Consider the following 72,089-nt stretch of genomic DNA (forward strand, 5'->3'; position numbering starts at 1 on the left):
GGCCAATTAATATTAATTTTTTTTCATAAGACTTCTAATATCATATATATATTATAAATAGTATATTGATAATATGAAGGAGTAAGTTCATAAAATTATAAAATAAACATACTATTATAAATTAAATTTTAAAGAGTACCAATATTTTTAAATTAATGGTAAAATATCTAATTACATAATCTTTCAATGAATTATGAAAATTTTTATTATTTTGATAATTTAAAATTAAAAAATACAAATAAATCATTTGTTAAACAATATATTTTATCAAAATAAGAAAAATAAGTATACTTTCTACAAGAATGAAATTGAAATTTTGAAATTCAAAGTTATGATCAAATCTTTTATAAAACAGTTTTTTTTTTTTTTTTGAAAAATAAATTGTAGGGCAACATGAAATAAAGATTTAGAGTAAAATTGAAAGTAAAACATGGAAATGAGAAATTATAGTAAATTATAAAAAAAAAAGAGAAAAAATACTATATGATTTTAGTCTTTATTAAATAAAAAATAAATATAATAAATATTAGAATAAATATAATAAATATAGAATAACAATATGATATTAATACTTTTTAAATTCCAATGCAAAATTAGATTATAAAACTAACAAATATATTAATAAATTAATAATTCTAATTTAACATAGGCCAATTGATATATATATATATATAAGGGTTTTAAAAACTTTGGGGGGCGAGGTCTCTTCAAGTTTAAAGGACGATCTGCCTTAGCTTATAATCATTTGAGTAAACACTTTCTCTCTCTTTTTCTATATATATATATATATATATGTATGTATGTATGTATGTATTAAACCCATCATGCAAATGTCCATCCCAAGCTTTTAAGGCATAATATTTATTTGATGCATTAGTTTTTTTCCCCACCAAGGTTTTGCTTGGTAATAAAAATGAAAAAAGTGAGAATGAAAAATATATTAATCTAACGATTAAACTACAAAATAGGAAAGTGGTTATGAATTTTAACTATTAAATTAATAAGTTTTTCATTATTGCTTTATATCTTTCTTCCTACCAAGTAAAGTCTTACACTATGTTTCGATTAAGGGGATGGGAAGGAAAGGAAAGGAAAATAAAAGAAAGTAATGAAAATAGAAAAACCAATTCTTTATTTAGATAAATTTTTAATTTAAAGGAAAGAAAAAAAAGTGAAAACCCAATAACCTTTGATTTTTCTTGTAATCCTCACTTTTCTAATATTTTAATTAGAGGAAAAGCTAAAGAAATGAAAGTTAAAAAAATTTTATTTTTATAAAAGACTATTATATTCATATTTTTATTATGACATTCAATTTGATTATATAACTTATAATTCCTACAAAAATAATTTTCTTTAATGAGCATTTTATATAACATCACAGGTTATAAATATTTTATGATTTTTCAAGTCTTAACAACAAAACAAATCAAATTATTGTCAAAATAAATTAAAAAAGTTGAATTAAATACAAAATTAAGAATAAATCAATAACTAGCTAATACATACCGTAGTAAACATGTTCAATTTTGTTTAGAAAGATTTATTTATATAAGCTACGTAGCATAAATATAGAATAACAATATGATATTAATCCTTTTTAAATTCCAATGCAAAATTAGATTATAAAACTAACAAATATATTAATAAATTAATAATTCTAATCTAACATAGGCTAATTTATATATATAAGGGTTTTAAAAACTTTGGGGGCTATCCTTAAGTTTAAATTTAAAAGACGATTCGCTTCAGCTCATAATCATTTGAGTAAACAATTTCTCTCTCTTTTTCTCTCTATCTCTCTCTCTCTCTTTCTCTCTCTCTCTCTCTCTCTATATATATATATATATATATATATATATATATTAAACTCATCATGCAAATGTCCATCCCAAGCTTTTAAGGCATGATATTTATTTTATGCATTATTTTTTTCCTCACCAAGGTTTTGCTTGGTAATAAAGATGAAAAAAGTGAGAATGAAAAAACTTATTAATCTAACGATTAAACTACAAAATAGGAAAGTGGTTATGAATTTTAACTATTAAATTAATAAGTTTTTCATTATTGCTTCATTTCTTTCTTCCTACCAAGTAAAGTCTTACACTATGTTTCGATTAAGGGGATGAGAATGAAAGGAAAGGAAAATAAAAGAAAGTAATGAAAATAGAAAAACCAATTCTTTTATTTAGATAAATTTTTAATTTAAAGGAAAGGAAAAAAAATGAAAACCTAATAATCTTTGGTTTCCCTTGTAATCCTCACTTTTTTAATACTTTAATTAGAGGAAAAGCTAAAGAAATGAAAGTTAAAAAAATTTTATTTTTATAAAAAGACTATTATATTCATATTTTTATTATGACTTAAATTTGATTATATAACTGATAATTTTTACAAAAATAATTTTCTTTAATGAGCATTTTATATAACATCACAGGTTATAAATATTTTATGATTTTTCAAGTCTTAACAACAAAACAAATCAAATTATTGTCAAAATAAATTAAAAAAGTTGAATTAAATACAAAATTAAGAATAAATCAATAACTAGCTAATACATACCGTAGTAAACATGTTCAATTTTGTTTAGAAAGATTTATTTATATAAGCTATGTAGCATAAAGATACATATATATATATGTATATTATATGTTACATTATAAAAAAAAGTTTTAATTGAAAAATAATATTATAATAAATTATTTCTTTTTTTTATTTATCTAAATAATAGTTGTTAGAATTCATTTCTTTTTTTTTCTTTATTAATTTTAACTATCCAAATAAGAAATACATATACCATTTCCTTTCTTTTGAAAAACTTTCATTTCCTTTCCTTTCTTTTCCTTTATTAATAATTATCCAAATAGAGCATTAGTGATTGATGACAAAAGTATTTAGTTAAGGAGAACATAAATAATAATTTACATTTTTAAAAAATCATTTTTTGTTTCTATTATTCTAAATAAAGTCAGAGAAAATGAAATAAAATACAAATGGAAAAAATAAAAAAATAAAAAAAAGTAAAAAAAGTTAAATAATTTAAAGAATCAAATTCAAGATTTTGTTTAAAAAAATGGAAAGCGTGGAAACTTAAAAATCAAGGAAAAATCTATATCAATTTAATTTTGAAAATCTTGAAGAAAAAAAATGCTAGATCAAAATCTTATATGTACCATTGAACTTATTGATTTCATTTCTTGAACCTTCTTCACTAGTTACTACTTTCAATAATCTAATACTTGGATACGAGTTGTTAGAATTAAAATTATTTGTGCTAAATCTGGACTGGAGGATAGAAACCTGAAATCTTAAGGCATAAGCCAATTAAAAGCAGAGTTATCTTTGGCGTTTGTGTTTCGATACTTTAGTCAATGACAAAAAAAAAGTGTGAGAGAACAAATAGGAAAATAAAAAAAATCAGAGGAATGAATGGATAAATTACTTAGAGAATGTGATGAGGCATTTAAACCTAAGGAAGGATTTGGTCAAGTTCAACAAACTATACTTGAGGTGATGAGTTTTAGGGCGATGTGACTCGATCCGACCTAATATGATTTGTTGACTCCTAATATCTAGACAATGTATCAACTTGGTCATATAGGTGTTAAATGGACTACCTCATGAGTTAGACTGAGATATGCTTCGATAAATCAAGTCAACTTGCCATTTTAACTTAACCAAATAGTCAATAATGCCCTTTTGACTTGTTGAATAATTTCTTGTAAAAAAAAAAAATCATGTTGTCCTTAAGACTTTGAAATACCCTTATCAAGAGCCCTAAATTTACTATAAAAATGATAATAAATAAACCAAAGAAATATAAAATGTAGAAAACATACTAAATTTATAATAAACAATCAATGTAATGACTTTGAATAAAAGAAATTAATGTCAAGACGATAATTAGGTTCCCCTTGTCTTAACAATATTCATAATCATATCATACTCTTAATAAAATTTTAATACAATTAGTTGCATTATGTTTTAATTCTTTGTTTTTTTGTTTAATTAAAGTCAACTAGTTTACCTTTTTCTAACTTAGGCTTCATTTGTTTTGTGAAAAATGACTTCCAAAAAATGATTTTTGCACTTTTAAGCATTTATTTGGCTAAAAATAGACTGATTAACAGAATATAAGATCATTTTTCAAAAAATTATATTACAGATTTGAAAAGGAGAAGATGTTTTTCAAAAAAAAATTATCTATAAGTAGAATTATTTATCAATACTTTTGAGTATAATTTTAATAAATAAATAATATTATATTAATAATTAATATTATATTAATTAATTAATATTATAAAAATATATTAATAAATAATATATTATCAATAAATAATAACACTATTAATATAAATATATTAATAAATATTATTAATAAATAATATTATAATATAATAACAAATAATATAAAAGAATAATAAATATTTTTATTTTAAGTATTTTTATGTTAACATAATATTTTAATGTTAAATATAATTATTAACATATAATTATTTTTTAATATTAATAATTTTAATAATAAATATTTCAATATACTTTAATAATAAATAATTTTTAATATTTTAATAATCATATTAATACTATTTGAAAAAAAACATATTTTTCAAAAAACAATCAAATAACAAAATATATTTTTCATTAACTTATTCAAATAATAAAAAAATTATTTTAATTCAAAAAATATAAATATTTTTTCAAAATTATTTTTCACAAAACAAACGAAAACCTTAATTTATTCCTATCCTTTAACCCACGACTTGGCAAATGTTTTTGCTTTTTCCTAAATTACTTATTGCACTACTTTGCAATATAGTTGGACTTTGGCCGCCTACAATTTTTGGTATTGACTGATAAATATTACCCCCTCTCTCTCTCTCTCTCTATGTATATATATATATATATACATGCTTTGTTTCTTTTTTTTTTTTTTCTTTATGCAGGCACTCGAAGAAAATTATGTTATAGCTATTGGTTCTCCTGTAAAAAAAACAAAAATCTATTAACTTGGAGCTATATAAGACTAGGTTTCTCTTTCATTTTATAAATCTCAAAATTTCAATGTGTGATATCTCTCTTACTTTATAAAACCAAGGAATTGTGTTCACATTAAAATCCAGGAGGTTCATTGGGATCCTTTCACCTTCATGAAGCACACAAAAATCAAAAGTCAAGAAAAGCTAGATTTCATAAAATTTTCTGAAAGCCAGATCTTCTCAACATCTAATCTCCACCTACAACTTTGACTAAGCTTCAAAAAATTTGAGATTAACCAACTCAGTAATTAATTTCTTTTTTTTAGAAATATATATATTTTTCTTGACACAAAAAGAATAAGTTTATAAAAGGGTATTACAAAATATAAAAGTGTTCATCTTAGGAGAATTTTAAATCGGACTACATAAATACCATGCATTACTTAAGTGAGAGTGAAGCAACTTGCACAATAAGGATATTGCATTTGACAGGTAACATATATATTTGAAATATTAGAATGGGAAAAAAATAAAAATGATATAATTATTATTTTTTAATTTTTTGATATACTTGCCCTAATCTCTTTATCCTATATATTTATTCTAATGAAAAAAAAAATTGTGTGCATGAACTTATTCGAATTCATAACCTTAAAATGTCAATAAAAAGAATTACAAAAAGAATTATGAACATGAGTTCCTTAAATTTTTAATGATTAAAAAAAAGTTTATGAATATTTTTATTATAATTTAAAGGTAGAGGTGTAAATGAACAGAGTTTTTGATGAATCATTCATAAATATGTTTAGTTTTTGTTTATTTATATTTGTTTATTAAATTTAATAAATAATTTTGAACAATATTTTTATATTTATTTATTAAACAAACCGAACACGAATAAAAAACTATTTGGTTCCCTCATATTCGTGAATAAAATTATTTAAAATTTATTTAAAACTTATTTGTTTATTGTTTGTTTGCTTTTTTTATAATAATAATAACAAAATTACATTTTTATCATTTATCTTAATCTTGTTTTAAGATTCGTCTATATTTATTTAGATTCGTTTATATTTGTTTAAAATTTATTTGTTTAAATTTATTTTGTTATGATTTATTTATTGTTCATGAATATATTCGGTTTTTGAACATATTCAGTTTCTGTTCATTAATTTACCTTAACAAACAATCATGAACAATATTTTTATGCTCATTTATCAAGCGAACTGAACATAAATAAAGATTTGTTTAGTTGTTTACATTCGTGAATAAAATTATTTAAAGCTCGTTTAAAATTCATTTATTTATTATTAGTTTGTTATTCTTTTATAATCATAATAAAATTACATTTTTATCATTTATCTTAATCTTATTTTAAGATTAGTTTATATTGATTTTGGATTCGTTTATATTTATTTAAGGTTTGTTCGTTTAAATTTATTTGATTATGATTTGTATATTATTCATGAACATATTCAATTTTTATTCATTTATTAAACTTAACAAACGATTTTAAATAGTATTTTTATGTTTATTTATTAAACGAATTGAACACAAATAGATGTATGCTTGATTTATTTATATTCGTAAACAAAATCGTTTAAAGTTTGTTTAAAACTCATTTATTTATTATTTATTTACTATTTATTTATAATAATAACAAAATTATAATTTTATCCTTCATCCTAATCTTCTTTTAAGTTTCTTTTATATTCGTATGAGTTCGTTTATATTTATTTAGGGTTTATTTGTTTAAATTTATTTTGTTATAGTTTGTTTATTATTTATGAACATATTCATTTATATATATTTTGATTACATTCGTATAATGTTCACGAATTAGTTTATTTAACTTAATTGAATTAAACCCAAACAAACATCCTGTTATATAAACAAATTAAACTTGCACGAACAGAACAATTTTTTGTTGAACACCTATCGAGTCTAAACACTTTTACAAATAAACGAATAAACCACAAAAATACGTTTGTTTGTTAATATTCAATTTATTTATAACTCTATTTAAATGTTATAAATGCTATTTCATTATAATAAAATATTTAATATAATACTTAAATTTTAAAAATTTTTAATATAATATTTAAAATATAAATTTATTAATAAATATAATAATTAAAAGATTATTCATTTATCCTGAATAATCATTTGAAACTAGTTACATTAATATTAATGTCACAATACTTAATACATTTATAGTTATTATAAAAAAGAACTTTTAAATATAAAAATTTTTTTTAAAATTTAGTATTATATTTAATATTTTTTTATAATTTAAAAATTATTTATATAAAAAATAAATATAAACAAAGAGACAACAATTTAGATTTGAATTGAGAAATTTAAAGTAAAAGTTTAGTAAAAATTAAAGCCTGCTTGACTTGAAAATTGAAGTAGGCCATAGCCATAGAGTTGATGGATCTTTCTACGCATTTCTCGAGTAAAATCAGAGAGCGCCGCTGGATGCATTGCTGGGACCATGGTTTTACTGCTTCGTTATTACTATGCCTTTTTTTTTTTTGGTATAAAATTGTAATTAGGCTGAGGCCTGGGGGACCATTAGATTAGTAGCAAAAACGCGTCGTTTTCTGTTTTGTTTGGTCAGGTAAAATGGCAGTTACACAACCGGAAAGGTCAACTCTCAAGGACAAAATGGTACTTTCGTAAGAAAGTTCCTGGTTAGTATTTCATCAGGAAAGTATGTCTTCATTTTTGTTAAAAAAAATAGAAGTTTGATTGCCCCATTTAAAGATCAATAATGATTGATATTTATTTAAATAAATTTTATTTTTATTTATTTTATATTAATTTAAAATTATTAAAATTTAATTATAAATAAAGTAACCATTAAATAAATTAATAAAAGCTTTTTATACTTTCTAACTAATAAAGAGAATCTTTTTCCATTTCATTAACTCTCACAGTGAAATTTAATAAACAAAATTAAAAAAATCGGACAAATTAAATTAAATGAAGAATTTCATAAAAATTGGAACCAGCTTTTTTAAATTTTTCTTAAATTTATGATTTATCTTTAAACCTTCTACCAATAAAATAAAATTACGTACAAAAACTTTCTTAAATCAATAACCTCCCAGGCCCCGTACTCACTGAGTTAAAAAGTCTGGCTTCGTGAACTAGATTTAATAAAATATTAGGAGTTTCGTGAACTAGATTTAATAAGGATTTGGAGTCCGTAGTTTTGCTTCTCTACAGAGAGAAAACGAAGGAGGTCGAGCGAAAGCGCGTCTGACACAGTGGAGAGAAGAACAAACAACAACAATGGTGAGCTATGCTTGCTCGCGATTCCTCCTCGTCTTTCCTTTACTGTTTGTTTATCGAGAAAAAAGACTATAAGTACTACTTGGAGAAAAGCACTTCTTGCTTTTTTTATCCAAGTTTTTGAAGTCCTTTCGGTGTATTCTTCTTCGAAAACTTTCAAAATCTGATGTCGTTCGTATTTTTTCGCTTCCAAAGATTTTAATGATTCCTTTTTTTTTTCTTCAATAGTTTTCTTCTCGGTGCTAAAAAAACACTACATTCATTTCTGAATTTTCTAAAATTTTCGTGATTTTCTGTTTAATTTGGAGGATAAATAATTAAATTCAAGTTTTTTATTTCTTAAATTTTTGGAAAATATTTTCTACAAAAGCTCTTACCTTTCCATCCTCATAGTTCAAAGATGAAAAAAATAATGGTTGAACACTGCGTAGGTTAAAGTCCGTACAGGAAGAAGATTTTGGGTTTTTTTTTTTTTTTTTTTGTGAGATTAGGGTTTTAAATCCCCGGCAAAGATGGTTTCTGCTAAAAGTCTGGTATTTTAGTTGCTTTTTTTGGTCCATTTTGATTGAGCCTTTTCTTTTATGAGAATCTTCTTTTCTTGCTTTGGGCTTTTCCTTCTATCTCATGTTTTCTCTTTTCTTACTGTCTTCTATATATTAAGTTTTGTCAGTTTCGAGTTTTTATAATTTAAGCTGTGTTTGCTTTGATTTTGCAGTTGGTGCATATGTGTCTGAAATCCCCGTTTTAGCAAATCATAATTATAATTTATGCAACCATTTTGGAGGATTTTAGGAGTAGTGGGAGTAAATGTCGTTCCGAAGTATAGTTAATGATGTGAGGGATGCTTTCGGCAGCTTATCTAGGCGTAGTTTTGAGGTGAGGTTGCCTGGTCATCATAGGGGAAAATCTCATGGCTCAGTGCTTGAGTTGCATGATCAGCCTGTGGCTATCCAGAATAGCCGCTGGGCAGGCCTCCCTCCTGAGCTGTTGCGTGATGTGATCAAGAGATTGGAAGCAAGTGAGAGTACGTGGCCTGCTCGTAAGCATGTTGTTGCTTGTGCTGCAGTATGTAGGTCTTGGAGGGAAATGTGCAAAGAAATTGTTAGATGTCCTGAGTTCTCTGGAAAAATCACCTTTCCAGTTTCTCTGAAGCAGGTTAGTTCTCTGAATTCTTTTTTTTTTTTTTTTTAATTTCAAGCCCGATTTGAACCGGCACCCAAACCTGCTGAATGTTACCTCTTAAAGGTGGTGGCTGAGCTAAGCTCCTAGTTCTCTAAATTCTTTATGCTCTTCTTTCTCGCTAACAAGATATATTTGTCAGATAATTAATTGTGAACTGATTAATAATGTTTTTGTTAAGCTTCTTGGTGGCGAAACCATTTTATTTTGATATAAATGTGTTTATACATATGTGTTTTAACTTCTAGAGTTGAATTTTCTATTATAGAAGTGGTGACTGACAAAGTTTTCTTTTGTTAATCAATTACAGCCTGGGCCGAGGGATGGAACCATTCAATGCTTCATTAAGAGAGACAAGTCTAAATTAACTTATCACCTTTTCCTTTGCCTTAGTCCTGGTAAACTACTCTTTCCCGTCCTTTAAAATTTGTTGGCTTAGTCATGGCCTACCTTCCTCTGGTGTTTTATATGTTTCCTCAGTGGCCTTGAGCAATAGAACTAATTAATTTTTACCACTAATTTTTCTTTGGTTACAAGTAACTATAGTAATATTAAAGTGGCTAACCAAGCTGGTCTCACCAGCTAACCTAACACCAACTCAATTGGTAATTTTACTTAAAAATTAAATTAAAGTTACAATAATAAAATGTAATTAAAGGTATTTATATCATTCACTTTTTAAAAAATCTAGCCACGCATCTGAGAGAACCATATGTTTTTTTTTTTTAAATCTAATTTATTTATCGACTTATTTTTTGTCACCCACATCGTGGTGTACAATATCTAGTAGTGTGGTTAATAATGTTTATTTGTTATTTTAAATTTCAAATTCTCTTGTTTATGAAGATGCTAATATGGCTGTGAAAAGCATCCCATACGTGCGGTAGTAATTCTTTGACTTGCAATCATTCTCCCTCTTGTTCCCTCTGAAGATGCCTTCTAATGAAGATGAATGTAAAGTGCAATAAACTATTTGTTTTAGCAGGCTGGAAATTCTTTCTCTAGCTGTAGGCTTGCATGTGTTTTGGCTATGTATAACCTTGTAAATCTGCTTCAATTTGATTGTCTTGATGACTCCTCCAGTCTAGTTAGTTTTTAAATAATTTGACAATTCTAGACAGTAAATGGCTACTTCTGATTCTAATGGTCCTGATGTATTTTTATCAAATTTAGAGTCATTTGATTCAAAAGTTGAGAGCCTGGTGGAAAAACTGATTATTCACACATTTGAGTTCATCTATTGAACATGAATGTGATGGAATTCCTTTGTATACTCGGTTGCTACACCTCCAGTTATTTCTTTTGGTAAATGCATGATTTCTTTTTGCAAGTAGTTTGATTCCAAGTATAAATGGCATCAGGGTTTGAGTAGATTTTCTGTTGGCATGCTATATGATTTGTGGCTGAGCTGTGTTGCACAAATAGAATCTGTTGTTATGTTCAAGTTTGAAGTTTATAGCAAGTTGTTTACTTTAAATTTTTAATAAGCCATGTATGTTAGGATTGAAACCCTATTTTCAGAAAGTGATAATAAACAACTACGAAGAAAAATTGGAATAAACGAGATTTATAGTGGTTCATTTTCAACGTGAGAGCTACATCCACTTGCAGCTGTTGCAGATTTTTCACCATGAAGAAAGAGAGATTCCCAAGTGTGATAACACCTTAAATTGGTGGCCCTCTAAATGTAAGCATAAATAGGGCAACCAAATTACATGTGTGAAAAACCCAAAATACCCTTGATGTTCTTACATATAAAATAAGGTCATTCTACGTATTTACTCTACCTAAGGGCAAACAATGTCAGGGTGTCTTAACATTGTATACATTGGGTTGGGTTCTAATGTCCTTATTTGCTGAAATGAGTTGAATTTTAATGCCTGTGTCTCCATGCAATTTAAACAAGGCTTGTCAGTCATGTCTGCTTCATGGTGGCCCGGGATAATAATTTTTGGTAGTATGTTTTTTACTTCCCTTGCTAGGAGGCGAATTATTTCTCGTATTTTGTCACCTTAATTCTAACTAGCTATAGCTAGCACATTATCATGCTGTTAGTTGTCTGACATACTGTTCTGACCTCATGCCTATGGGTATGTAACTTTTTGTTTTCTATTTGCCACTGTATTTGTTATGTAACTTTAGTCTTTGTTATATTTTGCAGCATTGCTTGTTGAAAATGGGAAGTTTCTTCTTTCCGCAAAACGAACTCGTAGAACTACTTGCACAGAGTATGTAATCTCTATGGATGCGGATAACATATCGAGATCTAGCAGCAAGTACATTGGAAAACTTAGGTAGGATTTCTGGTACCTTTATTGATGTTGCTATTTTTTATTTTATCTGGCTTTGAATGCAGAGATTGCTAATGCATCTTTTATGTATGTTAAATGCTTGACAATTTTGAGGAAGGCAATAGTTAACATTCTCCTGGAGATGCCCTCTACTTTGTTTGTAGCAAATATATGACTTTTAGGAACACCTTAAAGTGCAGTTTTCATCTACAGGTCAAATTTTCTTGGTACCAAATTCATAATTTATGACACACAACCCCTGTACAACAATGCTCAGCTTTCACCGCCTGGCCGGAGCCGAAGGTTCTATTCCAAAAAAGTCTCTCCAAAGGTTCCTACTGGTAGCTACAACATTGCTCAGGTTTCATATGAGCTGAATGTGCTGGGTACTAGGGGGCCTCGTAGGATGCATTGCACTATGCACTCAATTCCTGCCTCAGCCCTTGAACCAGGTGGCGTTGTCCCTGGTCAGCCAGAGCTTTTACCTCGATCCCTTGAAGACTCATTTCGGAGCATCTCTTTCTCAAAGTCAATTGACAATTCATCTGAGTTTAGCAGTGCCAGATTCTCGGACATTGTTGGAATCTGCTATGAAGAGGATGAGAGAAAGGAGAGACCTTTGATTCTCCGGAATAAACCACCACGATGGCATGAGCAGTTACAGTGTTGGTGCCTGAACTTTAGAGGTAGGGTGACTGTGGCATCTGTCAAGAATTTTCAGCTGATTGCAGCTAATCTGGCAGCAGCTGGCACCCCAACACCATCACAGCCAGCCCACTCTGACCATGATAAGATTATTCTCCAGTTTGGTAAAGTTGGCAAGGACATGTTTACCATGGATTACAGATATCCTCTCTCTGCATTTCAGGCTTTTGCCATCTGCCTGAGCAGCTTTGACACCAAATTGGCATGTGAATAGATGAAAAAGTGACATGTTAAGCAAATGGAACTTGTAGCTGGGATATTGGGTCTCTTTGCTTTCCAGCCTTTATAGGATGGGGTGCTTGTATGCTGTCTATGTACAACAAATATCCAGAGACTGGCAAGCACAGTACATTTGTGCGCCTCAGGATTCTTAGTTTTTGCCTTTTTTTTTTTTTTTTCCTATTTTCTCCGTTGTGGTAGATTGCTTGATTGCTTTATAAACGGTTTCATTGTATGTCTTCAGTTCAATCTTTGATGTTCTAATCATACTACCTGAAAATTAGAGTTGAAATATGGAAGTTCACTGCGTTCCGTCTCTCTTTGGAGCTCGGTCTTTATTATATTCGCGTTTCGTTCCAATTATGAACTTGCCAACCTGGTTCTAAGCAGCTACATCTTTTATTCTCATAATAAACGATTCAGATGTATTATTAATGTATTATATATTTGTTTTTTTTTGTAATTTTTAATTTATCTTTAAATTTTTATTTTTATTTATTTAGTTGAAGAAGATATTATATTCATAAAAATTTTTGAATCTCAATTTTAAAGTTTTTATTTTTATATTCATTTGATTGGAAAGGATGTTCATAAATTTTTTCGAATTTGCAATCTTAAAATCTTAATTTCAATAATGTCAATTTGATAATAAATTTTATGTTTGTTATTTAATACTTAATTTTGTAGAAAATGGAAAAAGAAGTGTTCTCGTGGCACCTTTCCTTTCTTTCAAAATTTTTTTTATAATTATTTTTGTGTTTATTTTAATTATTTTAATTAATTTTTTATTAAATAAATTTTATAAAAGAAAAAAAATCAATGAAGGTAGATAGGGATAATGAAACAATCCAATTCAATTATTTTTTATTCAAACTAATCTAAACATAAATGCATTTTTTATAAAAAAATTTGAGATTAAATCGAGTTTTAAAATAAAGTCAAGTTGAAAATGAATTTAAGGTGTTTGGGTTCATAGTGTCCGCACGATATTTCTCTCTCTCTCTCTCTCTCTCTCTCTCTCTCTTTTTTTTAGTTTTTAAAGCTGTTTTTTTTTTTTTTTTTGGGTTACCTTTTGGGGAAAGGATTTTTTTGATTTTCACTACTTAAAAATAAATGTAAATTTCCACAACATTATCCAAAGGTAAATAATGTACTTTCAATTAAATTAATGATTGAATTTAATGATTTTAAATTAAACATAAAAATTAATTAAAAATATAGAAATAGTTTGAACAAATATTAATCATAATTTAATTGTAACTGCATTTATCACTTTTGGATAAAGTAATAAAAATATTCATTGATTTTTAAGTAATTAAGAGAATCCTTTTCCACATTTTTTTCAAAAAAAAATTTTATTTTTGTTTTTTATTAGATAAATTTTATAATAAAAAAATTAATTAAAATAAAAATAATAAAATAATTTATATTCAATAAATTTTGATTCAATTGATATTATTTTTTAATTTGAGATAATTTGATTGAGTATTTTTTTATACTAAGCTAAGGTAGAATATGGTTTTAAGTGTTACCCTTCCATCATGGTATATATATATTCAAAATATTTTATTATTTATTTAGTTTTATATTTATATATTTAAAAATATTATTTAATTCTTTAATTTAAAAAATTTATAAGCCATTTCATTTGGCTTTTTTTTGCTATTTTTTTAAAAAAAATTTATTTATTAGATAAATTTTGCAAATAAAAAATCAACAAATATAAAGATGAAAAATAATTTATATCATATAAGTTTTAATTTGTTACGATTTAATATATTGATACAATTTTTTTAAAATAAAGATTGTGTTAAATTTGCCTTTTAAAATAATTTGGACAAGTGGGTATCGATTTGAGATGTTTTGTTTTAATCTCTTCGAGGTATATAAAAAATATATTTTATTATTTATTTAATATATATATATTATATTAATAAAAATATTATTTAATATTTTAATTTAACAAAAAATTATATTTATCTATAATTAAATTATAAATTATATAAAAAATAAATAAACTTATATTTATTTATATATTATCATCCATTAAAATTTAACATAAAAATTTTATTTTTTTTCATATTTAAAATATAATTTAAAAATAAAAAATTATTTCGTAGTGCAGATCTAATTTTAATTTCTATAAAAAATATAAAATAGTCCGACTTTTAAGGTACGTTGCATGTCGTATTCAAGCTTGTCTTGGGTCCATACGGCCGGTCATAGGCAGGAAAGCTATTCCCACTTGAGGGGCCTTTTTTACGGCAAATTCTATGTGTTGCTGTCCACCTATTCTTTGTCTGAGCCTTTTAACTGAAACCCGTTGGCAGCAACTGTCCGTTACGAAATTCTATACAGATGCTGGATATTCCTTATGACAAAACAACTGCAAGGCCTCAAACTTCCTCAGACATGTTGGCCCAGCTTCACCACTCACGACGAGCTCAGCTTATCCACCAAAGCTTACAGCCGTTGTTATCCTCGCTTTGACAGCCAGATTAATGTATTGATGCTAACTTATGAACTACGTTCTTATTATTTGTGTTGAAATCTTTTTGTAAGGACGATAACTTTGAATTTCAATGGCATTATTTTTAATATTTGATGTCGTTAGGATTGAATTTTAATTATTAAAATTAAAATTTTTATATTTTATCATCAAATTATATAATTATTTTGGTCTCTTACTATGATTGAATTATATTTTACGTTGATCGTCATCTTATTGCAATCCTCTTCACTTTATTTTTAATATACATGAGTGTTGGATCGTTAAGAAAAAAACATGAAAAAATTAAGAATATTTGAAATGAAGATGTTTAGATAGATATGTAATAAAATTAAAAAAGATAAAATCATAAATGAAGAAATTCAAAAAATATTAGAGATAATCCAAAATGAAAAAAAAAAAAAACCATTTGAGATGGTTTAGATTTGTGAAATGTAGGTCTATGTGTCAATTAGATGAAATGAACTTCTAATTTTGGAGAGACTAAAACTTTTAAAAATAGATCACGAAAGACGTATATATAAATAATAAAAAATATATGAAGATTAAAAAAATATATAAAAAGATTATTTTTATAAAAAGATTAATATATATAAAAATATAAAAAGATTAATATAAATAAGTGGCTCAATAAAATTTAAAATTACTACCTAACATGATTTTTTTTTCCTTTCATATAGACACCCTTAGAGTTATTGGATATAAGTTTGTAAATCATATTATTTTTGATAATTTAAAATTAAATTTTAGTTATTAAAGATTAAGAGTTTAGTGTTTTGTCATCAGATTATATATGAATGTGGATACCTCATGACATCTGGATCATTGAAAAACTTTTGAATATTGGATATAAACTAGTAAACTAACTAATGGATTTGATCTCTTTAATCTTTTTGGAACATAGTTTCACCAAGCTTCAAATTTGAAACCTCCAAATTATAAGCTGTTGGATTGAAGTTCTCCGAATTAGAAGCTGCTGGTTGAAGTATCACATCGGGGACAATGGATTGGCATCTTTATGCCTGCTAATTGATAATATTTGTTAAAAGTATTTTGTTATCCAATTCATTTCACTGTCTTTGTCAATCCCATCTCTCCATCCTTGCAATATAATACTGATTTGACAGTTTAAAGATGCCCACAAGCAAAAATTCCATACTCCCTTTCCCTTAACCGTCTCTGTCTTCGTAGGTCTTTGACTGAGAACCATCACAGACAATCACGACAGATTTTGATAGAAACAAATATCAATAAAATCATGTTTCTGACCAAGTTTAAGGGGATTTTTTTTTCAGTCTTGGTCTTGTAATTTTGTGTTTGTTTTGGAATCAAGATGGTCAGTGGCCCAGAAAGGTTTAACGTGTCTGACGACCTTGGTAGCAAGAATTGGCCCAATTTTTGTTGCAGTGCGGTTGCATTGTTTTTAGGAAAAGTTGAGCACTTTCAGAAATCCATTCAGTAACAATCTATCTCTGCTCTATTACTCCATTCAATAAAACACACCGATTTGGAAAAGCATGATCAGCATTCTTATGTTCTAGGACTCAGAATCTAGCTAGAGTGGTGCCAAGATCTCCCCTAACTTCACTTATATTTTCTAAAAGGTTTAAGTAAAGAAAAAAAAGGCTGGGTCTAAAATTGGACCTTGAAGGTTAAGGGAGATGGGAAAGTTGGTTCACGGTTGGACCTTGAACATTAGCAGGATTATAACCATTAGGTTGATTCTAAATTGCTTCTGACATATGGACAAAGGAGAGGGGCCAGAAGGCTTTATCCTTATCCCAGGACTAAGCTCAGTCGTCAGATTTGTTTGCGGAATTCGAGGCCAGGGACTTCATCTTTAAGTGAGATCCTCCTTGGGACAGCAAATGGGACACAATGTGGTTCTTGGCCTGACTGACAAGTGGCAAGAAGGGCATATAGCTTGAAAGGTGGACAAACTAAAATGAATCAAATACCACCATTGAACGTGTTAGTTTCTCTTCTGGTTGATTCGTTGAGGGATCGGCTGCTACTAAACATGCCTTTCAGATTTGGAGTCCCAAGTTTCAGCTTTGCCACTTATCCTTGAATCAGAGATTGACAATAAGGAAACCCTGTATGAACAATCACAAAGTAAACCTATGTTGAAATGATGGTTGTCCTAGTGCGTTGTATTGTAGTAGATAACAATTGTATATTCATACAGACCAAAAAAAAGACCAGAGCTGACAACAAAACTAGCTAGTCCGCATGGAAAACTCCATCTAAAACTCTCAACTCAAGCATTTACATCATCAAGCAGCATATTTTATCAATGCTGGAACTGCTAATAAGGACCGCTCAAAGACCAGATTTGTCCTTTGCTTTGCAAAGGAAGCTTCGAATTAACATCTGACAGAAATTCTTCACTCACCTGGAGATTGAATTCAATTGCACTAGCCAACGTATTCAAGATGCAGCAGCAAACATGAAACTCATACGTACTGATATATATAACCAAAAATTGTAGGGAAATATAAAATTTTTATAGAGTTCACTCATGTGATTGAGCAACGGGGGTTCAACCCTTTTTGACAGATTCTGAGAAGTGAGCACTCCTTGCAAGTTGCCGTGGACCCTTCATTGAAGTGTCAATCTGCACTTAAGAAACCCTTCTTTGCTTGTTCAGGGAGGCATATATTTTCTACAACTGTTTCTATGAACTCCAATTAAGACCATTGAATGATGATAAATGTGGAGTTGAAGGATCTGTGTTTCTCTCCCCTTTTCTTCCTCATGCCACGCGCGCTGTATATCCATATACATCTGTCAATGAAGGAACCTCAAATTGAAAATGGTTACCGATAGAAGTCACATTTCTATATATTATAATAATGAGGACTGGGAAGCAACCTTTCCTGTCCCACTCGAACCCAGAAAATTAACACAATATCAAAGCTCAGGTTCTATTCCGTATTCCTTTATTATACCCCTTCTGAACACGTGATGATTAGGCCTAAACGTAGTGAAGGCCTATTAAGTGGTATTATTCTACGTTTGTCAAGTCTTAAGTTACTTGCGATCTTATATTCAAATTTATCCTCTCCACTTATTATTAATTAATTTTAAATTGCATACTTAACAAAAGCATTGAAGAAACTCTCTTAAGATTAAAGGTAGTTTTTAAAATCTTTCAAACCAAATGAACCTAAAAGAAGGATTAGTTTAGAATATCGATTTACCTAACTAATATCTTTGGAAATCATTGCGTAATCTTGAACCTAACTTATCACCATCAAAGTGTCACCTTAGGTTGCACAAAATGGCATTATTGTTCTTAAATTATGGACCTAATTTAAGAAGATTATAGATGATTTTGGACTGTTTCTCCTGTCTAATGCGCATGGAGAGAGGGAGAGAGAGAAAGACTCTTGTAGGGACAGTTGGTGGAGCACCAAATCTGAACACTAAATCCCGTAAGATTGATGCTAAGTATCAAAATTGTGGTGGCAGAAGAAATGGATTACAAATGGACTCACTCAAAAGTGATAAGAGGTCACTGATCGCTAGTGCAACTTTATTAACAACATTATCACTGCAAATTTGAAATGCCTTTTTTTCTTTTCAGTTGCCACCCAAGGTTTTAAAAGAAAAAGAAATGCAATGTATCCTGCAGGAACTTGATTTTGACTTATTAAAGCCATCCTGTTAACAGATGATGCGCTTGGTTACTGAACAAAGGATGATTTTTCTTCCTTCTCTTGTCAGTTTATCAGTTAGTCTCTTCTCTTCTGATGAGGATCCCAAGAGTGTTGAGTTTACAAGGAAACTGGGCAAAATTCCTAATGTCAATGCTGTTATTATATTTGCTATCCAGAAATTTAACAGAAACATGAAAAGAAACAAAAACCATCCATACTATTTGCAAAAAATAATTTAATTCTGAAGCTAGGCTACTTAGCTTGACCATTGGTTTATATTTTATACTAAATCACTGCAATAACAACTTTTAATCTTCTTTTGGCCATTACTTTTGTATTATTATTATTATTAATTTCAGGAGTAACATTTGGCCTGGACCTATAATGACAAAAACCTTATTATTGATAAAAAATTTTCAAGCTAATATAATTGTATTTACTGGATATATAAAAATGCCGTTGAAATTGTTTAGTAATTTAAGGTACTCTTTTCCTATACCTCAACCTTCCATGTGCTAACAAAAATAGCGAGTAGGCAACTAAAAGCCCAAGCAATAATCTCGAGCTCCTTAAGCCTTTACGGGCCATTTAAATTCAACAAGTTAAGCCCACAAGGCCGAAGCCCAACCCACCAGATATTTCCCTCTCAAACCAATGGCAATCCAGTAATTCAACCGTTGACTTGTCCTTTCTTTTTTCGCTCTTCTCCTGGATCATTCATTATTATTCTCTTTTATGGTTTTTTTTTTTTTTTGTTCATTTTTCAATTTTCAACTGGTTTGAGAAACTCATGAGAATTTGCCCAATGATGTAGAACTAAGACCGTTGAGCGGTTGCTATGGTTTTTGTTTTTCTTTTTTCGAGCTTTTACTCACCGCTCCTCCGCCGCCGCCGCCACCACCTCCACTTCAACCGCCATCACAACCTACTACCACTTCATACATATATATACACATACATATACACATTTATGCGAGTGGTGGTGAGTAAAGGCTTTGGAGGAACTGCCACTAGCACGAAAAACTGCGGATGATTTGTTCAAAAGCTATGAGATCTGAGGGCTTTCTCATTTCCTTTTGTAACTTTTTACAAAATATCCATTTTTGTATTTGACTCATAAAGCATCTTCCTTTTACACAATAGTATTTTCATGAAGAATGATAATCATGCATGCACGGGGCTCTGAGCATTTTTTTTTTTTGAAAAAAAAGCTGTAACCTTGATGCACTTGCAGGCCAGAAAGCTTTATCTGACACACCCAAGTTTTCTTTTTTGGTTTTTTTGTGGAGATTACGTTATAATGCTAATTTTGTCTTCAATTTGTGGTTAAAAAAAATGCTGTCAAACAATTTGCATTAGCAAACTTTCAAATTTATAAATGGAGAATGTTGGGGTAGCAAGTATAAGTCGTTTTTTTTTTTTTTTTTTTTTTGTGATTCGATTCGATTCTTTTGGCATTCTAACATTGAGTCCCTCTGCAATTGCTTCCATTGCGAATTGATGAGAAACCTCAGATTTTTGTTTGATTTTGTATTGGACTTACTATAGCATGCTTTTTCTATCTTCAGTTTGTTAATACTGCAAATGACTAAACATAGCTATGAGATCTGAGGGCTTTGTTGATCATTTTGAATCCCAGACTTTATCATGCTATTTTGTTTTCTTCGCAAATGATTTGCATCTTGATTAGTTGATTATACTCGTGCCTACATTTCACTGAATGCATAAATAAGTAATTAGCAGTTGTCTACCATGGGAATTTTTTGGCTGTTGGTTTTGTTCTTTAGTGACTACAGTTTGGAAATGTGATGCTACTGATTGGTAGTACGTTTTCTCATTGGGATGGTTTATATGAATTTTTTAGCTTCGTTAGTCTATGAATTTTGTCAATCCCGCTGAATGCTAATTTTGTTTTTGGTTTTTTTGTAGAGATTACGTTATAATGCTAATTTTGTCTTCAATTTGTGGTTAAAAAAAATGCTGTTAAACAATTTGCATTAGCAAACTTTCAAATTTATAAATGGAGAATGTTGGGGTAGCAAGTATAAGTCGTTTTTTTTTTTTTTTTGATTCGATTCGATTCTTTGGCATTCTAACATTGAGTCCCTCTGCAATTGCTTCCATTGCGAATTGATGAGAAACCTCAGATTTTTGTTTGATTTTGTATTGGACTTACTATAGCATGCTTTTTCTATCTGCAGTTTGTTAATACTGCAAATGACTAAACATAGCTATGAGATCTGAGGGCTTTGTTGATCATTTTGAATCCCAGACTTTATCATGCTATTTTGTTTTCTTCGCAAATGATTTGCATCTTGATTAGTTGATTATACTCGTGCCTACATTTCACTGAATGCATAAATAAGTAATTAGCAGTTGTCTACCATGGGAATTTTTTGGCTGTTGGTTTTGTTCTTTAGTGACTACAGTTTGGAAATGTGATGCTACTGATTGGTAGTACGTTTTCTCATTGGGATGGTTTATATGAATTTTTTAGCTTCGTTAGTCTATGAATTTTGTCAATCCCGCTGAATGCTAATTTTGTTTTTGGTTTTTTTGTAGAGATTACGTTATAATGCTAATTTTGTCTTCAATTTGTGGTTAAAAAAAATGCTGTTAAACAATTTGCATTAGCAAACTTTCAAATTTATAAATGGAGAATGTTGGGGTAGCAAGTATAAGTCGTTTTTTTTTTTTTTTGATTCGATTCGATTCTTTGGCATTCTAACATTGAGTCCCTCTGCATTTGCTTCCATTGCGAATTGATGAGAAACCTCAGATTTTTGTTTGATTTTGTATTGGACTTACTATAGCATGCTTTTTCTATCTTCAGTTTGTTAATACTGCAAATGACTAAACATAGCTATGAGATCTGAGGGCTTTGTTGATCATTTTGAATCCCAGACTTTATCATGCTATTTTGTTTTCTTCGCAAATGATTTGCATCTTGATTAGTTGATTATACTCGTGCCTACATTTCACTGAATGCATAAATAAGTAATAAGCAGTTGTCTACCATGGGAATTTTTTGGCTGTTGGTTTTGTTCTTTAGTGACTACAGTTTGGAAATGTGATGCTACTGATTGGTAGTACGTTTTCTCATTGGGATGGTTTATATGAATTTTTTAGCTTCGTTAGTCTATGAATTTTGTCAATCCCGCTGAATGTATCTTATTTGCAATTGCAATATTCAGAATGCATGGTCTTTTGTTGCTAGATGAAATCATTGATGCCTCTCTTAGAATTGTGGTAAACTGAGATACAGCTTTGTCTTTTTTAAATGCTAACTGTATTTGCTTGCAGACAGTTTAATTAAACTTCGATTAGGTCTTTATTGATGCACTTCGTATGTCTATTTCATCAATAATAGTATCTTCCTCTTCTTGAATTGCCACTTTGAAAGCATTAAACATTTAGTTGTCCAAGAGTCAACCTATTCTTGTTTAACTGAACTAATCAACTATGTTATCTGCCAATCCTTAGTGATTCACTTTGGTTCTATTGGACCTAGCTAGTCAATCTTTCATTGCTTTTGATACCATCTGTTTAATATATGCTTGATAAATTTCAAAGGCTTTGAAATGTGCCGTATGATGAGAAGTTGTTATGTGGGGTAGTTCTTTTGTTTGTTATTGTTGTTTCCTTCTATCTCTGGAGACATAGATTGGTTTTTATGAAAATCATGTCATTAGCTTCACTATCATTGAATTATGATGCTGATGAAATCTGAGGGTAGTTCGTTTTCTTTGAATTACATCTTTTAGTTTGTTGTTATATCCTTTTTGGTGTTGGTATTGGAAGCTTGATTAGAGCCTTTGTGACCAATGTGCTTTTTGCTTTCTCTCTCTCTATATATTAGTAGATCATAGTTCTTTCTTTCCATGATGTTATGTAGGGGTGTTAGACATTTGTGTCTTGGTTTTCATCGAGATCCTACTGTCTGTTGCCCAATGATGGAAAACTCATTTTTGATTGAATGGTTCTGGTTTTCAATTCATCTCTAGCTTTTGCACACCACCTGCTTCATTCTTTCTCTCTCTCTCTCCATTTGCACGTGTGTTTGTGTGTACATATGTATATTTATTTATTTATTTTTGGTGGTGTGTGAAAAGCTATTGATGAGTGCATTTACGGAACTGTTCATAATCTTGGCCAAGATATGAGATCTGAGGGCTCTTTCTAATTGCACTTTTAGAGCTTTCAAAATAAGATGTTGTCTTCAGCCAAAAGAGGCAGAGAACTTCAGTTACATATACAGTGCCAATCTATAACTGTATGTAAGTTAATTGAAATTTTAATTAATGCATCAGAGAAATTTAGACTTAGCATTTCTCTGGTTGATTAAATATGTATTTGTATGTACATTTAATCTTTGCAGTTGGGTGAGGCTGATTTCTACAGTTTTATATGATAATCCATGAATTTTTCACTTTTTTTCTCTTCTATGAGCCTACTTTTCTAGGCAGTCTTACTTAGATACCTTTTACTTGTTAAAGTTTGGTCTTGAGATCACTTGCCCTCAACGGTCTTTGGTATTAGATTGCTCATTAATCCGCCCTGCCTGATGATGGATACTTTATGTGGGGAGAAGTTTCTACGGCATCGTTGTTGGCCTCCATCCTTTCTGCAACTTGTCATCATTGTTGTTGGCACTGGTAGTAGTGGATGTGGAGTGGTTTTCAATGAAATCCTATAGCATCACCATTGATGAGTTGTTAGAACTATTGAGTTTTGACCTCTGAGGGCTTGGCTCGTTCTTTTACCATATGGTGCATTAGAAGATCCTCTGTTTTGATGTTTCTTAGCGTATAACAATATACATGTCAAGGCCCATGCCTTGTTTTAATGTAACTTCTGAAGCTAGCAGTTCAGTGGGATTATTGGTAATGGGAATGGTGTTTGATTCTTAGTAGTGATTGTTGCAGGGTGTTGTGACTGACAGGAAAAAGTTGGAATGCCATGAGAAGGGTGAAGCTGATGCATCCGCTGAGGTTTTTGACCAGAGATGGGAGACCCAATCAAGAATTGAAATTTGTTTTTTGTGTGCTCAGTTCTCACTTGTTATCTGCTTAGATTAGACTAGAACTAGATCTGTTGTTTTTGTTTTAAATAAATGCTTATTATTCTTATCTTCATAGGTGTTTTGTGTAAGTCTATGTCTATCTTGGGTTTTCATAGATTATGATTGATTTATGTAAGGATTAAAGTAGGAATATTTTATTTATTAGTTAAATTTATTATTTTTTAAAATTTATATAATTTAAGTTATTGATTTAATTTTTAAAGTTATAATAAGAGACATAAATTTAATTTCATGAATTAAAAATAATTTTTTTAAAATTAAATCGTCCTAATATTTTTTTATAATTTTTTTTAAATACAAAACAAATATAATATTGAATGATTATTATTATATTCTATTGATTAGACAAGTAATATAACCTAAGGAATTGAAAAAAAAAAAAATACTAGATAAGGTTCCTTCTTCTATCCAGGGATGTTCGTTCGGATAAGTTGGTGAATTATATTATTTTATTTTTCAAATTCATTAATTTTAAATATCTAATTGATTGAATTTTTAATTGGTCTTTATTAATTTTTGAATTAATAGAATAATAAATTATGTTTAAGTTAAATTATATTTTTAATTTTTAATTTCTTATATACCAAACAATTTAAATAAAATTATTTATAAAATATTAAATTATTAAATTATTAAATTAAATATTTTAATAATTTATAAAATCAAATGATTTATTTCATTTTTTAAATTTTATTTTTTAAATTTATTATATTTCAATTAAATTATTGATTAATTTGGTTAATTTGCTTATCATCAAATTAATAATAAAAAATTTTTCAAAATTATTTTTATAATCAATAAAACATAGATCAAAATTTATTTAATAAATAATTAATTTATTGAATTAAATTGATTCTATCAATTAATTTATTTTTCAGCCAATTATTTTGATTAAAATCAGAACATAAACATTTTTATTTTTTATTTACAAGAGAGAAATAAATAATAGTAGTATATTATAAAATTGATATGATCTTCATCAACCCTGCTCTGCTCTGCTTCTGCTTGCACAATTTGTTACACCAAAACTTCTCAGGCATTCTTAGAATTTCAAACGTCCATAGATAATCAAAAGTTGCGATTGATAAATTTTTTTTTTTAACTAGTAAAATTAATGCTCAAAGGCTTGGACTTTCTTTGGGACATTAAGATTGGGCTGGTCTGTCTCTCGGCAACCTTTGTAAACTTACACAAGTCTCTTACTTCTAGTTGTAGCCCACTCTTCTTTTTCCTTTTTCTTATTATATCTAATTTTGGGTCAAAACAGCAGATTGAGAAGGAGAAACGGAACCCCACTTTCCTAATTTGTTCAGTCTCTCTCTAATCTCTATATCTCTCACTCACATTTGATAGTCTGTTCTCCAACGATAGGAAGCCAAGGGGGGGTGCATGTTTCTAGGTGAGCAATTTCATTTGATTTGTTCATTCCTTTTGTTGTTGATTGATTACTGTGTAGAAGACCCTGCCTATTTCAAGTTTTAATGTTTAAAAACTACGACTTTTTCCTTTAGGCTTTAGCAAATTCATTTTGCAGCATACCCTTTTTTTGGTATTTGGCCCTATGATTGATAACTCATTGAAATGGAGCAGTTATTTCTGATTTTCATTTTGGGCATTTGCTATCAGCAATGGCATCAGTATCTTTCTTTTCTTTTCCTTTTCTTTTTTGGTTTCAAATGAGGAACCTCTAATTCTCTTTCTTTCTCTCTTTCTTCATATGGACACGGCTGCTGATGTAGTGAAGGCTAGTAATGAAAATCAGTTGGTTAAAACTGCGAATGACCAATCATAGCTATGAGATCTGAGGGATTTTTGCATGATTCTTAGTCTTTGTCTTTATCATGCCATGCTTTTGCAGCCTTTTTTCCATATGATTTTCATGCAATTAAGTAATTAAGCATTAGTTTACCTTGAAGTTCTTCGGGTTGTTGGTTTTGTACATGGCTTAATTCAACTTTAATATGTTTTGTTGGTTGCGCTTTATATGTTTGTTCCGTCAATTTTTAGCATATTACACTTCTTCAACAACTGCTGTGTAAAGCTTGGAAATTTTAGTTGTCTATAAGCAAGGTGTCACGGTCCACACTAACTTGTGAGGTATTGTTTGCTTTGGCCCGCTGGTCTCACGGTTTTGTTTCACGAAAGTCGCCTCACAACTTGAAGGGGTGTGAACCTTTATATCCCAAGATCAACTCTAGTACACAGCCGATGTGGGATTCATGGCTCCTCTCTAGGACCATGACACAAGGCTTGTCAATGTTCTGTTTCTTTTAATTCCAGCTTGTGCTTTGTGCATGCTTTCTGCTAACCTTAATGCTTCACTTTTGGTGCTATTGAGTTTAGAAAGTTAATTGTTTTGTTACCATCTGATGTAATATATGCTTAATGAATTTCACCTGCTTTGACATGTGGTCAATGATTAGAGTCATTACTTCTGGTAGTTGCCTTGATTTTCATTTGGAACCACCATCATTGCTTCTGCCAACCTGTTCTTGTTGCTGTTGTATATCCTTAAAGGTGTGGATTGGTTTTTATTAAAATCATGAGCTTCACTACTGTTTGATTTTGACACTGATGAGATCTGAGGGTATAACATTTTCTATAAAAGATCACAAGGATTATAAATCTTTCAACTGGGAAATTGTTTTCCTTTTATGAAATTTCTAGTAAAATGTTTTAGATGCGGTGTGGATTGGAGATTTGTTGCATGCTATGAACGTTTGTGGAGTGAATGTAAACTTGATTGATTACAGTATAGATGAGCTTGGATATTTAATTTTTAATTTTGACTTTCCAGGTTCAATGAAGATACTCAAAACTAGATTTTCTTCCCTATATTCTTGCATTCTATTATCTGACTGTGAGTTTTGTTTTCCTAAAATTTTTTTGCAAATCGTTTTGGGACCTAATGTGTAACATGCTTTTTGTGTTTGGTTTTTGGCCCAATGATAGAAAACTCATTGAAAGGAGCAGTTATTTCTGATTCTCATTTTGAGCATTTGCTATCATCATCACGAATCATCATCAGCAACAAGCAACAAAAACCAAAATAGTTCTCTCTGTCTCTCTCTCTGGTGCACACTATATATTTATCTATATTCTTAGTGGCTTACCTGATGTGGTGTAAGGCCCTTAATGAGAACCAGTTACTTAATAATGTGGATGACCATACTTAGCTATGAGATCTGAGGTCTTTTTTGATCAATTTGAATCTTGTCTTAAATGTGTAACTGCATAATTAGCATTATATACTGTGGAAATCTTTGGGTTGTGATTTTCTTCTATAGAGACTACAGTATAGAAAAGTTTATGCTGCTGCTTGCTGCTATTGCGTCATTATTGTTGTGTCTTCAACTCTGAAGAAGTGGATTGGCTTTTATAAAAACCATGACCTCCACTGTTTTTTGACTATGATATTTGATAAGGGAATTGTCTGTTATCTTCCTGAAAGTTGTTATGGGCCTTTCTGGATAGTGCTATGCAGTTATGGTTATGGAGTATGGTATTAGATATTTGTTTCTTGGGATATATTTTAATCTGACACTTACTGCTTTTTGTCCAATGATGGAAAAACTCATTTTGATTTTGCAGTTCTGGTTTTCAATTCAACCCTAGCTTTTATGCAACACCACATTCATTCTCTCTCTCTCTCTCTCTCTCTCTCTATGTGCACATGTTGTTTGTATATATGTTGAATGCATGTGTGTGTGTGTGTGTGTGTGTGTGTGTATGTATTTATATGTATATCTTTTTTTTTTGGTATGTAGGAGGCCAAGGCCTAAGGGAAATTGGGGAAGGGAAATTTGCAAGTGCTGGGGATTGAACCTCAGTCTTGTTGAAAACCACCTCCTAATGAAGGTGGGTGAACCATTTGAGCTAAGCCCCATGTTCGTATGTATATCTTTGGTGGTGTGTGAGAAGCGATTGCTGACTGGTCAGTACCATTACAGCCAACCATAAATAATCTTGTTAAAGCTATGAGATCTGAGGGGCTCTCTTGAATTGCACTTTTATGGGTTTCAAAGTCAGATGTAGTCTTTGGACCCCAAAGAAAAGGAAAAAAAATGAGTCAAGCTTAGTCCAAAGGGAAGATGGTGTGTGTTTAGATTTTGAGTTATGTTTGAATTAGGGAATTCATCGGTGCCAAATATAGCTCCAAATTATTACAAGTTAATAATGTTTATCGAAATTTTAATCAAGCATTAGAGAAATGCAAATTGTCAGTTTCCCTTTCAATTTTCATACACGCACATACACATAGTTTAGCTGGTATTAAATCTTTGCAGTTGGGTAAGGCTGATTTTTACCTTTTTTTCTTTATGAGTTTGTGTCCTGAGTCAGTTTTAGATAAATCTTTTGCTTGTGTAATTTCAAATTTATTATATTATTTTAGCATTATCAAGTTATATTGTCTTATTCCTGTGCATGGCACTGATGGTGGTTCTGGAATGGGCTTCTATTAAAACTTGTAGCTTTACCATTGTGAATTGTTTTGAGGTTTCTGATTTAATGATTTGCAGGCTGTACGAGTTCATATATACTGCTTTCAAATTTAATTTTGCTCATGGTAAGAACAAGATATCATGCTTTTCAGTATTTGATATGACCATTACTGTGTTGAGATGCTCTTTGGATTAGCCTAGAGGCCACAGGCCTGAAACATTACTGCTTAATTGTCGCACTCTTGAACCTTGATTCCTCTATTTGTAATGCATATTTCAAAGCTTTAGTCCTGTTTCTAAGTATTGTTGATGTTTGAAGAAAATGTTGATTAGATAATATATTTTGTTATTCTTCACATCTTAATGTTTTTGTAGTGACTGGATGAAATCCAGCATCATGTTTTTTTTCTTTTTATATTTGGTTTTGTAGCATTTATGTCTTGCTTCAGTTGGCACTTCATTATACCTGAAGATGCCCTGTTACATGAATAGTGGCCTATATGACAACATGGAATCCACTTCTTTCTCTTTCTCATGACTCTTCTGGAAGCCATTTTTAAATACATTTGATTGGCTGGTTAGTTAATGAATATTGCTTTGTTTGCATTGTTTAGGATTTGCATGTATTTATCTCCTTTTTGCCCGATGATGGACAAATTAACTTTATTGAGTGGTTGCATGGATTATCCATTAAGAGTCTTTATCTACCATATATATATGTGTGTGTGTGTGTGGGTGTGTTTGTGGGTGGGTATATTCCTCACTGTGTGCGTGTGTGTGTGTGAAAGAGATTTGGTGGTTGGTGTATAAAGACTTTTAATGGATGTCATTGGCCTTATACCACATATGATCAATTCTAAGCTATGAGATCTGAGGGCATCTTTCTTTCTTTCTTTTTCTTTTTTCTCTTTCTTTTTTTTTTGCTGAGGTTATGGGGCTAAATCCCAAATTGGTGCGGGAAACTCCTCCTTAAAGGGAAGTACCCAACCAACTTGGCCAAAGCACATTGCTTAAACCTACTTGCCTTGCTAGCTTATTCTGATAGTTTGCCATTTTTTCAGACTTTTGAGAAAATACATTAGCAGTTTACATTTGGTCTAATGGTAACTCCATGCATTGCTTTTTGTCTTGCAGTTTACCAATACAATAAAATACAGATAGTCATAGACATTGGTTCCAGTTCAATGCACGATTGTGCTGCTTACTTACAGGGATAATACTAAAGCTCAATATTTTGTGAACAGAAGAGGAGAGGAAAGGCCAAAACAGACATAGAAAAAGCCCTCTCTCCCTCTCATAAACTGATTCTGTTATGATGCTCAGAATCTTTGGATCATTAGTGGAGAAAAAGACTGCCCCATTTCCAGAGTAAAGATCTCGATCACAGTGAAAACCGAAATGGAAAGACACATACAGAGATTCCTAAATAAAGTGTCATTTGTATCAATCACAGCAGCCTCACTTACTCTCCTCTTCCTCTTCCTCCAAACCCCAGAAACATGCATCTCACCCGACGCTCCCCTAAAGCCTCACCTTAGATTCCCCAAATCCACCTGTGACTCTTCCCCTCGCCACTACCTTCCTCTTCCCAAGAAGAATGCCCACCTCTGGTCCTCCAAATCTTGGATGACCCAGGTCTCTTCCTTTACTCAATTCTTCACCCAACTGTACCAAATGGGTCTCCTAATGAACCAATCCAAAGTCCTCTGTGTCTCTGCCGGAGCTGGCCATGAGGTCATGGCTCTATCCAAAATGGGCCTTGAGGATGTTACAGGTGTTGAACTGATAGAATCCTTGCCTTTGGTTAGCAGGGCCGATCCCCATAATCTTCCCTTCTTTGATGGGGCTTTTGATGTTGCCTTTACCAGTCATTTGGCAGAGTCCTTGTATCCCATGCAGTACGCAGGGGAGATGGAGAGGACTGTAAGAAAAGGTGGACTGTGTGTGGTGGTTGTGAATGAGTGTGATGAGGAGGAAGTCAAGGAGGTTGTTAGGTTATTTAGGAGGTCCAGGCTTCTTGGCTCCGCCGATGTTACCTTGAATGGAAGGAGAATGACCAGGATTATAATGAGAACTAAAGTGTCTGCTTAATCGGTTTTTTTTTTCATTATTTCAGTGATTTATTTTTCTTTGATTGAGCTTACAATTAGATTATATTAACTTTGATTTGCATTGTTAAATTTATGTTAATTTGTGTATATTATTGGTGGGAATTACTTCTTGTTGTGAATGGAAAAATTGAAATTTGATAGTTGGTTAAAACAAATGCAGAGAGTAACCTGTGAAGGTGAATGTTGGAACTTGGGACCATACAAACAGGTAGAACTGAATAAAGCCTTTAAATGTGTTGAGAACTTTGAGGTAGACAGATACTCTGGTCTACGTCTGGGACTGTATTTCTTCTTTCTTAAGTGAGTCAAAAGATGAAATGTGGCAGCTTTGTTTTAGCGTTTTTTTTTTTTTACCACTTAAGTTGAGATTCCAAGGCTTTTATTTGTTCCAATTGGTGTTTTTAGTCTTTGATTGATTCTCTTGGTTTTGTGTTTCATTTATTCTACTGAAGCAATCACTGTTCTATTGTTTCATTGATTCTCCTTTTTTAGGTAAAAAGAGATCATTCAAGAAAAGAAAATTCATGTAATGTACTATTAGGTCATATAATTTTACCTAATTTAAGAAAATAAAATTAAAAATTGGGTACAAGCCCAAAAGATAGGTAAAAAAAAATCTAAATATAATAATTTTAAATATGATATTGATTAGGATTAGATATAAAAATTACAAAATTTACAAAAGTAATATAAAAAATGATATAGTTTAAAATTTTAATAAAAATTAATTGATTATAACATCTTAAAAAAAAATAGTGTGTTATAATCATTATTATATTTATGTGTGGAGGATACCTGCAATTTAAACTAATGTGGGATTTATTTTATCGTCACTTTAATATTCCTCCTGGTTTGTTTGTGGTTTTGAGTTTTTTGTTCATACCATATTAATGTATTCAACAAGTTGTTGCGGCAATACCGTTTTGTCAAGAATAAAATGTTTTTGCAGTTTTACTCACCACATTTATCATCGAACTTAGAAATGCATGTTAAGTAACTTACTACTTTGAAGTTCGAACGTCTTTGCTGTAGAAAATCACACAGTTACGCAGGACAAATGGAGTTATCGACTAATTCATGTCTACAGAATCTATTTTCCTTCAATAACTGTCTTAAAATTAAAATGCATACGTCAAGCTTGAAGTTTGCCTTTGACTTACCTGCTTTAACAATTATAATATAGATAATTTATTTCTTTTATTATATGGAAAGTGATGGTTTATGGTTTTGAAAGAGCTGATGTTTATCCTTTTCTTTTTGGATCGATCCCTGTTACTTGCCGGTATTTATTCCTCTAAATTACCTTGAATTGAAAAGTGCATGTATAAGAAGAAACAGATTACAGAACACAGATCCTACATTAACTTGGTTACATTGATATTGAAATCACATACTAAATTTCTCGGGAACCCATAATTCGGTATTTTCAAGCAACAAAACAGTTATCCAAGAAGTGTAGAGAATCATCTGATCCTTTCACCATAGAAATAAGGTTACTAGACACTGGAAATATGACTAAGTGCTCCAGAATTTTTATCTTAGGCCTTTTGAGCTTGATTTAATATAATGGTTCCGGCGGCAGTACACAAGTATCGAGCTTCTAAAAACTAGTTCTAAAAACAATTGCTCTTGTGCAAATGTGGAAGCGCATGCATGAACACACAAAATCAGTAGGTAGAGATCCTAAAGAGGAAACAAGCGTCTTTCTTTTAGTGCCTCCTCCCATAGTTTCATTCTTTTGAGGGTTTTAATTCTTTCATTTAGCAACCTGAACTGTTGTTTATATTTTCTAGATGCAGACGAGGAAATGTTTATCAGACCTAGAGATAGAAATATTGTGACAAAATGCCTTTTTAACCTACTCAACTTGACATCAACAATGTGGAATCTAGGATGAGAGCAAACACTTGTGTGACCTGTGTTACTTGTTTCATGTTTAAGTTCTCACTGCTTTGTTTCCATGTGATTGCATCATTGTATGTTGATTGGGAGTAAATATTGCAGCCACATATAACCATTTTTTATCTGTTGGTACTGAAGATTAATGGACTTGCTTCCTCATCTCGACTCCGGTTACATTAATGTACAAGGGGTTGACTATGAGGTGACTGCTTTTAAACTTGGTGGAAATTTTATTTCCATGTGTGGAGTTGGATGTAGCTTTAGAATACTCATGAGTCAGTCTCTCTGAACTTCAGTGCCAGCTGTCTATTTAAGTAACTTAAAGCAATAGATGGCTAATTAAGCAGGAGTGATCTGTTTTCTAATCCATGAAGTTGTAATTAAGTTAAAATACATGTTAAAATCCAAGGCTTCCATTATCATAGATGTATTAGTCATTTCAAGCAGCTGCTTGTTCCCAAGTTAAGCCCTCCAATTAAAGACACATAATCCCTTGCACCAGAAAATTCCAAATATTTGATCATCTTGGGCAATTTTTTTTTCCCTGAGAGTAGCATTAGTTGTGGTTTGAAGTTGACCATCGCACATGTCTGTGCATGCAAGGCAAGATTTCAGTGTATTGGATATTACATGGAATTGCTTGATGTAAGGCATGAGTTATTGATTCAACAGTAATACATTCACCTAAGGGTGAAGTCTTCATCTGATATTTTGATTTATTAAGCTTTCTTCATGTGTTGTTCCTCATTCTTCTGAATATTTAATGCTGTAAAGTCACTAAAAAGAGTTGGACTTTGATGGCTTGGTCAGAAAGACCATTTGATTATTAGCTTATTATAATTATGAAACAGCAGAAATCTGGAGCTCCAGGCACAAAGAGACAATATTTTCTGAGTTCACTTTCACATGTGACATGATCTCCATTTCTTTTTATAAAAGCTTTTGTCATCATACCTGAAGATCATAGAGCTTCTTTATCTTTATATGTAGCTCTCATATGCCCTCCGTCTATTGGTGTTGGAAAAAAAGAAAGTGATGGAATAATATAAAAAGTGAAATTTTGCAACAGTTTGCAGTTGGAACGGTTGTTGTAAGATTCCAAAATTTTCTCACTTTCTCTTTACTTGTGAACGAAGATTTTAAGGTTTTAACCAGACCATCCCAAACTGAGACTATGACTTTGTGGCTTGGGCTTGTGGTCCTGAATATTTCTTTTGTGGTTTCAATTTGGTTAAACTTTCAAGGTAAAGGGTCAAGACTCCAGATAACTGGCAAGAGGAATCTGCCAGTTTGCACTGTGGTGGGGGCTTGGGGCTTTGTGGCGTGAGGCTTGATATTGGCAAGCAGGAGATCCCAAAAAAGAGGGTCCCATGGTTTTGAGATCATCAGTTCAATCAACAGCTCACCAACTGCCATTGATTTTTCATATGTGGTGACCATTAGGTTTCTCCAATCTATTTTGCAGAAACATATCCACCTTGGAATAGAGATTAATCAGTCGGCATGCGAAGAAAATTTTAGGATAAGATCTTTAAAAAGAAAAACTTGTTTTGAAAGCGGTGGTCATTTAATTTATTGGTAGTATATTAAATTTTTAATTTCAATAATTAAAATTTTATCAAACAATATTTATAAAGATTTCTCTTTTCTATCCATTTTCCATTTCCATGACTTGTTTGATAGATATCATTGCACTAAAATTAGGGATGTAATCAAGTTTAATCAAGTTAATACAATGAAAAATTTAAATTCGATTTGAAATTTATTGCTTGAATTTTAGTTTGAGTTTGATCAAATTTTAATTTTTAAATTCGAACTTGATTTAAGATAAAAGTTAAGATATTCGAATTCACTTAATTAAATTTATTTATTGAATAAAAAATAAATTAAATTTTTATGTTCGATTTTAAATTCGATTATTTGTATTCGAATTCGAATTTAACCTCAAATTCATAAACATGAATAAAATATTAATTTTTTAACTAAAATAATAATATATATATATATATTAAAATATAAAAATTCAATTAAAATTATAAGTTACTTAACCTAAATATTAAGATATTCGAATTTGATTTATTCAATAAGTCAAACAGTTTGAATTTAAATTCAATTCAGTAATAATCGAATCAAATTTAAATTTTATCCAAATCGAATCTAAATAATTTGCTATCACTAATGTGTTACCCCTAACTAAAACCGAGATTGAAGTTGCAATGTTTTGGAAAGAACAATACTTTTAGAGCTGAATTCAACTTGGTTTCTAACATCTAAAACATGAATGTTAGGTTATCTAATTGTGTGAAAGCATGTCTCAACTTTTTTTTCGTATCTGATTGAAATAGGAGAATTGAACTTTCCATTTACAATTCTTTTCCCTTCTGTGATATGGGGCATTGAGTCTGCTTAAACTGGAAGACCTAACCTAAATTCTGAATCAGAACTCCTTATCCTTAGACGTTGGCTACCTGACTTTGGTCAATAGGTCTGTTCATTACTCAATTAGTAGCAGTATTTTAATTTTAAAATAGACTTTATACCTAAATAAGTATATTAAAGGAACACTTCATTTATCATGTCTTGAAATCTTAATTCTGATATTTTATGATTTCTTTTTTCCCTTAGATATATTTAAAATGATGGACCAATCAATTCTAACAACTTCTTGAATCTTCAAAATAAAAATTATATCAATAAAGCTCATGGTGGTTAAAATAGACCAACATTTGATTAAAATCAAGTCTCTATATTTGATTGAAAACTCTGTAAAGGAAACGACATCGTTTCGCAAAAAGTTTTGACATGAAAGTCTTGTTTGGAAATGGTGAATGATCATTGATCCCAACACTCAAACCCTTAATTACTCAAAAGAAAACGAAATAAAATATTAAATACAACATTTCTTGTCCTTGTCCGCAAGTGTGGATTTGATGTCTTCTTTTAAATTTGCTTTTCTTTTTATTTTCTTTATAGAGAAAATAAAGTAGGTGTGAAAAGAATAAAGACTGTTCATTTCACACCTGTTTTAGGGGCCATAAAAAATATTTTCATTGTTTTTCAATTGAGGACCACTACGTGAGGGTGATAGGCTAGAAAATAATTCTTCGGAACAATGAACTTGAGGCTGCGTCTAATTAAAGGTCCACAACAATTGCGTTTTAGGGAGCTGCGTGAAATTCGTTATAAGTGAAGTGACGTTGATAGTTTATTCGTAAATATTTAGAACTCGTTTGAACGAGCGATTAGCGCTGTGGGGACGTGATTTTTTTTTTTTTGTTTTTGTTTTGGGTCTAATCGTATTCTGATAATGTTTGAATATGACTAGTGAGTCAGTTAGCCTTCTTTCCCATTTTGGTCCTTTTCTTTTTAATTTTATTCTTTTTTTTTAAAGTTATAATAATTTTTATGTGTTTAAATTAACCTTTCAATTTTTTTTTTCATTTTGATTTTTTATTTAAAAATTTAAAAATAATAAATTTATTGATTTAATATAATAAATAATTTTTACTATATAATAAATAATAAATATTAATATTTTAAGTGAATGAAAATTTTAAGATTTTAGATATTATAAATAATGTTATAATATATAAAATAATTTATTAATATATTTTTAGAGTAAAATTTTTAATGATTATTTTTTATTATCATTTTATTGTTATCATTATTTTTACATTAAATATATATCTTATTATTAATTTTAATCTTATCGTTATAATAATCATTCTAGTCATCACTATTATTTTTAATTTCATAAAAACTAATCTCATTGTTTATACAAATAGATTATTAAGTTTTATTTAGATGGATAATGAGATCGATTTCAATAAGATTAAAAATAATGGTAATGATAAAATTAATTATTATAGTAATAAAATTATATATTGTAACGGTGATATTATAATTAATATTGAAATATTAGTTTGATACAAATATAATAATGATAATGAGATGAAATATAATAAAAAGAAAAAAATTATTAAGAACATTAGAATAAAGTTTATACATAATAAAAAATTAAATATATTTGACATATGAAATTAATAAATTTTAAGAATTATTAAAATATTTTTGTATCAAATAATAGTTTTATTCATAAATAATTAAAAATTAATAAAAAAATTTATTCAGTAATTAATTAATTATATAATTATAAAATTTTATTTATTTATATTAAATTAATAAAATATTTAAAATTTTAAATAAAAAATAAATGAAAAACAAAGGTTATATGACGGGGACATTTTTGTCCCTGCGGTGTAGTTCCAAGGGTTAAAAAACAAAAAAGAGAAAATAACTTTATCATTGGAAAGAATGAGTGCGATGGGATCAAAACTTTTCACTGGACCCACAAGGGTCCAATCTATTTTTTGGCTTTCAGCGCGTTTAAGGTGCATCAATCGCACTGGTCTTTGTTTACCAAACGGCAAATCACGGTACGATTGGATAAAAAAAGGCACGTCAATTGCACATAATGAGACTAGTCAAATCCTTGTTTTCGGTTTTTTAAAAGCGACAAATACTTTATTATAGACATAATCCAATAATTTTTTTGGTCAACAATGTTTATCCGCTCTACCAACAATTACTTATATTTTTATTTTATTAACAAATATTTTTAGAATATTTTTAAGATTGTTATTATATAAAAAATATGTTTATTCAATAAAATTTATATTTGATGTATATTTAGTGTATAAATATTATATATTGTTATAGAATCATATAATAATATATTATAAAAAGGTAATTTTAAAATATTAAAAATAAATACACTTAATTTTAAAAATATATTTAAAATTAATTTTTATGAGATATTATATAATTCACTAATAGTTATAGTATTTATATACTAATAATTTATTATATATAAATTTTGTTCTAAATATTAAAAATCATCAAATTAATTATCAAATTATTGCAGTTAATGTAAAATCTGTTACAAAATCTAATAATATATTAACTATTCTTGAAATGTTCTTAAGAAACTTGTTAGCAAAGTTTTTTGTCTTTTTACTTTTATTAATGTTTGCTCTAGGTTGATTTGCTGTGTTTAATAAAAAAATTGCTAACGGAGGTTTTTAAAAAATTGACCAACATTAAAAGCATTTATTAATGTATAACTCATAAAAATATTTTCATTTATTTTTATACTTTTGATTTTGAATTATAAAATTGATGATAATTTTCTTTTATCCATAACTTTCACCTTTTTTTTTTCAAGATTCAAATCCAAAATTTTCAAATTAATTTTTTTTTTATATATTTTTAACTATAATAGTTGATAAAAACGTTATTAAGAAGATATTACTTTTAATATTGCTAGAAACATTTAAGGGTTAAAAGGGTACAATAATCTTTTTTTTTTATTAGAAGCCTTTAGCAGACAATCAATGGTATTTCTGTTATTTATGCCGACTTGATATATCAAGTCGGTTTGATATGTTTAGTGCCACATTAGCTCAACACTATCCTTGTTGTCCTCTGATGATCTATACAGTTTATTTATAAATATAAAGGTCCAACACCATTAAGACAAGTTCATTCAATTTTTTTGTCTCCTTCCTACTTTTTTTCCAACCTCACTCTTTTTAACTTGTGCATCAGAGTGCAAAAGCAACATGTGTTCTTTGTGTTTGCCTTTAATCGCCTTTTTTTTTTGTCTTTCTTGGAATGCCTTGAGGTCGGAGCTTGGCACAAACATTTGGTGCATCAGGTAGGGGATCTTTTCTTTCATTAGCTGAGCATAAAGCAACGCCGCCAAGAAAAAGAACCTTAGAGGAAGGAGAGCTGGTCATCTCAACTAGAATAGAAACCTATCATAGCCAGCATTTTGTCTAACCGGCCCAACCATAGGTGGGCTAAACCATGGAACAATTCCAAGTCTTGACTAAATAGATATAGGCTTTGAAGTAGATGTTACAAACTATAACTCTATCGCAAGTTTTGAAAGTGCCTGACTTAATCACCCATGGTCGAGGAGTCATTATCAAATAACCAAGTTATGAAGAGGTAGAAGCCTCATTGGCCTCTAAAAGAGATGGGCACAACACCCTAGCCAACCAATACCCTAGCCATAACTCGACACACGTTATGACTTAAAAATCCAAACCAACAAACTCTAAACTCCAACTAAACAAGGACTTGGAAGCTCAGATGCAGGATATAGAGAAAGAGTTGAAAATAAAAGTGGTGGTGTTCGTGGGTGAGCTTAAGTTCCTAGAGATCTTACCCTTCACCGAAAAAATTGACAGAGCCATGCCTCTTAAAGGATTTAAAATGTCGACCTTAGAAACATATGATGGTGCTTCTGATCCTTTCGATCATTTAAAATTTTATAGGACTAACATGATAATGCAAGGCACAGACGAAGCTCTGATGTGCAAAAGCTTAGCTATCATATTAAAGGGCACAGCTTGATCCTAGTATAGTAGCTTGGAATCGAGGTTGATCACTACATTCAAATAACTTAACTATTCTTTCCTGTCTAGGTTTGTGAGTAGTCAAAGAGTGAAGAAGGTGGCCCTAAGTTTAATGTCAATCCACCAAGGTCGGAATGAATCTTTAAAGAGCTATGTCATGCATTTTAATGTGAAAGCTTTGTAAGTTAAGGACTTGAAATAGATAGGGCTGTAGTCATCATAAGAAGTGGACTCCATGATAAATAGTACCATTTAAAATTAATTTTATTGCTAGAATTGCCTAAAAATTTGGTCGATGTCTTACTGATAGCTGAAAAATACATAAATGTTGAAGCTACAATGAAAATTAATCGAGGTGAAAGAGACTCATCCCCCTTTCTCGATGGTTAAGGTGACAGAAGTTCATCGTTCTTCTTAATCGTAAGAAAAACAAAGATTTTACGATCCTTCCCTAAGAGGAAAATGACATAGGGCTAGAAAACCCAGCGAAAAAAGAAGCTACATTATACTGAATACCTCATAAGAGAGGATTCTAATACAAATTAAAAAAAACCCTGACCTCAGATAGCCAAAGCCACTCAGATGAACACGATGAGGGATCCCACCAAAAGATATGCCTTTTGCATGAACATAGGCCATAACATTAAAGATTGTATCGACCTAAGAAATGAGATTAAAGCCTTGATAAGAAGATGTCAACTGAAAAGGTTTGTGGAATTATGGAAACAAGGCTAATTTAAAATAGATTATAGATAATACCAAACAAAGTCCACTTGGAGTAAAGAAAAAAAGGTTAAAAAAAAAGATTGAAAAGATAAGGCCAAACAAAAAAAAGATCGAATTGATAATATTAGACTAATTGTTAGGGTGATTAATGTGATCACTAAGGGTAGCTTTACCTCGGTTAAGAGAAAGTTTAACCTAAGCATGTTTATGACGGTAGGCACTTCGACAAAAAGAGAAAAAGACTAGAAAGATTAGTTGATCTTATTTAGCTCGAAAGATCTTGAAAGAATCTAACACCCACACGATGATGCTATAGTAATCACAACCTTAATGTACAACTATGTAGTTAAAAGAATTCTATTTAATAATGGAAGTTTAACTGGCATCATGTACTATGATTGCATGAAAAGAAAAGGAATTAGTGAAGATCAGTTGAAGTCGATCACCACAATGCTTGTTGGGTTTGAGAATGAACACGTACCAGTAAAAAAAACCATCAAGCTTTCGATCTTCTTAGAGACTAAGTCAAAGACTATTACCTCAGTGATAGAATTCATGGTTGTAGACATCCTATCAGGTTATAACATGATATTAGGCTAACCTAGCCAGTATGTTATACGGCTTATAAGCTTAGCTTCTCATTTGAAAGTGAAATTCCCAACATCTGGTGGTTAGAGAGGTTCAAAGAGACTACTCTACAACATAACAGTGTTATGTTACAACAATGACGAGCAGGATTGAAAAACAAATAGGCAGTTTGATAGAAATTGAAGTTACAAGCAAAGAAAGACAACCATAAAAAATCGATAAAAAGTAAGAAGTCATCAGCAAGAGCACATAATGTAAGATTGACTTGACAAAAATGCACTTTTTAAGCTACTCTGAGCTCTTAAGCACTAACAAACAGAAACCATTTGTTTAATTTTTAAAATTTTTTTAGGTAACTTCAAAGACGACTGAGCTTTTAAGTCGACATAAATAACATATGTCATTTGGATTGAGCTAATACACATACCAAAATATAGTATGAAATGAAAAACACATACCAATTTCACTACATTTATATTCAGCAAGTTACTCACAGTATACTGATCATCATGTCGAGATCTATTTTCGTAAGAAATGGTACTGACCTAATTAGACAAAAAGAGGTAATTGATTAAAAATTAATCTCGAACGAAAATCAACCTGAGCTTATTGAAGACATCGTAACAGTTTCATTCTAGGATAGCATCCCTGGAAAATATATGCAGATCGAAGCTAAACTTTAACATAAAGATCAATTAATTCAACTCTTGAAAGATTATGCTGACTTGTTTGCTTGGACACCATTTGATATGCCCATGATTGATACTAACATGATCGTTCATAGGTTGCACACTAATCTTAAGGTAAAACTAATTTGACAAAAGAAGAAAATATTTACCTTAGAAAGATAATAGGCTATTGAGGAGAAGGTAGATAAATTATTGCCAATAGGCTTCATTAGGGAGGTTTATTACTCTGAATGGATAGTTAACATGGTTATGATCAAAAAGCATAGTAAAAAATGAAAGATGTGCATTGACTTTACTAACCTGAATAAAGCCTACTGAAAATATAGCTTTTCTCTCCTTAGTATAAATCAATTGATGAATGATAATGTCGAGCATGGTTTTTTCAATTTTATGGATACCTATTTTGGTTATAATGAAATCAAAATGCTAAAGGATAATGAGGAAAAAAATAACCTTTATTACTGAGAAAAGCCTTTATTGTTATAAGATAATGTCCTTTAGATTGAAAAATGCATGGATGACTTACCAAAGGCTAGTAAATAAGGTGTTTAAAAATCAGATTGGCCTTAACATGAAAGTATATATGGATGACATGATCGTCAAGAGCAAGAGCTTGATTGAGCACATAAAAGACCTCAGAGAGACTTTCAACACCTTGAAGAAGTATAATATGAGGTTAATCCCGAACAAATGTGTATTTTAGGTCATGTCAAGTAAGTTTTTCAGTTACATGATTAATAAAATAGGGATAGAGGTGAATCCAAAAAAGGTTCAAATAATCCTGAACATGAAGGCGTTGACCTCGGTAAAAGAAGTACAAAGGTTAATTGGTAGAATAATCGCCTTGGGTCGATTCATGTCCAAGTTCATAAAGCAATGTTTGCCATTCTTTAAAATTATCAAAAAACATCTTTGACTTTAAGTGGACTCTTCAGTGCAAAAAAGTTTTTAAAAGACTTAAAGAGTTCTTATTTTTTCCCCTTATTTTGTCTAAGCCAAGCCCTTATGAGATTTTATACTTATACATAGCCAGCACAGACTAAGCCATTGGTTCAGTCCTGATTTGAGAGGAAGAAGGGAAACAAAAATCGATCTATTTTGTAAGTAAGGTACTAACAAGGCCAAAGACTAACTATGGCGGCATAAAAAAGCTAGCTTATGCCATTGTCAGCTTGTCTAAAAAATTAAGGCTGTATTTCCAAGCCCATACAATTTACTTATTGATCAATTAGCCATTAAGATAGGTTTTATAGAAACTTGAAATGTTGAAAAGGATAATTAAATGGGTGGTGGAGCTTAGTGAATTCAACCTACATATATTACCTAGGTCGGCTTTAAAATCACAAGTAGTAGTAAATTTGTCATAAAACTTACCTTCGTACACCCTAAAAGATAATTTGAGAAAAAAAAATCTTGGATAAAGATGATTGAAAACTCTATGTTGAAGGATCAACCACAAGCCATAATGAAAAAGTCAACCTTATTTTGATAAGCCCAAAAAGGCTACAGTACTTATATGCCTTGATATTCAAGTTTAGGGCATCTAATAAATGAAACGAAATGTGAGACATTGATAGCTGGTTTAAAGTTGGCAACTGAGTTGAACGTTCAACATATAATTGCTTGTAGCGACTCTTAATTGGTGATCGATCAAATAAATAAAGAGTTCAAAGCTTAAAAAGATGAGATTCGAAAGTATCTCAATAAGACGTTGGCTTTAATGGCTGGCTTCAAGAAAGCCAAGGTGAAGAAGATATCGAGGTTAGATAATTCACTAACAAACTTTTTGTCTAAATTGGCTTCAAGAATAACAATGAAAAGCCTGGACTAAGTTTTGGCTGAAAAGTTGATACATAAAGGTATTGAGGATAAGCTCATAGGACATATCATCGAGAAAAAAACCTGAATGATGCTAATCAAAGCATACTTGACCATGAAATCACTACTCGAAGAAAGAATCTGAGCTAAGGCATTAATGAAAAAAGTCTCTCAATACATAATGATTAAAGAAAAATTATACAAAAGATTCTTTAGCCTATCTTACTTAAGATGTGTTGATGAGAAATAGGTAGACTATGTCCTGTGAGAAATCCACAAAAAAATATGTGAAAGTCACCTTGAACTTTGGCCATTGGCCTACAAAGTGCTTAAGCAAGGCTATTATAAACCCACTATCAGAAGGGATACAATCGAACTGGTAAAGAAATGCGACAAGTGTCGAAGATTCATTCACATGCAACATTTTTCCTCGATTGAGCTTACTCATATCGTCAATCAATGGCCTCTTATATGTGGAAAATGGATATCCTCAAACCGTTCACCCCGATCATAGGTCAAAAAATTTTTTTTTTAATAGTAGTAGATTACTTTATGAAATGGCTTGAAGCCGAGGCCTTGGCTACTATCACAAAGGCCCAAGCTAAAAAAATTATGTGAAAAAATATAATTTATAGATTCAATTTACCTTGGTCAATGATGGACATTGGCAAACAATTTAAAAACTTGAGGTTCAAGAAAATATGTTCAAACCTTCACATCAACCTCAGGTTTACGTCAATTGCCCATTCTCAGTCCAATAAGCAAGCCAAAGCTGCGAACAAAATAATATTACAAGCTCTAAAGAAAAGACTTGACATAGCAAAAGAAAAGTGGGTCGATGAGGTACTAGAAGTGCTATAAGCTCTGAAGATAACCATAAAGGCACCAACTTGTGAAACTCTATTCCATTTGGCATTTAGAATAGAGACTGTGGTACTTGTTGATATTGACCTTCTAAGCTTAAAAGTTGAATTAGGATTAAAAGAGGGAAATGAAAAAGCACTTAGGGTCAACCTCAATCTCATTGAAGAACGAGGGACATAGCCTTAACATGGATAGTAACTTATCAATAAAAATTGGCCAATTGTTATAATATAAGGGTTCGACGTAAGCATATCGAGAAGGGCAACCTTGTATTTAAAAAAGTAAAAGCTTTAGGAGTAATGACCGATATGGCAAATTAGCCCTGACCTGAAAAAGACCATACATTGTTAAAAAGATTGTCCATAATGTGATTTACAAATTATAGGATTTGAATGGCGATATCATCCTAAGGATGTGGAATGCAGATAATTTAAAGGTCTATTATCAGTAGCTTAATCTAAACCAAGATAATACTTGTATTTTGTACTTGAATATAGAAATCAAATTTTGTTCATTGAGCTTACACTTATCGATCTAACAAAATTTGACTTAGAACTTTGATGGATTCTCAAGTTAATTTAATCTAAGGGATTATATAAATCTTTAGTTTAGTTAATCGGGTTAAAATTTCTTTGATTAATCGTGCTTAAACTTGTGTGAATAAAAAAAATACAATAATAAAGTTAAGTTAAGTTAAAGATTAGACTGATCTGAATAAGAAGTTGTATTGATTAATTGTTACAAAAATTATCAACAAATGATGTCAACAAATTATCCTTACCTAAAGTCATTACAAAGACCTCTTACATTAACAAAAATTTATAAAAATAAAAAATTAAAAATTAAAAAATATCACATATCAACAACATCAGTAGTAATAATAGTGAGAGTAGTAACGATGACCTCAACCTCCTTCACCTTATGCTTAGGCCCCAGAATTGCCTTCAACTAAATCTCTAAGGCTTCATCATCATCTTTTTTTTTTTTTCAGGCTAATTTGGATGAACCCTTAATATGATATTATTGATATCAATATCAAATAGGTCGAGGTTGAAGGTAGAGAATTTAAATTGTACCTTATCCTTAGCCAGCTGAAAGTTACCAAGCATATTTTTTTTTTTAAAACTCCACTTTTATTTAGAAGCATTGATTGGAAGCCTTGAACTCCTCCACGACTTTTCTTTTTAGGTCATTTTCCCCTTTTTCCCTGGCTTTGAGCTAGAACCTCAGCTTGGCTATCTTAGCCTAAACGTCATTGAGCTTGAGCTCGGCTTGCTCTCTTATTAAGTCAGCTGAGGCTTTGTTAATCAAAATGACCTCTAACTTCACTGTTAGCTCATCAATTTTTTTTTATGAGATGCATTGAAGCTAGATCAGACATTGCCAATGTGTCTAAGCTTTTTTTGTACACCTCAGCCAAGGTAGCTATATCTTTTTCAACCCTTAATAAGTAGGCTATTGTGAGGTATGCATGATGGAGGGCTTCACTAGTGTTATCCAAGGGTTAAGGGGGAAATTTTTGTTAGATTGTGTAGAATAACCTCAAACTTAGCAAAATGAAAAATACTGATTAAATCGAGCTGAAGTCAGCTAGTGTTTACCAAGATGAGGGACCATAACTTTGCTGAATCTCTTTACCATGATTAAGTTGGTGTGAGGTCATTAGTAAAAGTGTACTAGAGATATTTTTTGAGCTGGGTCTTAATACCTTAGTCTCTGGGTTCTCGAGGGTGGAAAAAGAGACTTTCACATGTGGTTTTTTGGCAAAAGAAAAAGGTGTTGATGCTAACATTAGGATAAATCTCGGTCAGTCTTAACTTTTATTTTTAAGGCTGTTGGAGAGTAGTGCAATGAGGTATTGATGACTTTGTCTCCCACACGAGACGGAGCCCTAAGCTTAATTTTTTTTTTACCTTTTTTAGGCCTGGGGGAGTGCTGGTATAACCCAAAGTCAAAGTTATTATTACTAGCCATTTTTGTAAAATTGAGCTAACAGTTAGATAAAAATCAAGTTAAAATAAAATCTTATGAGATTACCTTAAACCTACCATAATACTTCATCTTATTTATTACTTTTAGAGAGGTCAGCTCATGGACAACAATGAGGACCTCCCCTTATAAGTACATTCTAAAATTTTATCTCAATTCAATAGATCTAGATGAAAAAAGCCATCGGTGTGTCCATGAAAGTGTCAAACATACTCCTTATTTCCTAGGCCTCAACCTTAGGAGCAACCTCAACCCCGGGCTCATCATTTTTATTTATTTTTTACTACTTAAGGCAAAGGAAAAGTAATTTTTAATTTTTTATTGAGCTTAAATAATAGACAAGTAATTTTTTATTAGGCCAAACTGTTATATAGTACTACCTACAATCATTAGGGGTGCTTTTTAAGAGAAAAGAACTCCTTGAATAGAGAAAGAAAGGGAAGAATTTATAAATATTGACAAAGAATGATGAAGGTAATTATGTACCATATAGAGTTAGGAGTGAGTTGAATGATGGTCAAATTATAAGAATTAAAAATTGAAACAAATAAAGCATGAAGTAAAAATCTCAGATCGACTACGAAAGAATCCTAATACACAAAGTCGATATGGCTTCTGTCTATCAATGATCCAGTCTGAAGAGTTTTGCATTATTATACTATACCTTTCTTTTGGAAAAAAAAAAAGTCCTAGCTAGAGCACAACGTGATGCATTGAACACATGTTAGGACAGTCTTCAGGATTTACCATGTCTTTTAGTTTACATATCATGTCTTTAGGGATCATGCTGAGGTCACAATGAGTATATACATGGACCTCAGCTAATTCATCCTACTATACAAGATTCTTTTCTTTACCATCATGTTTCTCAATGGAGGTACTTTCTTTTTCTTGTTTCTTTTTGAAACCTTCCTTGTTAGAATCTTCATCGCTAGAAGACTTTGACCCTTGAAGAAGAGTAAGATTTTGAGGTTAAATTATGGCTGAAAGTAATTAAACTTCGCAGGAAGAATGGTGAGGTGAAAACCCTTTAGGAGAGGAAAATATCTCAATAAGAATTGACCAGGGTGGAATAAAAGCGATGACAGAAGCACTGATAGGGAAAAACAGAGGTAGAAAAAAATTGATGAGATTGAACACTAGAAGGGGAAACAATTGAAGATGAAAAAAGGTTGGCCATAGAAGATAGACTAACTTGAGAGATAAAAAAATGTGGTGGATTTTGTAGGTCAAAGTCAATCTGAGCACACATCTCTTCCGTGTTCAAGATTTGTTTTCCTCTTGCCCAAACGTTCTTTTCATTTCATTATTTCTTTTCCTTTAGACATTAGATTGAACTAGTAAGTTGTCTTTTCATAATTACAACCCTCGATAATTGGTGAAATAAGATCGTCATCTTATTGCCTATGCTGACCTCTCTTAGGTTCCAATTGGTAACTCTCGATTTCTTCAAAACTCATACTAGAAGACATAATTAAGAATATTTACTTAAAAAAATGAGAAAAAACTCTAAAAGCTGAAAAACTTTTGAGATTAAAAAGTTTAGATTGGATTGAGAGTAAAAAAAGTAGAAAGGTGAAAAACTGAAACCCTAAGGGCTCTTATATAGATGCTCCACAAATCAAGCGAATGGCATAAGTTGTACCATGTGTCAGAGCAAAAGTGGGAAGACATCTTTTCGTCTTTTCTTTTTACCTCTTTTCTCATTTAATGTTGTTAGATCGGCCTGATTAGACGAACTTCAGGTTGGATCGGTTAAACTGGGTTACTCTTAGAGGTAAATCAGAGCCTAATTCACCATCAGAGTTTAAAGTAAAGGCTGAAATCCAAGCTTTTGAAATAAACTACAAGTTTCACAATGACCAAACAAACTCTAGTGCTATCCTTGAATCATTCTGAACAATTATCACCTCGGTAACCTTTAAGTTAGCTATGCACTTAACCCAATACGTTCATGCAAGATCAAACAACCATATGGTCAAACAATCACTCAAGGCTAGTCATCCCCTAAGACCAAACTTCTTTTATAATGTCAGCTTCGAAGAATTGAACTTTTAGGTCATCTCTTTTTACCAATCTGCCCTACACTAAGGGCGTTGATCATACATTCAAAATCTGATACTTAGACTGCTTGGTGGGGGGATAGAGTGTTAAGGGCATTTGATGGTCAAAAGGGTATAGTGATCTTTTTCTCTCTTAGAAGCATTCAACAGACAACCAGAGATATTTTTGTCATTTGTGTCGACCTGACATGTCAGGTCGATCTAACATGCTCAGTGCCACATCAACTCGACATTGTCAGGTCGATCTAACATGTTCAGTGCCACATCAACTCGGCATTATCTTTATTGTCCCCTGATGGTCCTTTACAACCTACCTATAAATATGAAAGTCTAGGCACCTTTAAAGTAAGTTCATTCAACTCTCTTTCTCTCTTTCTTACTTTCTTCCATCCTTACCTTTTTTGACTTATATGTCAGAGTACAAACGCAAGGAATACATTCTATTTTTTCTTCTAACTGCCTTTTTCTTCTATATTTCCAAAAGTGCCTCGAGATCTTAGCTTGGCACAAATAAATATTTTTAATAATAAATTTAGCAAAATCTTTTAAAATAACAATTAATGAAGATAAAGAAAACATTGAAGATCCTAAAATTCTTAAAAGTTGAAACTAAAAAGCAAGTGGAAACATTGGCATTGCCATGCTAGGTTGTCTTTCTCGGAGATGAAAAAACAGGTAAGTGTTTTTAAGTCTTAATATTTTTTGGAATTAGTATCTTTATAAGTTATTTTGGGCATTCCAAAAAGGAACCCTGAATTAAGGGCAATCTTTTGTTCGATACTGAAAAATGGCCACAGCTGGAGATTTTTTTTTTTAATGTATAATTGATTGATATGTTTTCCTCTTTGAAACCGAAAACATTTTGTTCATATTTATCTTCATTTAAGATTTGGTTTGAATTTCATTGCAATATCAATGTAATGAAATCTAAGGGGGTTTTGAAATCTAAGGGGGTTTTGGCTCTAATTATATTGCGGGATGTTTTTGGATAGCATTTCGATTATACAGATGGGTTAGGATCTCTTTTGTCTTTCTAATTTTCAACTGAAAAAAAAATGACAATAATTTTTTCTTAGTGAAAAATTAATAATAAAAAGATATATTATTAATATGATTAATCAACTGTCATATTCAATTTCACCATAATTACGATATTTGTATTCAAACATATATCCTATCAACTTTTTTTGCCAAAATATTCAATTTCTTATGTTTAAGGTATAACTTTGATAATCACTAACTTTCAAAGTTAAGATAGTATATCTAAATCTCTATCTTTCAAGATTAAGATAAAAACCTCTAAGCTTGAAGTAAGTTTTAATCAAAACTCACCGAAACATTAAAAATGATACATCATTCTTTGATCCCAAAAAAGTTTTAAGTGATTTTATAAATAAAAATATCTATCAAAGATTAAGTATTTGCTAATTTAATACTGTGAAAGACAAATAAAAACGATTAAAAATTAAATAAAAAATTTGAAAAATTAAAATACTAAACACTTGAAAACTCTTAAATTACTTAAAGAAATGAATTGAATGCTTTTGGGATGATGCCTCATGCCTTTAACCTTCTATGGTATCGGCAAAATCCCTTTATAGTTTTTTATAACTTAATTTTTCCATTATTTATTTTGCTATCCAAAAAAGTTATATTTTATTTTTTAATTATTCAAACAGTTATTCGATCTCCAATTTTTTGAAAAAAATAATAAAAATAACAACCAAATGACACCTCAAATTACAAAAAAAAAAAAAAAAACCTAACACAAATTTTTTTTGAAAATAAAAAAAAATAATTTGCATAGATAGATCAGGTCAGTCTAAGATATATTTGAGAAATTGACATGGCCTACCCTGATCCAGATAAATCGTAACCTAATTAATGCCATACTCTGTTTTTTGAAATAAAATTAATTCCATACTAAAATCCTATAAATCCATTTCAGGGCTTAATTATAACAGTTCATTATGATTTATGAGATACTGTGTGGCACCCAAATAGACAAAGTCTCCTAACAGCAAGGCTTTTTCTTTAATTATAGATAGATATGATAATTAATGTATTTGATTTTATTTATTTTATGTAAAATATAAAATATAAAATTTTTTTATTAAATTTATTTATAATTTTTATTATAAATTAAGACTAAAAAGATTTTTGTCTCCCACATAACTAATTTCTCTCTTCCTTAAATTAATTTCTTGGTTTTTGGAAAATCGCATTTTTCTTATTAATTTATCATCATAAATACCCAGATAGATTAAATCTTATGATAAACAAGCTGTCATGTTTAGCAAATCTATGCCCCAATGAGAACAACAGAGCACGCCACACGTGAGCACGGTTTCTTTCAATTAAAAAAAAAAAAAGAGAGATTCAGTTCTAAACTTTGTGTTATTCTGTCTCTAACTCATAAATAATTACGACAAAAAAATAATTAATAAAGATAAGATCTTAGAGAAACCATTAGGCATGTCAATTTTTTGTTAGAAAAGTAGCTAGAAACTTACCATCAAAGAAGAGATTGTTGCCTTCAAAATAATAATTTTATCATCTCATTGCCTATTTATAAATTATATATTTTTTTATATGTTTGACCATGAAAAAATATTTTAATAAATTATTGCTATATATTTTTTAAAATTTTTTTAATGTTCGATAATCATTTTAAGTTTTAATTAATTGAAATCGAATCAGATTTAATTTTATAAAAAAAAAAATTTTTTTAATTTTTTTTTTCTATTTACAAAACTTCAAATCAAAATTTTATTTTAAAAAAATTAAAATTTTTATCACTGAAATTAACAAAAATTGATAAAATTATTGTCATAATGTAACCTGAAATTGGGTATCTATTTAAAAACTAACATACTTAATCTTAATAATTAATTGCTATCACAATTTATTATTTTTGGTTCTTTTCGTATCTTTTGTCGTATTAATTAATTTCAGCAATGGACAATTCAACTTAAAACTCCTCCTATTTTTTAAGATATTTCTTATTATGTCAATTCAAGAATAAGATTGAGAATCCATATTTGATAAATTTTAAATGATAATTGTGAAGACATACACTCATTTTGAAAGGTATAGTTTATTTTAATACAAAAATTTTTATAATTTTATTTTTAAAAAATTTTGTTAAAGTCTTTCATGTATATTATATTAAAATTTTTTTTTATATAAATATAAAGGTATTTCTAAATTTTAAAAAGGAGGCATGCATCTTGTATGTGGTATAGAGAAGGGACACAGGTAGGTTTTTGATATTGTAAACTTTCGGTTACGTTAAAATCTTTTCCGTTTTAATTAGCATTAATTAAAACAATAATTTTAAGTTTTAAAAAGAAAATATGCAATTTATTTATTTTATAATAATAAGGCTAGGTTCAGTCCCTTTCGGCGGCTGCCCACACTTTCATCAATTGATTTTGACATATTCCAATTACGGCGAAGCATGTACCAAAATTTCCAAGGGCGATATTTAGTGGAGTTTTTTAAGATGAAAATAAAAAAAAAAAAAAAAATTTAAACAAAGTTTTGTTAACTTAAAATAAAAGTATAATTAGAAATATTAAGATATATGTGCCTCAAATATATGCCCAAAGTCGTAAATAATACGTGTACTTCAATGCAAGATATATTTTGACTTTGAAATGAATTAATGACCCATTAATTAAAATTTTTGCCAAAAAAAATTATCCCATTTAAAAACTAAAATGCATTTAAAATGTTTAAATGTGTTATTTCATAAAACTACTAAAAATAAGGTGATAACATTAAAATATTTTGTGAGGAATAAGTTGAATGCAAATATATATATATATATATATGTTTTGTCATGAGATGATGGATATTAAAAAAATAATGTGAAATGGTTTTGTTTTTAGATATATAAAAAAATTAATATTTAATTTATATAATTAATATTTTTTAATAAATTTAAATTTTAAATTTCAGCATATCAATTAATTTTTTTATTTTCAAATTATAATTTTTTTATAAAAATTAAATTTATTTTTTATATTAAAAATTTCATAAATTTTATTTTAAAATTTTTTTTATGTTTATCTTTTTATTTTAAGTCGAATAATAAAATAGGAGAGTTGAGTTTCAATAAAAATATTAATTTCATATTTTTTAATATTAAAAAATTCTTTTATTTTAATTAATTTAAACAAAATAGAGAGTTTTATTTTGATTTAGGAAGAAGTTGAAAAAATTGAAAGATAAATTTCATAAAGACAAACTTTGTTTTCACAAAAGCATTTTCTAAGTTGAACTTAACCAAAACAACAAAAAAAAAAAAAAAAAAAAAAAAACAAACTTCCAAATTTCTAAAGGGGATAATTTCGTCTTTTTCTAGAAGAATAACAGACGTCATCATCTGTCTCTTCTTTCTAGAAGAACGAAGACCAATGCACTCTTCACATTACGCGCCAACGAAGACCGGGCTTCGCCTTCCACGTGTACATGACGCCATCTTTGTCCAATGTCGTTTTTCCACGTGGCAAAAAGCTCTCCTGTCGTCTAAATACGATAATTTTAGACAACGACACGAAAAAGTAAGATAAATGTTTAAGTGATTCAGTTTTAAATTTTATTAAAATATTAAAAAAATTGTTAATTTTATTAAAAAATAAAATTTTTATATTTTTATTATATTTAAATAAAATTTCATGCTTCCATTTATACTTATATAAGTTTTTATTCTAAAAAAAATTAATTTATATTAAAAATTAATTTAGATATAGATTACAATTTAAGAATGTATTTAAATATAAAATAAAAATTAATGATTTATTTGGATATAATAAAAATATAAAAGTTTATTGAAACAAAACAATAACATTCAAATTTTTTTTATTATTTTAGCTTTTAAATTTTGACAAAATCAATACATATTTAACAAAAAAAAGTTTAATATTTTTTATATTACTATAAATTATAATATAATAATTTTAATCTTTTGTATATATTTTAATATAAAATAAATAACAGGCATATACGTAAATAGTCAAATCTATCGTTAATTCGTTACCCCTTCGATAACACGGGCAAAATCACAAAGTTAAGAAGTGCAAACCTCTTGTGGGCCCAATGGATAGTTTATACCTGATCAACGGCCCTGATCTGCTGACAAAAAAAACTCCAGATTTTATTATAACCATACGTGTCCACTACGTGTCCACCGCGCGTAAAATTTTTATTTTTACCTGAAAATTAAAAAGATTTAAAAAAATTTAAACTTTGTTTAATCCCAATCTAATTAAAGCTAAAAAGAAGAATAGCTATCCTCGGTTTAGACCTTTCCTTTTCCAACTAACATAAAACGCGGTCCAAAAATCCCCGATAAATTGCCATCTACTTTCGTTAGGGTTTCTCCATATCCATCTTCATTTTTTCCTCGTCATCTAATTTCTCTCAAATTTCTCTCCTAAATATTGGATCCAATTGAAATCCAATTTTGATTTCTATTTTTATAATTATTATTATTCGATGTGAGAATGCCGGCGACGGATTATCAAGGAAGTTCGGCAACGTTGACAAATATCGGCCGTTCGTTATTATCCCTGAGGAGGGATCAAGTACACGTGATGGAATCACCGAGTGATGGATCGGCCTCGCACGAGGTGGAGCTCGAGTCGTTTCAGAGGCAAGTAGCTGACTGGTTTCACGATTTAGCTTCTGTTCCTTCTGATGAATTGCTTTCTCTTTCGTGGATTCGGAAATTGCTCGACGTTTTCCTTTGTTGTCAAGAGGAGTTTCGGGTTATACTTTTTAACCACAAATATCAAGTGATGAGACCTCCCATGGACCGTTTGATTGCCGATTATTACGAGCGTACTGTTAAGGCGCTTGATGTTTGTAACGCGATTCGCGACGGAATTGAACGGATCAGGCAATGGCAGAAGCTTCTAGAAATCGTGCTTTGCGCTTTGGGTGATAGTAATGTTAATAATAACACGACTAATAAAGGTAATAATAATTGTTATCAGAGAACCCTAGGAGAAGGGCAATTTCGTCGAGCAAAAAAGGCGTTGATAGATTTAGCAATTGGGATGCTTGACGAGAAAGATTCCAGTCAAACCTTGGCTCATAGGAATCGTTCCTTTGGAAGAAACAATAATAGCAGCAGTCACTCCAAGGATCATCACCATCGTTCATTGGGTCATTTCAGGTCGTTGTCTTGGAGCGTTTCGAGGTCTTGGTCTGCTGCTAGGCAGCTCCAGGCAATTGGGAACAACTTGGCTGTGCCACGAGGGAATGAGGTTGTGGCTACCAATGGACTTGCAATGCCTGTTTACACAATGGGTTGTGTTTTGTTGTTTGTAATGTGGGCATTGGTGGCTGCAATTCCGTGTCAGGATCGTGGTTTGCAAGTTCATTTTTATGTGCCCAGGCAGTTTTCATGGGCGGCTTCAATACTTTCGTTGCACGAGAGGATTATGGAGGAGTCGAAGAAAAGGGATAGGAAAAATGCTTGTGGGTTGTTGAAGGAGATTTATCAGATGGAGAGGTGTTCGCGGTTATTGGGTGAATTGGCTGATTCTGTGCAGTTTCCGTTGAGCGGGGAGAAGGAAAGGGAGGTTCGGCAGAGAGTGAAGGAACTGGGGCAGGTTTGTGATGCAATGAAGGAAGGCTTAGAACCGCTGGAAAGGCAGGTTAGGGAGGTGTTTCATAGGATTGTTCGTAGCCGAACTGAAGGCCTTGACTCTTTGGGAAGGGGACACAATCCTGAGTAAAAGTCTGTTGTTGGGTTGGGCTGATTTAAACTGTAAGTGTCAAATGTTTGGAACTTACAAATGTGTTTTGATTTTGGCTTTGAGGGAACTCTAGCATCATGAAGAACGAGAAGAGAAGATGAAGAAGGAGAAGAAATGAAGGAGGAGGATTTAAGGTGTGCGCCACAAAAAAAAAAAAAAAAAAGAAAGGTAAAGAGGAAAACCATAAAAGATTTTCTTGTATTTATCACAATATATCAATGTAAAGGAAGTAGAATATGGAGTTGGACCTTTGGTCCTGGTGCTGATGTCCAGCTTTGTGTTGTTATTGTATAATCAAATTTCTGAGTAAATTTGCATCTTGATTCTGTAGTTGATTTTGTGCTCAAAATTTTGTCTACTTGTCAATGGTATATTCTTTTTCTGCTTCTTTGTTCATATTCTGAATTTTAGATGCAATAATAAGATGAATGATAGTGAATGAAAGAGTTCTTTTGTTGATAAGCTCTTTGGACGAAGTTGTAAAAATGCAAAATGTTGTATGATGGTTCTAGGAGGAAGAAACTGTCTATTTGCTCTCTTGGGCTTGTAACTAGAATACTCATTGATTGGTCCAAGGAAATCTCCCCCTGTACCTGCGAAAAGGAAGTACTGGGTAGAAGAGAACACTGGTAGATTTTTGGTTCATGCTTTTCATTTTCAGTAATTCAATGAGTGTTTGCAGGTGTCCGTGTGCATGATTTTATTCTCATGTCTTGCATTTTGACTCCTAATGGATTGCACTGCTAAACAGAATCCAGTTTGTTTTGTGTCCCACTGTAAAAGGGATATGATCTTGTTGAGAAATTTCTGGCATTTAATCTGGATTGAACTCCTTGGTAGCCTTTTCATTTTATGAAAGATTTTTGTCACTTGTCACTTTTTGAATGGAGAAAACTTGGTCAAGCTGTTATATCATGCAAATCATCCCAAGAAGCTGTGTGCTTTACCTTGCTCTTGTGAGCTTCAATTAAGATAATTGATCTCCATTAAAATTCTTGCTTTTGTGCTACCGAGCTGAGCATGGCTTTCTCAATTGACCTTTGCTGGAATGCCCCACCATTGTGGTGGATTTCTTAAGCGTATTAATTTACTCTACCTGCATTATGCTAGTCAAGGAAACATTTAAGGGATAAGAGATTTGGATTGACATCAAGGCTATGTGCAACAGATGAAGTGTTGTTCCCTTTTGTTTTTTATATTTATGCAACAGTCTTGTGCTCAATATGATTGCTTCAGTGTAGGCTTCCTGTGTCCCTTATACCACCAAGTTTCTTGCCGCATATTTCATTCAACATAGCAATCCTACCCCTTAATGCAGTTTAGAGTAACTTTTACCGTGCATGCAGTTTTGTTGCCCATGTATGGCGAGAGTTGCAGGACATTAACTCTCTCTCTCTCTCTCTCTCTCTCTGTGCAAGCAGAATTTTATTGTTTTTTTGCAGGTATTGCTTAAAGGCAGATAGGTTCTGTCATCACCCGTTTAAGAGAAGATATGGTACTGATCAGCTTCAAAGATTGAATTTCAGGATGTGGACTGTCCAGGTATGTTATGGATGTTGAAGCCACTTTTAAACATAGCGAGTAATGCAACATGTCAGAATGCGTATGATATGGTTGCTTAATGCGCCAGTCTTTTCTTTGAAATGAGCACATTGGATTGGTTGGATCAAAGTTTTCCTATGAAAGTAAGTACAAAATTCCTTTTGGTTGGACTCCAATGCACTTCAACATGCAACTGATTTCTAGTTGAATTTAAGAGCCAAAATCTCTCTCAGCTCATAAATTGGACTGTTGTAGTTTGTTTATGGTCTGTCTATGCATTCTGAGAGAGCTTGTAATTCCATACATGTATTTCTCCTGATAAGGTACCTCGATGTGCTAGTGAAAGTTGAAAAAGGCTGTCAATGCCAACGATTGCTTTGACCGTCAGATCAATGTTGTTATTATTGACTAATTATTGAGAGCATTTACCTTTGCTCATGTTTTCTGGCTGCTAACCGATGTGAATTGGCAAGTTATATTTGCTGTATCCAGTAGAGTCATAATAATTGATTTTTAATGTTCAATTGTATGGTTCAGAGACCAATTCCCCATATTCTCTCTCATAACAACAGCCTCTTACTATTGTTGAAGGAAACCGCGGAGACTCCCTCTGCCCCATTTCTTGAATTATGCAGCAGTGGCATGGTTGGTGGAAGATAACATCTCCAGGCTCCAGTGATAGCGAATTTAACCCTTTGCTACCTAACAAAAGGATTGGAGACTGAAGGGTATACCTAACAATTTATATTATCATATCGTATGATATATTTTATATAAAAATTATATATAATAATTTATATAAACATAAAAATATAAAATATAATTTTTTAATTTTATTAAATTTATTTATTATTTTTTTAAAATTTTAAAATATTTTATTTTTATTTTTTTATTTGTATTAATTTTATATCGTATTATTGAATCATGTCTCAGTTTTGGAGAGGCTGCCACAACGGCCTATCCTTACAGCACCTCGATGGATGTCATAAACTCTAAAAAGCTTGTTTCTGTTTATTGGCTGGCAATTGAAGTGAGCTTATTGATGTGCACTTTCGAGAACATCTATAGTTGCCAAGTCAGCTATTTTAGCCATTAGGCTTTTCAGGTGAAAATGACTGGGCATAAAGCGACATCAGAAAAACCCATTTGTCCCCCATATCTTTTTCAAATCTTTTTCAAGTTTTTAAAAGTTGAAAAAGATATTTAAACAGAAATATTTTCATCGTATTAATCAAACTCTTTTCTTGACTTTTACCGCAGCGACTCCATTTACTTGTGCAAATGTCTTACTTATAAAACTACAATTATGTCCAAAGATCATATCCACGTTTAGCTTTGCAACCAAACGGTTCTTTTAAGTTTTGGTAGATTTAAGGCAAAATCACTCAATATTTTAGAACTGGGTTTCAGTTTTTGGATCTTAAAAACCCCATTTTTTTCTGGGGAATTTTTTTTTCTTCGCTATGTTTAGCCTTTAACGGTGTAGAGGATGTTTTAAAGCACTGAAATCGTATAATTTTCTTCCCATATGTCCTTAGGCTTTGGCCTAAAAAGTAAAAATAAACGGCTAGATCAATATTTCCTGAGGGCCCTCATACTGGGGCCATTTTTATTTTGAAAAATGTTATTTATATTCTCAATTTTACTTTATATACTCTATTATTAAATGCATTTCAAATTCAAACATAAAATTTTTATTTTTATTAAATATACTTTATCTTTTAACAATTAATTTTTTTATATCCTCGATATTTTTTCTTCCTTCTTTCTTTTTTTCTTTTTAATCTCAAACCCAAATTAACCACAAATCTATCAAATTAACCTCAAAATTACATTTTTTTTAGTCTTTCTTTGATTAAAAGTAAAATTTTAAGATTTATTTAATTTAATTTAATTTAAATGCATGCCAAAATAAGTTAAAATTACGAAATAGATTTCACAGCTTATCGAAAAGCTTTTAAAGCTTTTGGAAATTCATTTTCTTTACTCAAAAGACATTAAGGCTCTGAGGAATCCATTTTTGAAAAATTTTTAAGGCTTTCAAAACTCCATTTTCAAGAAACCTCATTTTTAAAAGTACAACATAAATTTCAAAATTCATTTCCACAAACATATCATAATTTTCAAAAATAGATTTATAAAAATTATGCATTATTCTCGAAAATAAATTTATAAAAATATGAAAAAATCAAATTTGACTAAGTATACGAGAAAGAAGGATAAAAAAAAAAGAAAAGAGAAAGAAGGAGAAGAGGATAAAATTATAATTTATTAAAGAATAAATTTGATATTTGTTTTATGGGTTTTTTTAAAAGAAAATTGATAGGATGTACACAAAAATTTGGGTGGCGTATTTAAAAACCCCCTTCTATTTAGGTAACTAGACCCCCCACAGTCGTTTTGATCATTTTTAGTCAATTTTTTAGTTTTACTATATTTATTATTATTTTAATATAAAAATCATAAAAAAAAATTTAATACACACAAAGTTTTATAAAAATATTAAAAACTTTTAAAATTTTAAATCTAATATTTAATATGTTACAATAATTGTTTCTATTTTAACTTTTTGCCCATAGAAGTATGTATTTGATCAATTATATGATTTTTTTAAATTTATCATACATTATAATTCTTTTGACAACAAAGAAAAATAAAAATAGTAAAAATTTATAATTTTTAATAAAATAGTATTATTTTTGATAATTTTTTTCATAAAAATATTTATTTACAAAAAATTAAAGGTCAAATTAAATGAAAAATAAACTATCAATTATTTCTTTTTCTAATTTTCTTTCTTTTTCTGTAATTTTTTATAAAAAAATAAATAAAAGTTAATAAAAAAAAAACTTCAAAAATTTATTGAGCTTTTGATTTTTTGAATTAATCCAAAACACTATATAATATTATAGATATTCACAAACCCATGCCTTATTAAAACATCACTTACTAAAAAGCTGAAGACATAAAATAAGGGACCATCAGGAAATTGCCCGATCAATTAAACCCTTCCCCCCTTCCCCAAAGCAAGCTTTGTCAATTAAACCGGAGCTCAATTAAGTAAAACTAGAAAAGCAAACGATACGTTTAGCACCTACTACATAAACTATATTTTTTTTCTTGCATTTGATCATTCAGACTCTCTTTAAACTTCCATTTCTCTCACCCTTTCATCCATCAAACACTTGCTACAGATTTCGTTATTGTACTGTCCACCAGACTGTCGCGCGCCACAGTTGATCGGCACTTTGCGATACTAAATTTCTTTCAAATATTATCTTAAAAATCATCGTGGTCTCCTTTCCCCTTTATCCGATTAGTTTGTACAGAAAAAAGTTTAGAAAACTGTAAATCTAAAACATGATCTCACGATTTCACCACCCCAAAAAATCTATATCCACAACTCAAAATCGCATAAAAGTGAGATGTGTTTCTCTCCTCCCTTGCCTTTTCCTCTTCAAGGATTACCACGTCGTAAGCCACCACTTCCATTTGTTTGGAAATCTTTGGTTGTCGCAAAGATGCTGTTATGCCTAAGGGCTGGTTTGGATGCAACTGCACCCACGGAGAGGTGTAGTTGGCAACCAAAACACACCTGTGTAATCCAAACATAACTCTGATTTGTCATTGGACCTTGATCATTTCGACATTTGTTCTATTATTGCATTAATTGCAATTTAGTCATCCGACTCTCCAACTGATGGTCTATGAATCTTTGCCTACTTACAATCTACGCTTTGATTTGATAGCTAAATTGTAGGGTGTCCAAGCTAGGTTTCTTGGAAGGGAAATAAGAGTTGGCGTTTTGGAAGATATAAATTTTAATTTGTTATGTTAACGTCTATTAGTTAGAATGAAAAAGAGTATGATTTCTTTTAAGGAAGATTTTGATTTTAAATCTTATAAATAAAAAAAAATTTAAGAGAATTTATTTTTTTATAAGATTTGATCCTATTGAATTTTAAATTAATTAAAATTTAAAATGATTATCAAATATAAAAAAATCTCAAATAAAAAGTTTTTTGGTTTGTCACGATCTACGGGCCCAAGATTTTAGATTAAATTATTGACAAAAATAATCAACTGGGAAAGTTACAAGGTTTCCTGACTTTTATCAGATGGGTAATGACAAAAACAACAATATATTTCCTAACAGCACAAATATGATTGTTTACCGAAATATAGACTCAGAACAATCCAGGGTCCTTCAGAAAATTCAAGATTTGAATTTTGAGGGATCAAGAGCTGAGTGTGACTATCAGTTTTAGAGTCTTAAAATAACAAAGATTAGCTTTTTTTTTTATGAACATCCATATTAGAATTGAGTTTTTGTGTTGATGAACCTGTTTATCTGGTCTAAGACCAACAATGGCTTTCAGTCATTAGTTTCTATGTCAGCTTGTAAACACCCTGAGATGTTCTTAACAGATTGAATGATTAAATATGATTGTGATTTTATAAGGCCTTAACAAAGGTATCTTGAAAGGAAGGTAAACCAGAGATTGGTTTGTTTTTTTCTTGATCGGACAAAACCTTGGCTCTCAATAATTTCTTTTGGTTTTTGTTATAAGGTAGCTGTCGCCTGTCAGACACGAAGCTGAAGTTCTACTCCTCCAAAATTCATAAATTTGAAGGAAGTGTGCACCTTTTATCATAACCAGGTTTTGGAAACAACAGGAGTCACATTACTTGTCTGCAGCTCATCGTATCTTGTACTTATAGCATTTGAACATCCTGATTAGATAAAGGATTCTGACAAATGGTTCTGGATTATTAAGGCAAAAGCTGCAAATGATTAATCGTTTCAAATGTTTAAATAGTCGTTGGTCGCTATTGACAAGACAGTAGTCTCAGCCGTGCCTACTTGAGTTGAAGAATTGATCTTTAAAATTGAAATGCCATAGTCGCCTCATTGAGTGGCTCATATTCTTTCTCATAACAGCTGCCTTTTACCTCTTCATTAAAGAGAAATCGATTTCTGTCAGCATCCTCAATATGAAGCAGTGATATAGGAATAACAAGATCTCCTGAGAGTGCAAATTTAGCCATTTGCAGGACCACCAAAGACAATGCCAGTACAATCAGCTTCGTTAGCTGTTCTTACCATCTAAATTTTAATTCCTAAAGGATCTTTTCATTGTATTTGGTGTGAGGGTTCGCTTATAATGAGAAAATGACTGGTATTTTATGGCATTCCAAGAGCCAGACTGAACTTATCTGCAAAACATGTCCCTTTAGCTTCGTTTGACAAAAGTACTTGAGAGGAATGGATATATATTAAAATTAAAAAGAAAAAGAATAGCATTGGAGAAGATTGAAACAAACATGATTAGACAATCAGTATGTATATCAGGAAAACAGGAAGATAAGAATAAGAAGAGGATGATATGGAATCTGGCATTCAATCAAACGTTTTCTAGACCTTAACTTCTGCTGCATCTATTCCATTTTGTCTAGTAATGTTGGCTGTGTTTCTAACAAGTATGAAACAAATGCCAGAAATATTTTTCTACTACCTTATGACTACTAGTTAACAGATTTTCGATGCAATATAATCTCAAATTGGAAATTTCTGTTGTTCTTGTTTGAAGAGGTGATGATTTATACAGAACCACAGGCAATTAGACACAATCACTATAATGCCCTCAATCTCACATTGAAAATTTATGAGAATACAATATAATATATTTGTAAGGTATTTTTTTATTATTTTTAAGTCAAAGCAGATAATATCTCGTAGGTGAAGATAATATCAATTTATAACGATTTTATAGCATTCCTAGAACGTATCTTCATCCTAGCTTCCTTTTTTTTTTTTAATTTCCTCCATTTCCTTATTTTCTCGATTTGGAGTGACAATTAATCCCTGGATCTCCCCATCAGACCATTTCATGTTATCGCTCTTCAGTAATAAGAGAGTTTGCTTTGATACATTCTCAGTTAGTTGCCATGGAAAAGGGTATCTTCTTTCATGCCAAGCTCTATACAGTTGCCTTTAACTTGTGCAGAACATTCTCTTTTTTAGACTCCAATAAAGTTTTGCGATTCAGGGTTAAATCTTACCATTTTCAGAGTTCAAACAATGTCAATATACATGCATGCTTACCAGAAAAAAATTAAGCTCACAATTATGAATCTGCCTACCTTTGTATAATTGCTCAGTAATGGTTTTTGGTTATTAGTTTTTGGTTCAATTTATGCTTATGACGTAGGCTCATTGAGAGACTCTGAACATGAACCAGCATGAAATTAAACCAGATTTTTATGATTTATGTTCTTCATCAGTTCATTAGCCTATAATATCTGGAACAGCTCTGAATAATTCAGCATTTTGCTGGTAGACATATTGTCACTGAAATGCCATGATCATTGTTGCACTGACTTTAATGAAGCATTTACTGCAAAAATCCCTAACTTAAGGAAGTTGCTTAACTCAAACTTTTGGAAACACAAGAATTAAATTATCTGGTTTGGACTTTGTTCTCAGAAGTAAGAACCGCATTGATCTAAAATTAAATGTTCCATTTCTTTTAAAAATTTTATTTCAATGTTTCTTTTGCCAGATAAATTTGCAGAGCTTGGGAAATTTTGCACCTACACACAAATTGAAAGACTAAGCATGGCCATCACCTTCTATGCCAAGAATATATGTTTCTTCTGGCACTAATCTCATTGTTCTAATTCTAATTTAAGTTGAAGCATGTGGCCTTGAAATTTAGAGTTAAAGGTATGAACAATGCAACCAATGATCAGATTAAAATCTCAGAAGTCAGAAGGCGACAGTGTTGTCAGTATGCAGCATCAAAGGTTATCGTCAGAATCAAAGGCAAAAATCCTAGAATTTAATCACTTGAAATTTTCGTCTGCTTGATTTAAAATTTGCTTTTTTTTGGTTTACTGTTTTCTTTTTCTTATTTTTCTCATCATAAACTCCTTTTCGAATTATTCAAATAAGATTAGAGGGTATTAATTTCGGTACTTATTTCTAATCTCAATACCATACTCCACTTACTCTTTTATTACTTGTTTGTGATAATGTGCACTTGCACAACGGGATATGAATTTCAGCTAATTTTCAAGATAATGGTCAATTAATGTGGTGGCTGATGCTCTATCCAGGGTAGTTATGCCTCAGCTCAATGCTGTTTTTTGTATTCAATAATGATCTACTAGAGAGGATTAAACAATCTCGGCTTCAAGATGCAACCAGCAATTAATTCACAAGGTTCATAAACAGTCAAGGGTCAGATGGCAAGTGTTCTTGGCAAACTGATGGTGGGGTCTGACTCCGAATTAAGGCAGGAGCTGCTCAGGTACTTGAGCAGCTCCTCTGAAGGAGGCCATTCAGGCATTAATGTTACTAGGGAGAGTTTCTGCTGTTGTGTACTGGAAAGGGTTGCAGAGGGCAGTTAGACGATTTGCTAGAGAATGTGCTGTGTCAAATAGATTTGATTAATGAGAAGCTACAGTCTTATAGACAGATCGGATCAGTGGTCAATAGCCATAAAGGCTCCGCCTGAACCTCTCTACCAAGTATTTTGGTCTCTAACAGATTTGTTTAATAAAAAAAGGCGAAAGGAAAATGAAAAAGAAAAGTCAGAAAAACAAGCAATGATCAGTGATTCAAATTAAATTTTGTTGAAGATGGAAAATTAAAAAGAAATGTGAGGAAGAGATAAGAAAAAGTAAAAGTAGAAGAAGCAATCGATTGCATGGCAAAACTAAAGACCAAAAGTGGCAATGATTCCGAAGTAGGGTCTGGGTGCATGCATGACCTTACTATAATCATGGACCTTAAAGCTACTTTACCCTCCAATCACTCAACTTAATTCAATTCTATTCCAAAATATATTTTTAATTTATAACAAATTTAGTCTCTTTTTACAGCGCCAGGAAAGCCACGGAAAATAGAGCCATTGTTGCTGGAAGGAACCCCATCACTGCCTGCAGCAACCACCCAACACATCAAAATAACACCCTCATCATTTTCGTGAATAGAGATACATAGATATACAAATATCACTTTAAAAATAAGTTAAAAATTGAATGCTCTTAAAATTACATGAACAACATCCTTTATATTAATTTAGGTAGCGATGCATTGAGAGAGAGAGAGAGAGAGAGAAAAAAAAAAAACATACCTGTCTTCCATTATCAGAGATGGGCAAAGGGCGAAAAGTAGCAGAATCAACTTCCCCAGTAGGCAATGGAACTGCAGGGTTACTGTTGATAAAAGGGAAGCCACCACCTTTATCTGGTACTAGAGTTGGTATTGTTACCGGTGAGCTAGCACTTGGTGCTGGTGAAACCGCCTGGCGAGGCCTGAGTGGCCATAGATAGGCTGGAGAAGATGACACAACTGATCCACCGGAAGTTGGTGCTGGAGCCGCTGCTGGGGGTATTTCAGGCGATGGGGTGGTCGCATTTTCTGAAGGCAACATCGGAGTGACTTTTATGGAGAGCTTTTGAGAGCCTTGGCATGTTTTGAGAGAGCCATTGTTGAAAGTAAAGTAGAAGAAACCAGGTCGAGAAGGGTGCCACTGCACATTGTATAAAGAAAGTTGATTGGAAAATTAGTACTTTTTCTTTTTCTTTCTCAGCCTTGAGGAATCCAAGAAAAGTCACTCAGATGACAGAACTAAAAACAGAACCTTGAAGCTAATTATAATATTTGTAAGAAAAGAAGTGGTTATCATGACCAATTTAGAAGTACCAATTGAAAAAGATTGCAAAGAAAACGCGTCAAAACAAGTAGTTTAAAACCAATATTCCTGAAATAAAAGCTGTTGAATTTTGATAGAGACAGGGAGTGACATACCGCATAGGAGGTGGAGTTGGGTTTGGTGAGAAGTGTAGCTTGGGTGAAATTGCAGAGATTGAAGGCATTTTTGTTCTGGAAAATATAGAGCTTGTACTGATACTTGTGATTGAAAACTGAGGAGATATTAAAAAAAAAAAAAGCCGAGGAATAATGTCAGTTGGTAATTAAAAATCTTTAAACTTGTTGGTGTTTTGTTTTAAAGTGCACTTACTTATTGAGTCTCCTACATGAACACTGGGATTTTTCCACTCTGAAACACCATCCACCAGGATTGTTGCGGACTGAGAGGCTAAGAAAAATGGGAAGATGAGAGAAATGAGGAAGATTAACATGGAGAAGATCTTCATGAACTCTTCACTCTTCAGCTTTGAGGTATGTGAAGGGGGAAATGATTAAGGATTTAGCTTAAAGGGGCTTTAGACCTTTGTACTTTCTTTATTTTCTCCCTGGCTTCTGCTCCTTCGAGTGATTTTTTTTTTCTACTTTGGTGATTGTTGAGCAAGATAAAAAAAAAAAAAAAAAAAGAAAACTTTTGAAAAATGTGTGGAGAAGACTGGAGAGGGAAGGAGGGAATAATGTCAGATGTGTTTGGCTTTTCATTGGCAAGAGTTCGAATGGATGACAGACATGGATGTATTATTGGAGGCTGTGTGGGCTTGTATTATTTTACACAGTCTAAGGTAGCATGCTTTTATTTGTGGAAAAAACTGACCTCTTTAACTTAAAAAAGAAAAAGATAAAATAAACAATTGGCCAATGGAATTTGGGATTCCTCTTGTAAAATGTAAAATGATGGGGATTATTATTCTAAAATGATTACTTCAGTGATTATCTTTCTTCTACTTTTTCAAATAATTATTTATAATATATTAAAAATATATTTTATATTTAACTGTATGACATGAATTATGAATAATAATCTTTATAATTTGATAAAAAACAAATATAATATAAATGAATAAATTATTAAATTTATATATTCATATTTAAACTCCTAACAGAAACAAATCTCTTCTTAATAGGAGAGAGGAGACACTTTGTGAAAATCAACCAACAGAATTGTCCAGATTAAAGACTGAAATGAAAGCAAATGATGCAATATTCTATTTTGGTTAAGAATTCATTCAATTGTTAAAAGGCTAGAAAGTAGTATATTGCATGCCTCAATGTGTTTTGTACTTAGCATCCATGAAAACTACAGCAAAATGATGTGTCAATCTCACAGTGTAGATTGGAGTGTCACCTCTGATCTTGAGACAGTGTATAGTTCCTTCTTTGAGTTTGTACTATTAATTAATTGGCTGTGGTCCAGTTTCACTCATTATGGACAAATTAGATGCTTTGTCTATAATCCAGGGAAATATGAATATCCAACTTAATATAGAAAATCCATTTTCAGGTTTCTTGTGTCCCCCTCCCCCCCCCCTTTTGATTTATGCAAAGTCACAAACGGACTGGTATCCGAGATGAGAAACATTAATAACATGTGTAAATTCTGATTATTTTAAATTTAAATTATTAAATTTTAAAATTAAATTAATTTCATTTCAATTGTTTGATTTTAATTTATTTTAAATTTAAATTATTAATTTTTTATTAAATCAAATTAAAACGAATTAAAATTCAAATTAATTTTTAGATTTTGATCAATTTCATCGACTTTAATTTATACTATTAGACACTTGGATCTTTATCATATCTCTACATAAATTATGAAATTTATTCCTTTCATGTTGATCAAAATTATGGTCGAGCAAAACGATTTGTTTGGATGTGCGTCCATTGGAATTGAGAAAAGAAGGTAACTCGAGCTGTCGAGCACACATAATAAAAAAAAAAAAAACAACAACGACAACAAATAAACAAATAAACAAAAGCCGACAAACTACAGCAGCCTTAGTACAGTTTGTGACTTTCGAAGTGGGCCAAACCAATATCAAACTACAAAAGGACTGCAAATACGGCAACGAAGACAAAGATTAAACGACAAATCGACAATGACAAACGCACCTAAACAAAACTACAAGACTATATCTTTTTTTTTTTTGGGTTAATAAGACTAAAATATTTGCAGAAGATAATAATCAATAAAAACGTACAAGTTACACTAGCAATTGCATGCCACACAAATAAATGTTTTTACATTACCAATTAAGTAATAATAAAGTGTTTTCTTAATTGGGTTTTGAGCAAATTATTATATTAAATAATGTATATTTTAACATATTAAAATTTACAATATTAACTATCAACGAATTTTTTGTAAATTTAAAATTTAATTTTTTTCTACAAATCTAAAATTAAAAATTTAATATTTAATTATAATTTTTTTATACCAAAAAATTATTGGTATAAATAATATTTTATCATCTTTAAGCACTCGGTTAACATAATCTTCATCCGGGTAAAATAGCCCAGGGCCCGGCGATTAGTATTGAAAAAGCATCCCAAAGAGGCAAAGACGGAAGAAGCATCAAAATACAGCCTTTTTCAAACACTAGCATCATTCATTCATGCACATAATTTCCAACAATGTAATCAGAAAGCAAAGCTACAATTAATATAAACAGATCACTACTTGTCTTTCTATATTTCTTTCAAGGGGCTGCCTTAAGTTGCCACCACATAAATACACTCCAGAACCCTATGTTCCCAAATGCACATCAGCCGCAGGAGGAACAACCAATCACTAGCTATATAAACCATCTACATTCCTTGGCCACAAATCTTCTATTCAGTAATACGGAAATTTTCCTTCCCTGGTTCAGGCTATAATTCCTTTTCACTTTGTTTACACATTAAGAACCATAACTGTCACCAGCTTGGAATAACTATTCAAAAGAAGATAAATTTAATGGTGTCCTCCCTTTATTAAATTTAATGGTGTCCTCCCTTTATGTTATCTCCTACTTTCCTCCTCCATGTCAGATTAGGTGTTTGCCTTTCCGTCTAACTCACATATCAAGAAAATAATATCTACCATTGCAAAGAACGAACTCTACGGAGCACACGAGGTGGTCTTCGGTGCTCCACTACTGGAACCACCTTCTCCACGAGCTGCAGTACAAATCAACATGATAAGCAACTATTTCAGAACTTAATAGGCCCAACTTATTGCAGTATTCTCTGTCATTCATAACTGCATTTCCCACTCTGGTATTGTTTGAGAACTAAAACAAATACTAAAGCCAAGTTATGCATTTAAACAACAGGTAACCGTTGACTCATTGAACAGTGACAGTCACAAAATTCCTCACCCAGAAATAGATACACTTACCTACAAATTTAGATAAAATTACATTACTTGTTAGAAAGACAAAAAGGAAAAGTTCAAAGTTCTTTGAACATTTTAATTTTAAGAATGTAACAATGAAACTTATAACATTATGGAAACCTCAGGGTTGGGAGCCACACAGTTAGTTTCATGTTTTGCTGCAGAAAGTACAACTGAAAATAATCTTTTAAGATTAGAAACCGATTACTTTATTTCCCTAGATTCATTCATTTCTTAATTTGTTTCCCATGTTTACTCATAAATTTAGGCCACAGCATATTCTAAAGAAAAGCCTCTTGCCTCACTGACTTCAAGGACAAAATCCTCCCACTCTATCGCGAAGCACATTAGTAACGCTCCTTGACAAAATAAAATGCAAGACCAATAGCAAAATGTAGCCCCCAATATGGCAATACCTAAGTCATAGATATCCTTACTTGCCTCCCCTCCCCTGCCATCTCCTGCCCCACCCTTTCATTTCCGTTCTTACTAATTTCAACTTTATTTAACAACAGAATCCTACATATTTAGTGCAAGAGTTTATTCTTAAAACCTTTCCTCTTTAATTTCCTATTAATTATTTTTAGGTTTATTGTCTGTTCCAGCTACAATAAAGATCAAACTATTTCTTTATTTTGACCAATCCCATTGAATCTAATTAACCATTAATCTACAACTTAATTCTGTAATAAAAGCAGCAGTTTATTACCAGCTTAAATCTTTCCTTAGTCCTCTCAGCCTGCAAGTAAACAATATCAATTAGACAAAAATATACACAATAAAAAACTGGTGAAATAAAAAATGTTGCAATGCATTAACATGGAAATACAGTATGGGCAAATAAAAAACTAATAAAATAAAATAAAATGTGAGCATTCGCTTCCTATATAAGATAGTAGTCCTAAAAATTAGATCTTTTGTTGTGTAAAATATAATTTCATGTTGACTAAAAGCTCTCCAATGTGCTAAAGTACACAATCTATTTACAGAACCATATTTGCTAGTGCAAATGCTAATGGAATCCCTTATTCATTTATTTTTCTTGGAAGATCGGAGGTGGAGGGCAGTGTGGTCCCAGCTATAAAGAAACATTGGGTGAACATAAAAGTATGCAATAGCAATCAAAGATCCAATTTAGTGAAGTAAAATGGCTACATACAAAATGACCACTTAGGAGAAAAGAAACCACATGAAAAGCATACAATTAGCAGTCAGCATGAAAGCAAGCATACACTAGAAAGGGTCGTATGACCCCGCAGATGGAATAAGCAAGAAAATAATTACAATATATGGAAAAATAGACTGCTCAGCTTATTGTATGTTTTAAGTTTATTTACATACAAACTTATTTATAATACATGAAATATGATTAGCAGCCGTAAACCTTAATACACAAAGCCATGTGTCCTGTTGGCTTAGTTCCTCTCATAAATGATCGAAAAATGATTAGTGAGTTAGTTAACAACTAGAAATGTCAGAGAAAACCACAGGATTTCTCCCTTTAGTATTTAGTTTTATCTCACCATTACCATTATCATGTTACTAGACTGTCCAGATACTGTAATAATAGTAATTTATGGACAAGAAAACTCACAACTGTTGTCAATAAATAAAACAGTAATATTAATTAGTTATAAGCTCCAATAAATTTTTTCTTAGCAGCCTACTTTTAACTGAAAATAAAAAGTTTAATGAAAGAATATTTGTAGCTACGAAACAAAGGATAGAAAGAAAGCCTCAAATTTACACAGTCAGCACTAGGGAATTTAAGCAGTCAGGACTAGGGACCCAGACAATGAAAACAAAAAATATACATGAAACAAGATGGTTAAAGGTAAAACTAAGTTAGTTCCTTCCAAGTGCTTGGTTTAACACCTCATACAAGACATGCATAAGAAGAGCAAGAAATGTCCTGCTTTGGATAAAATATGACTTATGTAATGTGCACAAGTGCAAGATATATCCTGCATTGAAATAAATGTTTCATTTTTAAGTGTGGTATATGTATGCAAGTTTGTCTGGATGCATGTGTGAAAGTGCTTGAATAACTGCCCTTGGCCATATCCTCAGGTAACATAAGACATGGAGACACTGGACGAAATGAGACATAAATGACCATGATTGAGGGAGCCAATACTTAGCCGTATAAATAAAACAACTACCAATGATTGGCTAAATTGGGTGTACGCAACAATCGCAAAATCCAGAGAATTCAAATTCAAGCTATCTTCAGCACCAAACATCGAAGCAGCCTGTATGTTGATACATGCATTTTACAGTGAATTTAATCATGTTAAGCTCTTGAAAATGCTAAATTTGTACATTTGATTACATAAAGCTGTACAGGATGCACCCATATGCCTATATATAATAAAGGACCAGCTGGACTGTAAACACAATATATAGCAGAAATTTTCATAACTGATAGCAAATAAAGTATATTTTCTATAAAACACTTGACGCTGAAATATGAAGTGAGATTGCTAAGTGAAGGAACACCACAAAATGAGATTATAACTTACAATTAGCCCTAGAACTTATACAGTGAATTGATTGCTAACCAAATCCAACAAAGACTACAGATGGAGAGAGCAAGTAAATTCAAGGGATTACAATGAAACTTGCTCTTGCCAAATGCATCAGGCCACTTATACACACCAACACACACAAACCCCATCTTCCTACTCACATTACTTAATGCAACTCATTACTTCCTAAATGTTTTCGTCTGGTTAAAGTTAAGTGATCAATCATGATTTACACATAACCATATAATGAGTGAAATTTAGAATACGAAAATATGTGCTTTAATTTTTTTTTTTTTGGGGGGGGGAGGGGGGGGGGAGCAATCCCTTATTTCCAAAACAAGTTATGTTTTTGGACTGCTTAACAAATAAGTATAATCATTATCAACTTTGGGAAGTTTGCAAATAAAAGTTGATCCAAATAGGAGCTCCTAGCTCTAATACACAATCCTTTCAATGGCAGGTAATGCTAACGTCTCCTCTACCAGATGAGGTCAATTGCAACTACACTGAGAACAAGCCACAAAGTACTATTTTGAGAAACAAGAAACTTTCCACCTTTAGCAAGTAATTTATAGGAAAAACTACCCGTTCTTGACCATTATTCTAAAATCATAGAACCAAAGGTAATCAAAATTGAAAACAAAATTCAATACCTTTTCTTTCAACAGCCACTCGTTCTCCTCTTCCAGCTTCACTGCTAATGACTCCAATTCAACTTGGTATGCCTACAATTAAGAGAGAAAAATAAAACACCAAATTTTTAAAGAAAAAAAATACATTAACATTGCCATAATTCAATCAAAATAATTCAACCAATTTTAGACCTGCTTCCTTTCCCTAGACCGGGCCGCTGATTCCCTGTTCTTAATCATCCTCCTCTGCCGCTGCTGCGCCGCCTTATCTAGCGGCTCCATCAAAACCTCTCTTCCTCTCTTCGCCCTGCCTCCACCTCCTCCACTTCCAATCACTTCCATCCCGTTCCCCAACCCAACAATTGACCCCTCAATCTTATCAAGAATTTGAAACGAACTCCCACCCACCGGATCAAACGCGTAGACTCCACCACTCAATCTATCCGGATGCACCTTAACCTCCGCCGTTGCTCCGGCCGCCGCTTCCTCCACTGCACTAGCCTTCGCCAAGAAATCCTCCAACGTCATCATCTCGTCGGACGCTTCCTCTTTCATGGTAATCTCTTTCCTCTCGCCAGACACTATTTCCCTCCAAACCTCGTCCACACTTTTCGCCACATTATTATTACAATCCGCGACGGTTTGATCCTGAGAAACTTCGGAATTGTCGGCAACGGCAGTAGGAATCGGAGTGTCCATTAGAGTAATGGAAGCGTCAACCAGAGTCGTCTCCGTCGTGGGCGCGGCTGAGTAAACGTTTCGGAGGATGCCGTCGACCGTCATCGTCGAGCTTAAACTGTTGTTGTTTTGATCGGTGAAAGGTTGGGATTTTGTAGAGGAAGAAGTAGTAGAGCGTCGGGAGAGATCCGGATTTCTCGAATTCGAAGTTGGCATTACTTTCGACGACGCCATATTCGGCCACACTTTTTCTCTTTACCAAGAGATTCAGTCGTAGAAAATTTCAGTCTCCTCGATGTTGTTTTG

General features: G+C 31.1%; 5 protein-coding genes and 1 non-coding gene across 12 annotated transcripts in view; 4 read left to right on the forward strand and 2 right to left on the reverse strand.

Moving 5' to 3' along the window:
* Nucleotides 1-8,039: 8,039 nt before the first annotated feature.
* Nucleotides 8,040-12,969, forward strand: TLP5 (tubby like protein 5). Of its 2 annotated transcripts, none has more exons than XM_022917657.2 (5): nt 8,040-8,279; nt 8,992-9,431; nt 9,766-9,853; nt 11,617-11,749; nt 11,960-12,969. In XM_022917657.2, the coding sequence occupies exons 2-5, from the start codon at nt 9,084-9,086 to the stop codon at nt 12,663-12,665; spliced, it is 1,275 nt and encodes a 424-aa protein (XP_022773392.2). In that variant the 5' UTR covers nt 8,040-8,279; nt 8,992-9,083; the 3' UTR covers nt 12,666-12,969. The 2 variants fall into 2 exon arrangements, with proteins under 2 accessions (XP_022773392.2, XP_022773394.2); XM_022917659.2 differs by lacking the exon at nt 8,040-8,279 and adding an exon at nt 8,380-8,809.
* Nucleotides 12,970-19,994: 7,025 nt separating this feature from the next.
* On the forward strand, nt 19,995-20,097 carry LOC149513090 (small nucleolar RNA snoR118). Its single transcript, XR_016330964.1, has one exon. It is a non-coding gene; the product is annotated as a small nucleolar RNA snoR118 (small nucleolar RNA).
* A 4,839-nt stretch (nt 20,098-24,936) lies between these two features.
* LOC111315715 (uncharacterized) lies at nt 24,937-30,604 on the forward strand. 4 transcript variants are annotated; one of them, XM_089749577.1, is made up of 4 exons: nt 25,179-25,323; nt 26,877-27,782; nt 28,445-28,491; nt 29,501-30,604. In XM_089749577.1, exon 4 carries the CDS (start codon nt 29,765-29,767, stop codon nt 30,455-30,457), a length of 693 nt encoding a protein of 230 aa, XP_089605703.1. In that variant the 5' UTR covers nt 25,179-25,323; nt 26,877-27,782; nt 28,445-28,491; nt 29,501-29,764; the 3' UTR covers nt 30,458-30,604. The 4 variants fall into 4 exon arrangements, with proteins under 4 accessions (XP_022773395.2, XP_022773397.2, XP_089605703.1 ...); XM_022917660.2 differs by lacking the exon at nt 26,877-27,782 and having other exon boundaries at nt 24,937-25,323; XM_089749578.1 differs by lacking the exons at nt 25,179-25,323; nt 26,877-27,782 and adding an exon at nt 27,840-27,858.
* A 22,246-nt stretch (nt 30,605-52,850) lies between these two features.
* LOC111315716 (plant/protein (DUF793)) lies at nt 52,851-54,657 on the forward strand. The gene has a single exon (XM_022917663.2). It carries the CDS (start codon nt 53,049-53,051, stop codon nt 54,285-54,287), a length of 1,239 nt encoding a protein of 412 aa, XP_022773398.2. The 5' UTR covers nt 52,851-53,048; the 3' UTR covers nt 54,288-54,657.
* Nucleotides 54,658-63,536: 8,879 nt separating this feature from the next.
* On the reverse strand, nt 63,537-65,326 carry LOC111315009 (uncharacterized). The gene is made up of 4 exons (XM_022916628.2): nt 64,883-65,326; nt 64,669-64,784; nt 63,992-64,390; nt 63,537-63,794 (listed from the first exon to the last, which is right to left on the reverse strand). The coding sequence occupies exons 1-4, from the start codon at nt 65,016-65,018 to the stop codon at nt 63,732-63,734; spliced, it is 714 nt and encodes a 237-aa protein (XP_022772363.2). The 5' UTR covers nt 65,019-65,326; the 3' UTR covers nt 63,537-63,731.
* Nucleotides 65,327-67,157: 1,831 nt separating this feature from the next.
* LOC111315717 (G-box-binding factor 4-like) overlaps nt 67,158-72,089 on the reverse strand; it is a 5,214-nt gene continuing 282 nt past the window's right edge. The window contains exons 1-4 of one of the 3 annotated variants that reach the window (XM_022917664.2): nt 71,298-72,089; nt 71,127-71,198; nt 68,655-68,684; nt 67,158-67,728 (exon numbers count right to left, since the gene is read on the reverse strand). The exon at nt 71,298-72,089 is cut by the window's right edge and continues 282 nt beyond it. In XM_022917664.2, coding sequence (XP_022773399.2) covers nt 67,648-67,728; nt 68,655-68,684; nt 71,127-71,198; nt 71,298-72,017 — 903 coding nt within the window. In that variant the 5' untranslated portion in view covers nt 72,018-72,089 and the 3' untranslated portion in view covers nt 67,158-67,647. Of the gene's footprint in view, nt 67,729-67,783; nt 67,949-68,654; nt 68,685-71,126; nt 71,199-71,297 lie in introns of those variants that run through there. The other 2 variants (XM_022917666.2, XM_022917665.2) reach the window with 2 other exon arrangements.

The sequence above is a fragment of the Durio zibethinus genome, chromosome 20, assembly GCF_047325235.1.
Source record: "Durio zibethinus cultivar Kanyao isolate XHJ-2024 chromosome 20, ASM4732523v1, whole genome shotgun sequence".
Taxonomy (NCBI): domain Eukaryota; kingdom Viridiplantae; phylum Streptophyta; class Magnoliopsida; order Malvales; family Malvaceae; genus Durio; species Durio zibethinus.

What these genes read in the sequence shown, in the direction of transcription:
- LOC111315715 (XM_022917660.2), top strand. Translation starts at nt 29,765, where the DNA reads ATGGAAAGACACATACAGAGATTCCTAAATAAAGTGTCATTTGTATCA.
- TLP5 (XM_022917657.2), top strand. Translation starts at nt 9,084, where the DNA reads ATGTCGTTCCGAAGTATAGTTAATGATGTGAGGGATGCTTTCGGCAGC. An exon ending in TTTCCTTTGCCTTAGTCCTG is followed by an intron (nt 9,854 to 11,616) that starts GTAAACTACTCT and finishes TATATTTTGCAG; the next exon opens with CATTGCTTGTTGAAAATGGG. An exon ending in AAGTACATTGGAAAACTTAG is followed by an intron (nt 11,750 to 11,959) that starts GTAGGATTTCTG and finishes TTTCATCTACAG; the next exon opens with GTCAAATTTTCTTGGTACCA.
- LOC111315716 (XM_022917663.2), top strand. Translation starts at nt 53,049, where the DNA reads ATGCCGGCGACGGATTATCAAGGAAGTTCGGCAACGTTGACAAATATC.
- LOC111315009 (XM_022916628.2), bottom strand. Translation starts at nt 65,018, where the DNA reads ATGAAGATCTTCTCCATGTTAATCTTCCTCATTTCTCTCATCTTCCCA. An exon ending in TCATGTAGGAGACTCAATAA is followed by an intron (nt 64,785 to 64,882) that starts GTAAGTGCACTT and finishes ATATCTCCTCAG; the next exon opens with TTTTCAATCACAAGTATCAG. An exon ending in CCAACTCCACCTCCTATGCG is followed by an intron (nt 64,391 to 64,668) that starts GTATGTCACTCC and finishes TACAATGTGCAG; the next exon opens with TGGCACCCTTCTCGACCTGG.